The following is a 72,089-nucleotide window of genomic DNA, read 5'->3' as shown; positions in this document are numbered from 1 at the left end:
ATATGTTTCCTTGTAAACCATTGGGATTCCTCTGATTATAATGTATATGGGTACGCCTGCTTTTCTACTGTGTTATATGTTAATCTGAATTTCCTCATTTTTCCTGCTTTATATTTCCCCTTGAGAAGAGGAGGGAGATTCGTTCAATTGATATTTGTAATGCAAATTCGGTTGTCCATTTTGCATTTTCCTAGCCTATACGTAGATCAAAATGAACTAGGCAGCAAAATAGGGTCATTTCAATTTCTTTGATAGAACTCCATTTGTAACCAAATAAAACACAATGTAGAAGCATCTCCTAAATTAGGAAAGATATGCACAGAAAAGCATAAATGATAAGAACTGCTGCACAGGCTTGAAAAATAAAAGAGGTTTTAGATATAGGCTGAAATGGACTTGAGAATTTCTCAATTGAGAAATTGAGAGATTAAGCCAGACCTACTGTAAATCTTATCTCTTGCCTAAGTCAATGCAATCTGCTCTGACAGGCGAGGGTCTTTCCTATTTTCCACTGTTTGATTTATTTGGGATGCAAGGAAATGCAACTGGATTCTAGCATCCTTTCTACCTTTTAACAATATGTGACACAAAATACAGCTAGTCCTTGATTTACAACAGTTCATTTAATGACCAGTCGGAGTTACAGTGGCACTGAAAGCAGTGACCTATGACATTTTTTCACACTTACGATTGTTGTAGCATCCCACAGTCATGCGATCAAAATTCAGATGCTTGGCATATTTATAACTGGTCCAGTCTCCCAAGGCCATGCAAACCCCCATTTGCGACCGTCTGACAATCAAAGTCACTGGGCAAGCCAAATGCACTTAACGATGGTGTTACTAAGTTAACCACTGCAGTGATTCACTTAAGAGCCTTGGTGGAGCAGTGGGCTAATGCCTCCTTAAGTAACACCAGCTGCCTGCAATTAGTGCAGGTTCGAGTCCCACCAGGCTCAAGGTTGACTCAGCCTTCCATCCTTCCGAGGTAGGTAAAACGAGGACCCAGATTGTTGGGGGCAATTAAGCTGACTTTGTAATAATGCCGCTTGGGGTGTGTGTGAAAGCCCTAATAAGCAGGCATATACATAGAATGAAGGCTACTGCTAAGCTTGTAAGCCACCCTGAGTCTTCGGAGAAGGGCGGGATATAAATGGAATTAAAATAAAAAATAAATAAAACAACTATGGCAAAAAAGATCGTAAAATGGGTCAAAATGTCTCCCTTACCTTAGCAACCTCAATTTGGGGCTCCGTTGTGGTCATAAGTCGATCACTTACTTGTGCGGCTACTTCAGAAAGAGGAAACTCATAGCATTCCAAATGCTGATTTCTAAAGTCCCATCAGCTTCCAGAGTTAAAACAATCAAGAGTCCCTAAAACTTTAGAATGTTTCTTGTCCAGTGTTTTGCTGACATACAAGCACTACAGGTAGTTCTCTAGATATGACCACAATTGACAACAAACAATATCTTGTTTTTAATATGTATTGCCCTGTTCACCGCCCTGAGTCCTTCGGGAGAAGGGCGGTATACAAATTAAATTAATAAATAAATAAATAATTGAGCCCAAAATTTCTGTTGCTAAGTGAGACATTTGTTAACTGAGTTTTGCCCCCATTTTATTGACCTTGTTTGCCACCTCAGTTATTAAATTAGGGACACGGCTGTTAGGCGAATCTGGCTTCCCCCATTGACTTTGCTTGTCAGAAGATCGCAAAAGGTGATATCCCCAGGACCCTGTAACTGTCATACATAGGAGCCAAATGCCAAAAGTCTGAATTTTTGATCATGTGGCCATGGGGATGCTGAAACAGTCGTAAGTGTAAAAAATGGTCAACATTTTTTCAGTGTTGTAGTTTTGAACAGCCACTGAACAGATGGTTGTAAATTGAGGACCACGTGTATAACACATCAGTTCAAATACTGTGCACAAACAATTTTGACACGGGTGACATAACCACTGTTCTCTTTAATTCTGGTAGCAAAAATGGAGAAAAGAGTGAACGTCACACATGGAAAGATCTGAAGACTGTAGCACATTGTGCGGGCAAAAGCTTATTGTGTTTAAAATACATTAAACGGGAGCAACTATGTTTGTATTGGATTCACTTCCAATGTTAGATAGACTAGACTGAGGTAGTAAAGATTTGTGAAGACTTTCAAATGAGAGCTTCACAAGTATCTTGAATTGAGGGATGATTTTAAAACAGGATGTATAGATCACATAGTCTCATGAGGACTGGTGGAAATTAAATTTACTTTAAAAAATCCCAACAATATAGAATGCAGCCATGAGCTACAACATGGGTCTTCAAACTTGGCCCTTTTATGAATTGTGGACTTCAACTTCCAGAATTCCTCAGCCAGGCACGTGTGCCTGGCTGAGGAATTCTGGGAGTTGGTCCACAAATCATAAAAGGGCCAAGTTTGAAGACCCCTGGTCTACAACAGCTCTTCATTTCCCTAGCAAAGCTAAAACATCTTTGAAGCCTTGCCAAAAACAAATCTATAGACATCAAGGATGATATTCATGACAAGGATCAATGAGGCATACATATTTTTTTCCAGCTTGAAATCAAACAAGTAAAATCTCTTAACTCTCTCCTTGTGTTGGTGCAATGGAATTGCTGCCCCTCAGGCTGAGGAGCTTGCCAACTAGTAACAATTACTGTTCAAGATTTCAGGCAGTCCATTAAAAATAATTGGTGGAAAGAGGCTAGGTAAATTAAAAGAAGTTGACAGAGCTACCAGGCAGTTTCAGGGGGACTTTAAGAAGCAAAGCAGGCAGAATTGTTAAGATAGTTTTGTCCAGGAACGTGCTGTTTCTAAGAATGCTTAAGGGATTGAATTTCTTCTTATTTTGGTATATGGAAAAGAAATTCCTGTATGTATGAAATTCATTTCCAGGCTGATTCACCTGCTTGTCACTTTGTAAAGCAAAGTGTATGGGATTTTCCAACAGATCATTGCAATTGGCTTTGTGGGTAGTCGGAACTACATTTAAAAATACTCCCCAAACTCTAAAACAATTTAAATAGACCATACAATTTAAATTTACATTTATATATAATTGCAGTGTAAAACATATCAATTAAACATAGCTCATTTGATTATTCTGCCTGTCTTTTCCCTCTCCACCATCTTAAAAATAGCTGTTTTGATCATAACCTTTGGAAATGCTCAGGGAGGCAAATTCAGCGTTTTGGAGGTTATATATGATCCTAGTTTGAGGATGGGATAAGATACTGAATTTCCTTCCTCTCACATTAATTCATTTCGGAAGTTCATCAGATCCTTACTCCAAGGAGAAGATGATTCTCCTAACTATTCTTCACTTTCAATTTTTCACAATTTTTCACTAGTTGAAAGACTTTACTTTAAGGCAAACCTCTCCGTGATTGGAATTTATATCTATCAGAAAGAGCATTCTAATCCTTGCGAGATGAATTGCTATTAATTGCCACTAGGCTCAGGGAAAAGAAAATGTTTTATCAAAGAACAATTAAAGGCCAAGACATATCTGTATAATGGTATGGGAGAATGACCTTGAGTGAGAAAGGCAACAATCCGATAAAAGGAGATGGGTGGCTATAGCTGCATGCTGGGCAAAGAAACTTAGAAAGGATCCAGTGGGTGATTTATACCTTTAGGCTTTCAAGATTCTGCCTTACAATAAAGTAGAATTAGTTCCTCTGGTCTGTTTCCTGTCTGGTCTACCTGGGAAGGCTGTCAATACTTTACATTCCTTATCCTACTGTAATATGAACAAGGGAGGGGGCCCATTTTTATCACCAGGAAAACCACTCCTAAGTCCTGGCCAATTGACAATACTGTGTGGCTGAGGGTGTGAGTTGCAGATACAGCTATAGATCAATATACTCAGTGGAGTCAGTACACAATGCAGCAACCCTGAACCAACTTGGCTTGTGTAAGAATCCAACACTGCAAACAAATGATGGGGTAGGAAAGAAAGCAAGTTATATTTTTTCCGGGTGGTAATCTACTTTGCTGCATTTCTGAAAAGTTAAAATCATAGTTAAATTTCCTAGGATTTCAGACATCCCTTAGCTGGACTATTAATGCCTTAACTCCCTTGTCATTATGCCTGTTTTATCTATTCCTGTACCTTTGTTTTTACAGTGATGTTTGAGGTGTGCATTACCCTGGAATTTCTGGATGCTTTGCTTCCAGAATGATAATTTAGGGATAGTTATATTGTAATCAGAAGCAGCGTAGTCCACTTTCTCCCCCTGAAATGTTTGGTCAATTCTAGTTCCAATCCTATCAAAGCCTGATGAGAACTCTAAAGTTAAAAGTTATCCATGGCCTTGTCCTGCCTCAGTGCCTTTGCTGAAAATGTTTTAAGAATTTGGCATCATTTTATGCAGCTCTTTAAGTTATTATGTGGCCACCAAGAGTTGGGGAAGGAGTATATTCAATGTTAAAACATAGATCTGATATGGAAAAAAATTATATTCTATTCTGGGGCATCACCTAAATTAGACAACAACTTATTTGGATGCAATCTTTGCAGCATTTTTTTACTGCCTCCTCCAATATTCCCTTGGGTTTAGGACAACTCGGCATGGCCAACTCACCTTGGCCAACTTGCTGCAGCCAAATACCACGGGACAAGAGTTACACTAATATAGAAGAAATGCTGGAATAGAATCATTAAAGAAAGGATGCAAAAGGATGGACAAAATGAAATGGGAATGGTAAAAATTAAAATCATTTCTTAATCATTTCAGATATTTCAATTGAATTGTTGGATTGTCCCTCAGTGAGTTGCCCCGCAGTGATTTGGCCGTGGCAAGTTGTCCCATTCTGTATTCCCTTTGGCCCTACAACCTTCTCATCCTCTCCTTGCTACTGCTGCCACTACTATTCCTCTCATCCTCTCATCCTCGATTCTATGCCTGTATAAAGTGTCTGGGTGTTTAATTTTTAAAAAGATGAGATGAAACAAACAGAGAAAAAAAATAACCAGTTCGTGTGAGCCAAACCAGATCGAAACAGCTAGATAACATTCGAGTTGGGTGGCTTATAAATTCAGATAAGTGCATAAACCGTATCCCTGATATCGTCTGCAGCTGATAACAGACAGTGATAAAGATCCTTCAGTATAGCTGAGAAGAGCTACTGTTAGGTAAGGCAATAACAGGTTGAAGTTATGAATAGACTGATCTGATGGAAACCCACTTGTAGTGTTCTAAAGCCTTACTTCTACTGTCTAGACCAGAGGTCTTCAAACTCGGCCCTTTTATGACTCATGGACTTCAACTTCCAGAATTGCTCAGCCAGGCACGTGTGCCTGGCTGAGGAATTCTGGGAGTTGAAGTCCATGAGTCATAAAAGGGCCGAGTTTGAAGACCCCTGGTCTAGACATTGCCTTTATGCTAACTGAATTCCTCAGTTGCCCCACCTATAACGCCAGCAGAATGCATTGTAATCTGTGATCTCTACGGGTTCAAGCACTTTCTCTAATCTATCCTGTCTAATCATCATAACTATAAATCATAAGTTTATTTTTCCTGTTTCATGCAAAAAGTCCATACGGGGTTTCTTATCGTTTCTCTTCTGGTGAAATTAGTCATTTCATCAATGTCCATCATCTTCATCAACCATTCCTCCAATGTGGGTGGTATCAAATCTTCCTGTCTTTGTGCATGCAATAATCTCGCTGCAGTTATCATGCATAAAAACAAAAAGTTCCGTGACTTTTTTTTCCAACACTTTGTCCACCAATCTCAAAAAGCAAAACCCCTGGTTTCATCTGTATATTAATCTTTAATCAGTGTATGCATTTCAATTCAGAGTTTTCTAGCTTTTTCTTAACCAAAATATGATAACATTTCCAACATAAGTACCTTTATACATTCTAGACAATTTCTCACTTTGCAAACAATGCAGACACTGATACCAAGTACCTATGTGATGAGATAATAAAATGGTTATTTAGGAGTTTGGGACTGGACTGAGCAACAAAGCACGGGGAGGAAAAGGAAGATGCCTGTTGCATGGACATTTCCTTTACGGTTTATTTTCATATTCATAGATAACTAGTTGATAACCACAAGCAAAAGGGACGTGGTGGCTCAGTGGGTTAAGACGCTGAGCTTGTTGATCAGAATGTCGGCAGTTTGGCGGGTCGAATCCCGACTGCCACATAGCAGAGTGAGCGCCTGTTACTCGTCCCAGCTTCTGCCAACCTAGCAGTTCGAAAGCACGTAAAAAATGCAAGTAGAAAAATAGGGAGCACTACGGTGGGAAGGTAACAGCGTTCCGTGCGCCTTTGGCGTCTAGTCATGCCGGCCACATGACCACGGAGACGTCCTCGGACAAGCGCTGGCTCTTCGGCTTTGAAATGGAGATGAGCACCGGCCCCTAGAGTTGGAAACGACTAGCACGCATGTGCGGGGGAACCTTTACCTTTACCTAACCACAAGCAAAAGTGGCTGTGCTGGTTGATAATTGCTCCCAACCTGTAACAGAAAGCTATGTTCATGTGCACTTTAGTACTCAATTCATCTCTGGGCAAGCCATTAAATGTAGCCCAGGGTAACAAATATACATGGCCTATCAACAAAACTGGAAATTGGCATAGGATACAGTGTTTTTTACTAATTGAAAGCATCCAGTAGTACAGTAATCATGAAAACAGTTCATGGAACTTCATAAGGGACCAAAGTTGGCCATTAAATCCAACCCTTTTCTTAGTGCAAATAAAGTGTGAATAAAAGAATAAAGGAGGAGCCCTGATGGTGCAGTGGTTGGAATGCAGTATTGCAGCCAAACTCTGCCCACAGCCTGGAATTCGATCCTGACAAGTTCACTCAAAGTTGACTCAGCCTTTCATCCTTTCAAGGAGTGTAAAATGAGGACCCAGATTGCTGGGGGCAATATGATGACATTGTAAATGGCCCAGAGAGTGAGAGGAGATTGAGCTTGCTTGTCTTCTTGCAGATGTTTCATTACCTAAACTTGGTAACTTCATCAGTGCTAGTAAGGAGTGCTGTCTGCTGTCACTTTTATGTTTTATATTGACTACTCAACCCAATAGAGCACAACCAACCCAAACCCTAAAAAGAATTACACTGCCATACATCAAGAATATCTCAGAAACCAACAACAGACTGCTACAACCACATGGAATCAGCATAGCACACAAGCCAACTAAAGCCCTTCAAAACATCCTAAGTAGACCAAAAGATCCAACAACCGCCCCCCCCCCAAGAAAGCAGGAGTCATCTACAACATACAATGTAAGGACTGCAACAACCACTATTTAGGACAAACAGGCAGAAGACTGGCAGAATGCATCCATGAATACCAACTGACAGTCAAAAGGCATGCCAAAAATTCTTTAATTTCACAACATATAGACAGATTTAACCATAGTTTCAGTTGGGAAAATGTGACCATCCTAGACCAGGCCAAATCCAAAAATGCTAGGGAATTTCTAGAAGCCTAGAACTCTGTCAAATCAGCCATCAATACACACATAGACATTAACAATTGTATGTATAGAAACTGCCAGCCCACATCATAGTGAAACCGCGCACACCCCATTGCCGGCAATGGTAAAAAAGTTGCGATACGTCACAACACATCACGTGACGTTGCGAGTTTGACATCCCTGGTATAGACTATACAAAAGAGACTGTCACCCAGCCCAAAAAGAAACAAAAGACCTAAGCACCTCTCCACCAGCAATCAGCACCCAGAGTAGCATAGATTGACTCCATAGATTAGCGCCCAGAGAATGCTGTAATGCACTGTGGGGTGGTATATAAGTGAAAAGGAATGCGGTGGCTCAGTGGGTTAGGATGCTGAGCTTGTCGATCAGAAGGTTGGCAGTTTGGCGGGTCGAATCCCGAGTGCCACGTAACAGAGTGAGCGCCTGTTACTCATCCCAGCTTCTGCCAACCTAGCAGTTCGAAAGCACGTAAAAATGCAAGTAGAAAAATAGGGACCACTACGGTGGGAAGGTAACAGCGTTCCGTGCGCCTTTGGCATCTAGTCATGCCGGCCACATGACCACGGAGACGTCCTCGGACAAGCGCTGGCTCTTCAGCTTTGAAACGGAGATGAGCACCGGCCTCTAGAGTCGGAAACGACTAGCACGCATGTGCGGGGGAACCTTTATGTTTACCTTTATATAAGTGCTATTGCTAATTCCTGATGAGTTACTGGTGGGTGATTTCCACTGTTGGGCTTTGTAAGAAGAATCTTTGCAAATTCCTAACTTGCTTAATAAATGGGGCAGAAGAACCTTTAAAAACTGAATAGACAGCTACGAGGAACACTGGAATATATTTAATATACTATTATTTGTTTATTTAAACTGGTATGTTGCCGGACGTTCAACAGCGTTGGTCAATATCCCTTCCATGGCATGTGGATGATGCCCTTACTTTCAAAGGACCAGGTCTACAAAAGATGAGGAACGCGATTGCATAGGAACAGAGACTTTGCCAGCCATTGCTATGTAATACACAGCTGGGTTCCTAACTATGGCTCTAAAGTATATGTTGAAAGAGCCTAATAGAAGGAATTCACCAACCGTGACTCAGAATGCTGTATTCTCCTGCCAAACAGATGAGGTGATGACTTCATAGGTATTTTCTATCATCCACGTGGGTGACATCATGAAGTGATGAGACAAGCTTTACAAATATATCAGAATAAAGAATCTTGTCTGTTACTATGATGCTACAGCCTTAATGCCAAGTCTCCTTACCCTAGAAATTTCCATAAAACTACCGCCTAGCATCATTAGTCCTTGCTATGATGAGCAGATATGCAAGAAGGCAAGAGGGCCCACGCAGAGGTCTCTTGGCTTCAGAGCACTGCCATGGGCTCTAATTAGTTCTACCACCATCACACTACCAGTCTTATGTGCTTAGCCTTAAATGTCATGGAGTCCTATTAAGGTCCATTGCAAAGGAAGTTTGACTGCAAATTTGATGTGAATTAATTGGACTATAGCTTAGTTGTAAAGTGGAGAAATGGGTGATTTCTTGAGAATTTGCTTGAGAAAAGATTGTTAAAGAAAGGATAAGACTCCACGTCTGAAATAACTGAAGGAAAGTCATGTAGAAGAAAGCCAAGGTCTGCTCTATGTTATCTTAGGGGGCAGGATTGGAAAGTAATGGCCTTAAAGTGACAGAAAGATTATGGTTGAGGGTCAAGAAAAGCCCTCATGATAAGGGCATCAGACTCTGGATGCCTTAATTTCAGAGGTTTGGATTTGATGGCCTATTTCAGCGGTCTTCAGATGTGGCCCTTTTATGACTTGTGGACTTCAACTCCCAGAATTCCTCAGCCAGGCACGCTGGTTGAGGAATTCTGGGAGTTGAAGTCCACAAGTCATCAAAGGGCCAAGTTTGAAGACCCCTGGCCTATTTAGTCCCTCTCAACTCTTGTGCAATTGCTCAATACACTGAATCTGGATGAAAACTTTTCCAAGATTTGCACAATACTTTCAATCGTAAAGTTGCCAAATCGTCTGGCTTCATACACTATGCTAATCCACGATGGTCAATTTTAACTAAGCTTACATGCTATACAGATGCAGGCTCTAGGTTTACAACTATTGTTGTTTGGATGGATGCCTATCAAATCAGGGAAGGAGGATGGCAGTGATGATATAAAATAAGCATCATATGAATATGACTATATGGATTGGTCTTTAGATGTTCTCACAACCTGTTCACTACAGGTGCTTTTTCAAGAGGCAGCCGGACTGTTTTGTTTTTCCTTGAAGACGTTTCGCTTCTCATCCAAGGAGCTTTTTCAGTTCATCTTTGGGATGAACCGCACATCTTCATCACACCTTTGTGACAACCATGACCTGGATGACTGAGAAACTCCATAGACATTGTTCATTACAGAATTTTTTTTTACATTTTATTACAATCTGCTGTTCTGAAAAAGTGCCATCAGACTCCTGATTTGGGGCCACCATATAACATGTTTCAAAAAAACATGCTGGGCCCAAACTAATGTCCCACTTGACATCTGATTCATACAACACACTTAAGACAAGGGTTTGAGTAATACAACATGTTGGGATCCAAAACAGTGTGCCACCTATAAATCATTCTGGTATGAATTCTCTGCTTATTTCTGCCTGCCCTGAGTCTACCAACTAACTCCTATTTAACTGAAATTGTACTTCTCCTATTTCTGTTGGCTCTAATCCTGATGCCTGAAAAGAGAGACGAAGAGACAAGAGAGGAGAATAAAGTCAGATGGAAGGATGTTTCAATATTTCATTCCAACAGAGGGCAGTGTTGCAATGTGTCAGACTAACCAGGATGGGCATCGCATAAAGCTGAATTATCTATAGACCTTCCAGGATGTGGGTTTACATTTCACTAGAAAGGGATAGAGTGCAAAAAAAAAATCAGAATAAGCCTGGTAGCAGTTTTTTCCAACTAACACTTTTTATTAAAAGGCATAAGCTTTTCTGACCTGCAGCCATGTAACTGACAAAGCACTTGCACTCTGTCTCACATGCAACCTGCATCTGCATAATCGAGCTATCTTCCCCTCTCTTTTTCCCAACTCACCCCAATTAAATCTTTCATCATTTTAGCCACTCTGTGCCTAGGAGGAAATGAGCTTAGCTGTTAAAACCTATTAGTCATAAAAGATGCTACAAGATTCCTCCAGATTTGGTACTACCCTAGACTACCATGGTCTACTCTAGACCAGGGGTAGGCAACCTTGGCTCTTTTATGACTCGTGGATTTCAACTCCCAGAATTCCTGAGCCACCTGGCTGAGGAATTCTGGGAGTTGAAGTCCACAAGTCATAAAAGAGCCAAGGTTGCCTAGACTAGCATCCTCATGCATAATTTGATTTAATTTTTAAAAAGTTGCAGCATGTAATGTTACTTTTTTAAACTCCAGGCTCTTCATTTAATCCTGGTTTTCCAGCTTTCTCTCCAGGGAGCAGTTTGCATTCCTCGGTCCCTAAATAGAGTTGCTTCAAGATTTTGCTACTTTTAGTTTGTTAGTACTTGCACAAACATACTTCCTTGTAGTAGCACAAATGTACTTCCCCCAGCCTTTGATAGATCACTTTTATGGAGGACTGATGGGCACATCAATCTGTTTCTCTGTTAGAAACAACAGAGAACAAATCTTGATTAATTGCCCCCCCTCTCTGAATAATTGCCTTAGGTTTTCTTTGTGTTAAAATCATGCCAAAACTATGAAGAGTTTTAAATGCTTTTTATTCCTGAAAGCTAAATAGCACAGGACAGGATGAGTCTGTACTTGCAGGTAGTTGTACCTGACTTCATATGAACACTCAGACAACACTAAATACAATTTAGAATTTAGAAAAGTGGGGATTATGGCTTCTGACCACATTTTGGGACTGCATATTGTTGCATTTAAATCTGTTTTAAAACAAACGGAATTTGCACCCATCTCTGAGACAGGGCAGGCAGGAAGGAAGGAGAAAAAGAAATTTGAAAGAAAAAAAATTGAACTTACGATTTACCGGTTTGATGCCTGAAAATGGTAGATTACGGAAAGAAGAAAATTATGTTGTAACCTTAGAGAGAGGAGGTAAAATATGAAAGTATCTGTAACTGCCATTAAGAAAATCGGGAACTGCTTCTTTATTATTATTTTGTGTTTTTTTTTCTTTGCACCTTTTTTCACCTATCAATTACTTTGCTTGTGCTGCGTAACAGAGTGAGCGCCTGTTACTCATCCCAGCTTCTGCCAACCTAGCAGTTCGAAAGCACGTCAAAATGCAAGTAGAAAAATAGGGACCACTATGGTGGGAAGGTAACAGCGTTCCGTGCGCCTTTGGCGTCTAGTCATGCCAATCACATGACCACAGAGACATCCTCGGACAAGCGCTGGCTCTTCGGCTTTGAAACGGAGATGAGCACCGGCCCCTAGAGTCGGAAACGACTAGCACGCACGTGCGGGGTAACCTTTACCTTTACCTTACTGGTGTCTATTGTAGAGCATTGCATCAATTTCATATTCCCTTGTTTCATTCATTTAAGTTCCAGAGGTCCGCTTATTATCAGATTGTCCTGGTTTCTCAACTTCTGATGTGGACCTTGTTAATCTGAGCAGCATCCAAGCTAGCATGACCATGTCACTCACATATCCATGGCAGGCAGCTGAAGCATATGGGGTCTTTGCCCAAGAACTCCTATAAGTAAGGTAGGAGCCCTGGTGCAGCAGTGGTTAGAATGTAGTATTGTAACTCTGCATTCCACAGCCAGCAGTTCGATCCTGACTGCCTCAAGGTTGATTCAGCCTTCCATCCTTCCAAGGTCAGTAAAATAAGGACCCAGATGGTTAAGGGCAATATGCTGACTCTGTAAACCACTTAGAGAGGGTGTAAAGTACTGTGAAGCAGTATATAAGTTATTAACAGCTGGGATTTGAACCCCAGTCTCCCATATCAAAGGATGGCACTCTAACCATATGTTATCCATCCATTTCATGGAATATTTTGTAGCATGAGAGAGAGGTTTTTGGATACTTATTATCTCCAGGTGGTTTGTCTCTGACACACCCATCCCCATTATATAAGAAACCTACAGACAAGTTCTGTGAACAGGTGATTAAATATTAAATATTCTATTAAAATTATTAAATATTAACATTAAACAATATCAGGTCCCCTCAAATGACTTATTTCCTTTCAGGAAAAAGTAGAGGCACAGTCTCACCCAATTTCACAATGTGTTTCCAAAAATTCTCTTCTCTATCCTTTGGCAAATAACGCTTACTGATTTATGTGCAGGAACAATGCAGGGAAATTCCCACAAATTCCCAATCATTATGACGGCTTATTTAAGCTGCATTTCCGGCTCAATATCATAATGATTGTATTAATGTTGGAAATGAAGGAATGCAGCATAACATTCCTTCTTTAATCATCTTATCATTCAATCTTCTCAAACAATAACTGACTTCTCTCTATTTGGCAGTGAAGGTGAAGAATCCAGTACGTACCTTGGTTGTCCCTAAGCAGCATAATGAACTTTCTTAGGAAATATTTTAACCCTCTCTCCCTCTCTCCATCTCCATCTCTATCTCTCTCAAGGAGAAGCAATAATGAGGTTCTGGTATTTTTTCCCCATTCTAAAATTAGAACTTTAGTTCCAGGCATGAGAAATAGATCAGCAAAATTGCACACAACTGATCTCAGCATATTTACAGGTCTAACAGATTTTAGATTCCTACTAGCTATCGTGAACCAATTACCTTTATTAAGTATATCTTTAACCAAAAGACAAACACTCTCTTGGTACTCAGTCAATAGAGGGCAGATGATGGCAGAATAAATCAATGCAGAATCCAGCAGGCAGGGGAAAATATTAATGTAGAGACAATGGAGGTGATGGCTTGGTCCATGGAAGAAGAACAAGGTTCTTGATGCGATCCTGGCTGCGCTATGAAATATTGAAGGGGGGAGTGGCCCAGATGAGTAGGCACATCTGGATGTGATTTGGTCTAAGAAAATGAAAACTCATTGCAGCCCTATTTTGAAATCCAAGACCTACATTTGCTGTCTCAGTGATCACCTTCCCCTATATGTGTGTAAGAACTGAACAAAGCATTAGCAGTGTCAGGAGAAAAACCAAATCTGATTCAATTAAACATTAATTGCAATTAAACTAGAACAGAGTTAAAAATGAATGTGTATCTACTTAATCCAACTAATACGATTGCTTCCTATGTATTTAATAATTCCTCCCTCTTGCCCCATTAAAATATTATTTGGTTACAGCTATTGAAGCAGCTGCAGATGCCACTTCAATAGTGCTCCATCATTTTTCTCACTTCAAGCATCACAACTGGAATTTGTATGTAAGATGTCAAATATTGCCAAGAACATAGAGATATGTGAGGGATGTGCAAATCTCCCTCGGGTGTGGTTCAAGAATCCAGTGGATTTGAATGAATTTGCCCAGATTTTGAGCACTCAAATTATGTCAGACCATCCAATTAATTCTGAATCACTAAATTAGTTCAGGTATATTGGTTTGGTTTGGTAAACAGGACAGGCACAGATTTCGACAGATAGTTAGGACTGCAGAAAAAAACAATTGCAACCAGCCTGCCTTCCATAGAGGATCTGTATACTGCACAAGTCAAAGAGGCCTGAGAAAATATCTATAGATACCTCACATCCTGGACTTAAACTGTTTCAACTCTTCCTCTTGGGATGGCATTGCAAGTCAAAACAACTAGGCACAGAGACAGTATTTCTCCTCATGCCATCATTCTGCTGAACACCTAATTTCCACAGTATGTAGTATGCCTGTATTACTATTATCCTTCTCATCTTTTCTACTATGTTCTCTTATTGGTGGTATTATTATTATTGTTGTTGTTGTTGATGTTGTTGCTGTTGTTATTGTTGTTATTGTTATTGTTGTTGTTGTTATTATTATTATTATTATTATTATTATTATTATTATTATTATTATTATTATTATTATTATTATTGTTTTTGCATGTACACTGAGAACTTCTTCACCAGAGACAAATTCCCTGGGTATTTAATCATACTTGGCCAAATAATGTATTCTGTTCTGTTCTGTTCCGTTCCGTTCCGTTCTGTCCCGTCCCATCCCACCCCATCCTATCCCATCTTATTCTATTTTGATGTTTGGATCAAAATCATCGGAAATCAGATTCTGTTCAGAGATTTAGTCAAATCCCTTTTGAACTGAATCTCCAGACTGAATCTTTTTCTGCCCAAGTATTAACTCCTACATTTTCCAAAAGATTCAGCTGCCAGCAATCACATCAAAAGGCATTTCTAATGAAAGATTGGTCCCCTGCCTCTCATAAACCTACTCCATAGCTGTAACGTTAGATTATGTGCTCTTCTTTCTACTGAATTAACTTTGATCCAGCTGCACTCACCTAGGCCTGGTTGACTGATGAAACATAACATCCGACTCAAATACTTTAGATTTTTCAGTAGCTGCCTGGAGCACACTAAGCTGCAGGGGGTAACCAATTCGGCTACATGCTGTCACGGAAGGAAGTTTTCTGCACAGTTCTGACACGCTATGAACTTTTTCTCTACCTAGTTTTCTTAGGAAGGTAATAGAGGTATTTTAACATGCTCACCATATTAAGTATTTGCCCTTGTTTTGCCTTTTGGTAAGACAACTGTATTTGCCATATTATTAAATAGCAACACTATCTATATATGTCTCTTAGATAAGGCATTCATAAATAACCTGGACACAGCATTGTGAGAGCATAGTCTAATGGTTACAGTGTTGGACAGCCATCAAAGAGATCCAGGTTCGAATCTCCAGCAACTAAAAAATCTCATTTGTCACATTCTTTCTCTCAATCTAGCCTACCTAACCTCAGAGGCTAAAAAGGCCATCTTTGTTATTTATCTTCCAGAATCAATGATGTTGATGTAGCTATCCTTCAGGAAAGCTCAGAAGCTTCCACTATTACCTAGGGCCATTACTCAATTCTTCTCAAAATCTGAAAGACAGAGATTAATCTAAACCAGGCATCAGCATTCAATATTTTTGGTTCCAGAAGCCAAATTGATTGATGATCTCTACTCTCTTAAAAATTTTCTTCAAGCATCAAACTGGTGGATTTTTTTTAATGCTTTCTACAGTTAACCATTTTCTAGAGCAGGTTTGTCCTCCAGATATTGATGAGAATTGCATCGATAGAGAACTTATCTACCTACATTTTGAGATGCTAATTCTTCAAGTCAAGACCTAAAATCCTGGAATCCTCCTTGAACCAGATGTTATTAAAGGACTGAACCTCACTGAGCCAGGCCATCAAACACTTGATTTCTGTTTTAAAAGTGAAAGACTTCTACACCTCAAACAAGGGCTGGCACAAAGATGGTAGGTCTATGTAGAGCTTGGAGAAACTGTTATTTGCTTTCAAGTGATCTGTCCATGGTCCTACAAGTTGCATCCTGACAATCCTGTGCATGAAGTTATCCAAGATGATTAAAGCCAAACTGAACTTTCCATAGTATTGAGACAGCTATCTCCTGTATCTAACTCTACTGATAATAACTCTTGTTTTCATTAATTGTCTGTGAGTTCTGCCTCCCCTAAGACGATCTCACAAATAATTCTGAAGTTCCCATCATTTTAACCAATGCCACTCTCAGTCTCTCCAGTCATCACATTAAAAAAAAAACATTGGACCACACTGGAGGTTTTTAAGAAGAGACTGGACAGCCATTTGCCTGAAATGGTATAAGGTTTCCTGCCTGAGCAGGGGGTTGGACTAGATGACCTCCAAGGTCCCTTCCAAATTATTATTATTATTATTATTATTATTATTATTATTATTATTATTATTATTATTATTATTATTACATATGTTTCTCTGCTATTAGCATTTTGTTCAGTTGAGCAGCACTGGATCAAACCGAGTCATCTTTCTCCTCCTCCAACTCAATGAGAATGTAAGAGTGAACTTTTGAGTTTGCAATTCATTCTCTCAGGATTGTTCACTCAGTCCAAGAATAGGCAATTTGGTGCCCTATAGATTTTGGGGGCTCCTTTCTATTGACTTGTGTGAGGTGATGGAAATCCCACATAACTTGTGAGCATCACATTATCTATCCCTGGTCTAACATGGTGGGTAGGAGTTCAGTAAAGGCCTCTGCAAAGGTACATACAGCCTATTTTCTTGCCAGGTTGGAAATTAGAAATGAGAGCACTACAGGCTTGGGAAAACTTTCTGTGATCTACTTACTGATAAGTATGTTTCCATCTCCTTTCTTCTTCAAAATAGTCATTATCTGCCAAATCAAAAATCACTCAAGCACTGCTCAATAAAGCATAAGTGTTTGAAGCAAAGGGCAGGTACAGCCAACACAAACAATCCATTGTGATCCAGCTGCCTATCAAAAGAGGGAAAGGGGATCTATTGGCAACAATTAAAATATTTTACATTAGAAAATTGCAAATGGCATTTCTGTTCTACAACTCAACCATTAATGCTGCTTATCTCTGTGTTTGAGGAGTTCATTCAGCAAACAATTGTGGAGAAGAGAAGTTGAGACCCTACATTTATGTATGAGATAGGGGGCATTGTGTGTGTGTGTGGTCCATGTAGACAAGATAAAGATGCCCCCTGGTGCAAAAGTTCTTCAACTCCATTAAGTTCAAGTCTAAAGAGTAGAAGCTTCATCTTCCAGAATAATTTTCTCCAGCCTTGGTTCTAGAAGTTGTGATACAGCATAATCAATGATGAAGTTCAGTACAAGAAGATTTTAGCTGTGGAGGATAGCTGTCACATGGCCTTCGGCAAAGAACTGTCCTCTTCTTCCAAGTACATAGCTTTGGATGGGATGCAAGTGTAGTGATGAAGGAAGAAAAAAAAAACATCTGCCAGATCTCCAGAATCAGCCCTGGAGACCGACAGAGTGATGTCACAGCGAATCACATCCTTTATTTATGTTTGGTTATGATCAAGTATAATACGATGGGTGTGCAAAGTGCTGCCCATTTTTAATGTAGAGGATCTTAAATTCATTCTGCTGGCATTAATGTAGGAAAGTCAAGGTTGGTGGAGCCAATGGTGAAAGAAATGTTGATAGGTTCTCTATTTAAATAAGATCTAAATGTACAATAAATGCAGGCCTAAAACTACAATAGAAGTGATTAATAATGACATGGAATGCCATCACTATACAGTGAGTGTTATTTTTCTGTTTACAGTAAGATTATTCTCCCACCACCACCACCAAAGGCTATTTGCAGTGACATCCAGAGTGGATAAGGAGTTCGTTTGGTCTAGCACAGGGGTAGGCAACCTCGGCTCTTTTATGACTCATGGATTCAACTCCCAGAATTCCTGAGCCAGGAATTCCTGAGCATAGCTGGCTCAGGAATTCTGGGAGTTGAAATCCATGAGTCATAAAAGAGCCGAGGTTGCCTACCCCTGGTCTAGCAGTTAGGGCACCAGGCTGGAAAGTGGGAGACTGTGAGTTCTAGTCCCACCTTAGCCCTGAAAGGCACCTGGGTGATTTTGGGTCAGCCAGTCTCTCTCTCTCTCTCTCTCTCTCTCTCTCTCTCTCTCTCTCTCTCTCTCTCTCTCTCTCTCTCTCTCTCTCTCTCTCTCTCTCTCTCTCTCTCTGCCCAAACTACCTCACAGGGTTGTTGTGGTGGGGAAAATAGGAGGAGGAAGGTGTGTTGGAGAGGTTCACCACCTTCAGTTAGTTGTAAAAACAATAAAGGTGGGATACAAATAAATAAATAACTCCCAATGAAAACTTGTCTCTTCTTACTGCCTTTTGTGATACTTCAATAGAGACAAGGTGGAGTCTCACACTGACTCCTTATACAAAATGCCAGAGACCCTTGAAACCCACCAACTAATTCTACCTGATTTTCTAGGAAGTAAATAAATGAAGAGTTCCCAAATTCCCCTTTAATCTAATATTAGAAATCAAACATACTTAGCACAACCTTTCCCAATTTCTTGGCATTCAGACAGAATAAATGTATTGTTTGTTATGACGTACAGTTTTGCTGGTTGTACAGAGTAGATTATAGAAAGAAGAGGGTTATGTTGTAACCATAAAGTAAGAGGTAAACTTATAATTTTACTTGTAACTGCTGTAAAGAAAATCCTAAATGGCATCTTTATATTTTCTTTCTTTCTTTTCTGTTTTTCCTTTCCTTTCCTTTCCTTTTTTTGCACATTTAGCTTTCTCTTTGATTTCTTTCCCTTTCTCGCTTTATATTGGCTTGTATTAGATTTTATTGAATAAAATTTAATAAAAGTATTATAGAGCATATAGTGGCAGGGTGTGAGATGCAGGCAGGAGCAGCATACATTGAATGGCACAACCAGCAGCTGGCACATCTGGGGTGTAAACCAGACCCTCCCAAGTCCAGATGAGAGATTCCAGAGAAGGCTGTGGAGAATAACAGGGCTAAGATCCTATGGGTCTTCCAGATCCAGACAGGCTGATACTGGCCAATCATCCAGACATTGTGGTAATTGTGGTGGAATGTAGTCAGAGGAGGGAAGGGCTCTTTTCCAGAGAGCAAAGAGACCAAGTAGAGCTTGGAATTTGGGGCATGCAGTAAGAGGGCACATATAGACACCCCTCCCTAAGCAATTCACAGAGTATATCCAAGGGTTATGCAGATAGTTGCTTTAGTCTGGCAAGATTCCTGTCTATAGGCAAACAACAATAAAGAAACTACCCAGAAATATACAGGCAGTCCTTGACGTACGACCACAATTGAGCCCCGTATGTCTGTTGTTAAGTGAGATATTTGTTAAGTGAATTTTGCCCCATTTCACTACCTTTCTTGCCACAGTTGTTAAGTGCATCACTGCTGTGGATAAGTTAGTGGATCACAGTAGTTAGGGAATCTGGCTTCTCCACTGACTTTGTTGGTCAGAAGGTTGCAAAAGGAGATCGCATGACCTTGGAAAACAGCAACCATCCTAAATATGAACCAGTTGCTGATCATCTGCTAAGCTTGTAAGCCGCCCTGAGTCTTTGGAGAAGGGCGGGATATAAATGGAATTAAAATAAATAAAATAAATAAATAAATCTGAATTTTGATCACATGATCATGGGGATCCTGGAAAGATTACAAGTGTGAAAAACAGTCATAAGTCACTTTTTTCAATGCCGCTGTAACTTTGATCCATCACTAAACGAACTGTTGTAAGTCGAGGACTACCGATATTGTCCAAGCTGTTGACTGGACAGATTTGTTATGCTCTAGCTCAGCATTCAGTGCTCTTTATATAGACATCCTAATAATTAAACTATTTGGGAATGAGTCCATGAAGTCATCACATGAATTCAGGTTACATTATGTTTCATCCCAATTTGCAACTCTCATCAGTGTAAAGTAACTACTGTATATTTTGAGTTTATATCTAGAAGGCATGGAAGTCATTGCCCATTACTTACAGCTTCTAGTACTTAGGCCCCAGCATGCAGCAGACTTTACCTTCTGTCTTGCACCTGCCATAGATTTTATCTTCCCTCCGGCACCTGTCTGTTTCTTGATTTGGAAGATTTTTTTTTAAAAAAAATCCAGATATTTAACAAATAAGACAATGGGCTGATTGTTTTCCTCGCCTGGATAAGTCACTGGGCCTAACATCTCTTTTACTTCTCCCCCAACATACAAATCTTGGAACAAATACTATGTTATGTCCTTCTTTCTCCCTTCGCTCTTTTTTTATACTTTATTAAATTTATTATTTAAAACATTGGACAGGGTACAAACGGACTGACATAACTTCTTGTCTACAATATTCATATATATATATATATATATATATATATATATATATATATATATATATATATATATATATATATATATATATATATATGTACACATAAAATACACTTAAGATACAAATCAATTAAATATAATACAATACTTAGAACAATCAACCAATCTATAAGTTCTAATAGAGACCTTCCTTTTGTTCCCGCCAAAGATAAAATTTATTCCAAATTGTGTAGTAACCTGATTGGTCTTTATTTTTAATTTCCAAAGTTAATTTATCCATTTCTGCGCATTCCCAAATTTTCCTTATTACCTCGTTTTCTACTGGGATTTCACTCCTTTTCCAATTCTGGGCAAATGACATTCTTGCTGCTGTAATAATGTGAATCATCAGATACAACTCGTCTTTAGGGTATTTCTCTTTTGTTATGCCCAATAGGAAAAATTCTGGACTGAACTCAACTTCTTGTCTTAATATTTCTTTTAGCCATGCCCAAATCATTTGCCAAACCTTCCCTCTTTTTCTCTGCCCCCATTAACTCCCAGTGAGAATCTGAAGTGACTTGTAACTATGAATTAGTTGAATTCAGGGACACCATTTTTGCATCAAGGATTGCATCTGCATTGGGCCATATAGTCATGACCTCTCTTCAGACCTACCATTCATTTTTTTGTTTTCATTAGGGAAACTAGTGTTCACCTCTGCTTCCACCCAAAATGAGTGGAGTAGAATTTTATACTATGGAATTAATAGCATTCCTTTAGTCTCCAGTGAGGACTATCTGACATTCTTCAGAGCAGCTTGCATTGAGCTGTGAATCTTTCCATTCATTTTCAGAGTGGGATGTTTGTCTTGAGGTTAAATTATCATAATCTCTACAGTTTGTGGTCTTCTAACCATTCTACCTTTACCCTTAATCCCTTCCAATTTAAGTCAGTTGGCTATTGCTGCGTTCTTTCTACTGTCTGTCATTTGGCTCACTAGCTAGGTTTCCCAACGGGCAATTATGACATCCATCATTCTAGGCTGGTCTGTCCTGTCACTCAATCCAAGAATCAACCCAACAAGAGAGATGCCAAAACCGATGCAGGAGCAGTATTTGTCATCTAAAGGAATCAAACTCTTCATCTGTGCAATAATGGAGCAGGATACACACCTAAATGCCACATGTCTCTTTTGTAGGGACATAAAAAACCCCATCTGATGCATATTTTGTTCTACTCATTGCCAATGTTTCAGGGCCATTTTTGTGGGACACCTACCCCCCCCCGAAAAAAATCCATACCAAAACAAGAAAATATATAAATACAATATTCCATTCTAAAAAAGCTGTTTTATGACTCAGCAGAATATATAAAATTAATTTAGATAAATAATCGGGCAAATTTTATAGATGGCTGAAATGTAACATATAAATATTTAAAGGCTCAGCCCAGTGTCTGCTTAATGCATCAAAATAGTAGACCACCTACTGGAACTTAATAGTTATAAAACTACAACATATTTTACAAATAATGAAGCAAAACCTAACCACATCCAGAGAGATAAAATCACATTAATCAGACAACAGCAACTATAAATATAATGAATCAGGGTGGTCTGGATATCTGACTAGATAGGAAGCCAGTAAATCTCTCATAAGTGCAAGTGCTAAGGAATGTAAATTTAAGGAAATAATCTCTCAACGAGTTTCCTGCACAACCTTGGCTATCATTTCTTTATTGCATAATATACTGATTTTTTTTTTACAGTCAAATCGCTATTTGGTTGTGTGACTGCAGCCAGGTTTATCCAGTCTGATGAAATAGAGTTTCCTTTTGGAATTTCTTTCAGTTATATAAATTCTTATCAATGTATATATAAAATGATGCACAATGTTATGAATTTATATAGAATAATGGCAAGGGAGACGGGATATGGGTCTGCCTTCCATTGTATCCATCATGTTACCTAGTTTGAATAACGAAATGTGTGTTGGAAAACAATCAAGCTCAGAGAGTACTAAAGACCCCTCCCTCATTTCGACCCTGAGCTACAAATATTCTCCTTTATTGTAGCGTTCCTCCAGTAGTCTGCAATCTCCCAGGTTCCTTTCAATCATAGACTTAAAATCCAACCCCTTGCTCAGAGCAGAAATCCAAATTAAAGCTTCCCTGACAGATGGCTGTCTAGCCTCAGCTTTAACACGTAAAGAGGAGCTGCTAGCTCTCACAGTAATTGGTTCTGCAATAAATGATCTTATTGTTAGAAAGAAGAACTTCCTAACCTTCAACTGGAATTGTCTTCCTCTAAATCAAATCTGTTCTTCTGTGACCTGCCCTCGGAAAGGATAGGGAACAGATGTCAACCTTCTTCTTGGTGACATCCTTTCAGATATTTGAAGATTGATATTGTACACTACCATACTCTATCATCTCCAGAGAAGAGGCATTTCAATGAGACGCCCTGGGCTTTTCTAGATCAGGGGGTCTCCAAACCTGGCAACTTTAAAACTTGTGGACTTCAACTCTTACACTTCCTTAGCCATGCAGGCCTGGGCAACCAGGGAGATATCAGATGGGTAGAAAGATATGAAAGGGGTAAATGAGACAAACAGAAGCAAAGTTAAAATAAATTTTAAACGCCCCTAAGGAAAGTTCTGAAGATGCTCTTAAGTACCCTGCAAACATTTCAGAAAATAAGCCCATTGTGATCCAGGAAGTGTCTTTTGAGATACTGCAAGCTATTTTGATGGATTGCTTATTTTAGTCTGGAAACCCTCCCCAATTTTCCCTATAAATTATTTCTCCTGATATCCACAGCACCTTGCACAAAGTAAAAACTGGGACTTTTCCAGATCAGAATCTGAAGGAAGTTAAAGATGTCACAGGCTACAGGACAGAACAATACCAGATATAGCACCCCCTGCCATTACTAGCAGTAAAATAAGTTCAAAAGTTTGTCCTAAAGAAGATGAAATAATTTTTAAGGCATTATGAGACTGAAGAGGAAAAAAACCCCTGAGAAACTCTTTTTTTTTCCTTTCAGAGTACAACATTTTTGGAAGGTTGGAGAATAGATCCCAGCCCGATCTTAATCTAAATCCTGACAATAATTCTGCCTTAGTTAGAGCATGAAGGGGGAATGGGATGGTTGAAGAATGCCCAAATCTTGTGTAAGAGTTGCCAAAATGAATAGGAGGTGTGGCACTTTGTGATTACCTGTGGCAAGAAAAGGCCATGAACTACAATTGTAGACTTCTCGCAGACACCCCCAAGGTGAGAATTTTTCCTATAAAATTTCTGAATCAGTCTATTGTGTAGTGGGTCCGACGCAAGGAAGAGACGCCAGCCAGAGTGTGAGTTCAGCTCTTTATTGGAGCGGATGGCCCACTGGGGAATGAGGGTTACCTGGCCTCCTTAAATATCTAGCCAGGTAAGCGGACAGCCAATGGGGTTGGCCCTAGGTTTCCCGCTGAAACTGGGTTTCCCGCCAAAAACCGTTCAGGCCAACGCCCCCTGGTGGCTGTTGCTATGCAGGTGCCTTCATACATAACACAGTCTCACAGTGGGTGTTGTTTTATTTTGCTGAGGACACTTCTGTACATTCTCAGTCATCCAGGTCATAGTTCTGTCAAAGGTGTTTTTTCAAAAGGCAACTGGACTGGTTTTTTTTCCTTGAGGAAGATGTTTTGCTTTTCAACCGAGAAACTTCTTCGGTTCTGGCAGAATGGTGGGGGGTGATGGAAGGATTAGTTCTGACAGGAGTGTGTGTGTGTGTGTGTGTGTGTGTGTGTGTGTGTGTGTGTGTTGAAGAATTATATTTCTTTCCTGTCATCTGGTCGTTAGCATTATCCTTGAGAGTTCTTGAGGCCATTTGGAGGTCTCAAGAACTCTCTATAAATTGCATAGGGTTTCCTGCTTGAGCAGGGGGCTAGATTAAAAGACCCCCCCCAAGATCCCTTCCAACTCTGTTATTCTTTATTCTGCTATTTTTTTACCCTGACAATCTCACCTAAATAACTCTGGGCCGTTTATTTTCTGAAGAACTCAGATTTTTCCTTCTTTTTTCTTTTTACTTTTTAATACACATATGCATGATTTACTTGCTATGCTAGGTTGCCTAGATTTGAATCCTTTACATAGCACAATCACCCATATAAATAATTTCCCTAGGAACAAATAAATGTTTATTAAAATGCATTTTATTTCTAGCAGTATCTTTTTAACGTGAAGTAGCCTGATTCGAAAGTCCCTCTTTTCCTGCTTCCTTCTCTCTCACACACCCACACCCCATCTCTTACCAAAGTTTACAAATCCCAGGACCTTACATTTAAAAATTTTGAAATCTTCTTTCAAGGTTATTTTGCCGTGCTTATGAAATTCTTATCTCGTAGAGCTAAAATAAGTCTGCCAATCTTCATACAGCATGAGTGTGCCTTCCCTCTGTTTAGAAATTTCTTGGCCATTATAGCACCCTCTGCACAGAGCGTTCAGGACTAAATCCAAAGACACAAGGCAAGCCACAACATCAAAACAACGCTCAAAGTGCTTGCTGATTGTTAGTCTGGCCTCCTACGCTTCAGAGCCCAAGAAGAGTCAAGTTGCCCTTTTTCCACCATTGTTCTGCTGTTGTGATGTATCTGAACACACACATACACACACACAAAGAAAGAAAGGTCATAAAGAGGAAACAAATGCCCCTTGCCTACATGGAGGTATGTCAAAAGTCAAAAGTCAGAGATACGTTTCCGTATGGACCAAGCTTTAAAAAAACCTGAAAATTTCTATGAATCGTGGGTTGATTCAAAGCAAAGAGAGCCTCTCATCTTTGCTTTTCTTTTTTCTTTTTTCTTTTCAGGATGTGTCAGAAGTCGATTCTTCCCCTGAGAAACAAACTCCTGTTTTTCCACTTCATTCTTTGAGCGAAAGAATGTCTTTTGAATTTCTCTTAAGTAGATTGTAAGAGGTGAAGAAGGACACTGCTGCCTGTTAATAGTATTGTTTTTGTTCCAGAAGTTTCCATTGCTCTTGTGATTCCTCAGGTGATCAGTTTTCCTAATGTGTAAAAAAAAAGGAGGGGGGAGATTTTTCCTTACTGTGGACCTTGACATTTAGAGCATGGGAAGTTAGGAAGGCCACAGAGATGAGAGGGTTTTTGTTTTTGTTTTTTTAAAAAAGACTAACATTGTCTTCAACACATTGGAGTGACTTTGATAAATATACAATTTGATAAATATACAATGGCCTTCTCCAAATCCTACTGTTACATACTATTTGTATGTCAATGTCCGATGCAAATGCACAACTAGTCACAACATTTTTTTGTGATGAAATCACCAGACACATGTCAAGATTTGTCCTCTTCTCCTGGATCCCCCACCCCAAGTTTTAAACTTAGCAAGTGTAGCATAGAGAAGAAACCAGTAATTTAGTTTCTGATTAGATTATGTTGGGTAAACCCATTCTTCTTCTTCCACGTCTAGATCAAATTTTAAACTTCCAGAATGAAGCCACCTTCTTGGGTTTGTCCTTGGCCAAAAATAAGTCATTATTGGTACAGTATATGTTTCTCATAGTAGCCAACATACCAGCAGATGGGATGGGATCTGTGTCTCTCCACATTCACATAGCTTATCATTATCCACTAAGAGCTTCCACCTGAGCATATTGTTTTTACATTTAGCCACTCCAATCCTCAACCTATTCAGGATTCTCCAATAGTATAAGGGCGGTTGGATCCTTCAGCCATATCCTCCTCTAACGTTATCCCTTGCTCGATGGTCTCCTTCCTCCATCTTTTAATTCGATTTTGTTCTTGTGTATCCTCCACAATGTTCATTCTTGCCATAAAGCTTTTCCTAGATCTGAGTCGATCGGCTTGGGACATACATCCATGCCTTGCATCTACAGGTAGCCAATGCATTATTACACATTGTAAGTAGGCCAAGCTGTACACCAAATAAAGAGACTCCTGGGAGCTGTTTCAAGTATCTGTTGAATAACACTTTGACTGCATGACTTTTCTTGTCATTCGTGCTACTTCATTCAGCTTCTTAAGATTCCAAACCACTTTCCACCATCAACACCTGCTTCTTGTTTCCTGCTTGCTCATCAGTAGTTTTGACTGAAATAATATACATTGAGAAAACACAGATTATTTGCTTGGGTTTCCCCCTCCCCACAGGAACTTCCAAAGAGACCGAGTTGGAAGGAAGCATATGGTCTAGGCAGGTGTCAATGCAGTGTTTTCTTGGAAAGTCAATCACACCATAAAGAGGAGTTGGAGAACTTGGCTTTGATTCTAATTGGTTGGAATTTCCTCCAAAATTCCATTACTCTGGTATCTTAGAGGTGGGGGTAAGAAAGGCATTAAAATCTATCGCTCACATATAGTCACCGTAAAAGGCAAAATTCTTTAAAGGCTGGCAGTTATCAGTGTGTGAAGCAGGGGACTGTGGAAACACAACCTTCCTTGTTTAGTCTCAGCAAATATGTAGTTAGAAAACACCAGTATTATGTTTTGGAATTTGTTGTAAGCAAATAAGAATGTGGGTAAAGACTGCTGATGGCCTAAGATTTCTTCCTATGGTAGCAAATATTCAGTTCCTGTTCAGGCCACTCTGTTGCTCAAATTGGGCTGTAATATTTAATATTTTTTTTTATTTTTTGTATGTTGTATTTTATTGTATTGCCCTGTACACCGCCCTGAGTCCTTCGGGAGAAGGGCGGTATAGAAATTAAATTATTATTATTATTAAATCAAGAATCCAGGGGGGGCAGTTGCAATTTAATTTATTTCTTATAGATCTTGGAGGGTTTTTAAAATCTAAAATATTAGCAAAGGGCAACCAAATATATTTTCAGCAGTGTAGCACATTCTAGGTTTATAGAAGACTATTTAGGTACCTCTTTTAGAAAAAATCCTAATCTTTTTGATCTAGTTTATCCCTGTTCTCTATTTTCTTCTGGTTTCTCTGTTGTTCCTCTCAATGGTTTCCCTTCATTGATCAGAAGATACCATACTATACTGTGTTGGTAGAAAGCATTCATCAGCAGAATAAGGAAGGGTGAATGATTTTCCAGTGACCTTCAAAAGTGGTTCACCATACAAAGGTTCTAATCCATTGTCCCTTCCATTTAGAGAAAGGCTTTGGACCCAGGACAGTCCTTTGTTAATTGAAGAAAAAGGCAGTCTTGTTTCTCCCTCCCTCCCTCCTGCAATTATCTGCTTCCCACCTATCCACTCTGAACTCAGTTCCCAGGAGTTCTTCCAAAGCAAGATGAGAGACGATACATGGAACCATTGGAAGAAATCAGTGCAAAATTTCTCCCTGATGCTTCTTTTACCCTAGTGGGTATAACGTTTTTATCCTATTTTGCCTTGTCGTTTTCTATAGTTTAAGTACAGGGAGTCCTTGACTTACGACCATTCATTCAGTGATGGTTCAGAGTTCAACACTTGGCAACTGGCATGTATTTATGACGGTTGCAGCATCCCAGGGTCATGTGATCCCCTTTTGCAAACTTCTGACAAGTAAAGTCAATGGGGAAGCCAGATTCATTTAACAACTGTAGCAAGAAAGGTTGTCAAATGGGGCAAAAATTCACTTAACAACTGTCTTAGCTGTGAAAATGTTGGCCTCAATTGCGGCCGTAAATTGAGGACAACCCGTACTGATAAGTCAATTACAAAAGTGAAAAATGTTCAATAGTTCAAGAATGAACTACCATTAAAAGGTGAGAAGCATTAATAACACTGATGATTAATAATTAATAGAAGTCTTTAAATATGTGTATACATTGCATTCACTGTTTTTCTTAACCTAACCAGAACTGTTCGTTCATAACCTGGAATTACTACCTAATTATAAGAGTACTGTTACATTTCCATTCCATTGACTAATAAGAGAGTAATTGCAATAATTATGCCAGAATATTGTTGGTGTGATAGACCCATTGCTCAGAAGAAGGAAAAAATAATACTCTGAACTCTATTTCCTTAAAGTTTCTCTCATCTTCTGGACTTCATACAACATGGATGTCCTTTCCATTCACCTTTACCCCTAAAGCTGTAAAGGTCTTCACACATCCCTAAAATAAAGCATCTTCAAAGAAAAAATAACTGAGAAACAAACTTGGGAGTCTGAAGCACAACAACGGAAAATCAGCAAAATTCTCGTTGGACAGGGATAAAATGCTTTGAAGGAAACATCCTCACTGGACAGGAAAGCCCCGGATTCTTTGCATGACAGGGCTAATGTGTCACTGTCTGAGATCAAGCTTACTGCTAAGGAAAGAGAAAATACTTGGCCCAAGTGATTAGCAAATTAATTCAGTTGCTGGCTGGTCCTTGTAAGCAGTGGTTTCAGGCCAATAACACTCAGGTCTGCCCCCAAAGTAATAACTTAGGAGTGAGTTCCTTAGAGCAGGGATCCCCAACCCCTGGTCCGTGGACCAGTACTGGGCTGTAGCATGCCAGCAAGTGCTCCGCACAAACAAGCAAAGCCCCATCGGCAGGATGCAGGCAGCACACAAAACCACGTCCGCGGATAAACCTCTCTCCACGTAACCGGTCCCTGGTGCCCAAGATAAATAAATAATAAATAAACCTTTATTGTCAAAGTACAACATGTGTACATTGAGATTAGCTGAGCCTCCCCCCGTGCTCTCTCCCCCCAACACAGAGTGACAACAAACCCTCCATCCCACCACACTATGTGAGCCAACTACACCACACTCCGGCCTCCCAAGTCAATTCTGCATAAGATTATGTCCCATTTAAAAGCCTAACAGCCCACGGATAAAAGCTATTTTTCAGCCTGTTGGTACGGCTGGCTATACTCCTATATCTCCTACCGGATGGTAGGAGAGTAAAGAGATACCGTCCAGGGTGTGAGTCATCCCTGAGAATCTTCCTCACTCTTCCAAGGCAACGAGCCCTGGCGATGTCATCCAGTGGTGTCAGGGGACAGCCCACAATGTCTTGTGCTGTGCTCACTACCCTCTGTAATACTTTCCTGTCCGCGGCTGTCAGACCAGCATACCAAACCACAATACCATACGAGCGGACGCTCTCTATAGTAGACCGGTAAAAGAGGGTCATTAGCTGTTGTTCTACCCTGTTCTTCCGCAAGACCCTAAGAAAGTGAAGCCTCTGTTGGGCCTTTCTAGCCACCTGAGTTGTGTTAACTTTCCAGGTCAGATCTTCACAGAGGTAGACTCCCAGAAATTTAAAGGAGGAAACTCTCTCTACACACAAAGGTTGGGGACCTCTGCCTTAGAGTTAAGGCCAGGCTTTGCAAAAAAAAACCTCATCTGTGTTCTGTTCAATTTGGAAGAAAGAGTGATGTTTTCAGTAGCAATCTAATGGGTGGAATTCTTACACTTGCTCAGTAAGAAATGGGACAAATGCCTGTTTACTCTTTTATTTTTAATACCTACTTTGGCAGTTTCGAATGGATCCTGGCTGGTTTTGTCAATTGCCTTCTCTTCATCATACATTTTTTTTAAAAAAAAATTCTTATATTGTAAAGTTTTACTTTGGATGTAGTAAAGTTTTACAGTTCAAGGGGATATTCTACTCTTTAAATTATTGCTTTTCTTTCCACAATCTTAACTCATTCTTCCATTTGTTTATTATTTAAAGCAGTGACTCCCTTGAACAAAGCCTAGTTCTGGTTCCTGGGTCTTGATTTCTTTGCAATCTCATGCAAATAGCTAACACCTACCTTCTTTCAAGATACTTCTGTCCTTAAACAAAGTGACAATTTTTTTAATTAATTAAAAAAATGTTAGCAGGAAGTTAGGCAGGATGACCTGCAAGAATTACTCTGGGAGAGGGGAGTTTGGCAAGGGACGTAGCTTTGTTAGCATGCTAATCAGACCTTGGGGGGTGGGGGGTGGAAATAGACATCGCTGAAATTCTTGTTGCATTACAAGGTGCATAGAAATAGCTTGATGAGTCACTGGCCATAATCAGTTTGCTAAAGTCATTTGTAAGATATGCTGCAACCAGCAAATGGGTCTCCAGTCTCCTCTCACATTTTCTTCTTCTACTCTTCACTCTACATTTTATTTTTAGCCAATAAAGAGCTTGCATGATTCATTCCTTGTCTATCCTCTTCTGTTTCATCATTGATTTGTGGTTTTTAAAATCCTCTTCAAAAAAAATAACCCTCCAAATGGAAATACTTGCTTAAAACTGTTTTGGAATGCGGGTTTTGTAAATAGGTGAAGCATTTTAAAATCAGAAGTCTATAGGGAATTGTGAAAATATATGACTTACAATAAACATTTTCGGCATCACTAGATTTAGAGGTGTGAAATCTGAAATGTACCTTGTCCATCACTTATAACCATGCTGGAATGGGAGGCTTTACTCACAATTGCTCATACCTTAAAACACTTTTTGGCTGGACTACTGCAATGCATTCTACATGGTGCTGTTCTTGAAGAGCATTCAATTGGTCCAGAATACAATGGCTCAATAGTAAGCCTCTTCCACTGAGCGCTGCATTTGCAGTTCAAGATGATGGTGGTCACATTCAAAGCCCTTCATGGATTTTGCATGCAAGACCTGGATCTCCATGGAAACGTCTTCTACCTATATAAGCTGCCTGCCCAAGGATAGAAAGTCCCTTCTCTCATGGACTGCCATCTATAAGACCTGGGGAAGCACCTCACCTCTGCAGTAGCTTATTCCTAGACATCTGAACTGTCTCTTCCTTCCTGGCTTTTTGAAAGTCCATAAAAAGACCAACCTTAACCCATTAGGAACTACTGCCTCCTCTAGTGAGAAATGGTATTTGAATTTTGGGCAATAGATTGTCATGTTCCTGGCTTTTACATTCCCCATCCCACCAATGAACTGGTGAATTAGGATTGTAGCTTGTCTTGGTTATTTTTAATAGCAATAATGCTTAACCTTATATTTGCTTCATGGTACTTTACAGCAGGGACACGGTGGCTCAGTGGGTTAGGATGCTGAGCTTGTCGATCAGAAGGTCGGCAGTTTGGCGGGTCGAATCCCAAGTGCCTCATAACAGAGTGAGCACCTGTTACTCGTCCCAGCTTCTGCCAACCTAGCAGTTCGAAAGCACGTAAAAATGCAAGTAGAAAAATAGGGACCACTACAGTGGGAAGGTAACAGCGTTCCGTGCACCTTTGGCATCTAGTCATGCCGGCCACATGACCATGGAGACGTCCTCAGACAAGCGCTGGCTCTTCGGCTTTGAAACAGAGATGAGCACCGGCCCCTAGAGTCGGAAACAACTAGCACTCATGTGCGGGGGAACCTTTACCTTTACCTTTACTACTTTACAGCACTCTCTGAGCAGTTTATAATGTCAGCATGTCACCCCCAACAGTCTGAGCCCTCATTTTACTGACCTCGGAAGGATGAGTCAACCATGAGCCCCATCAGAATTGAACTCCAAGCAGTGGGCAGAGTCAGCCTGCAATACTGCATTCTAACCACTGTGCCACCAAGGGTCTTTAATCCTAATTTATAGCAGCATTTAAGTTCACCGATTCCATGTCTTCAAGCTATTAGGATAAAAGAAACTTCTTTTTGAGGCATGACTCAATAGGTTCATACAATCTGGGATGAAGAAATTTATACCTGATTTGAAGCATTAGATTGTTAATCAGCACAGATTGTCAACACTTGGATTAGTCTTTTTTGGGTCAAAAGAGCATGAAAGAAGCATAGGGCAATATGGCCAAACCTGGGAGACTTATATGTCATGAACAAATGCAGTGTAATATATTTTATTATACATTCAGTGCTTTATTATATTAAAATAATTCACAGGCATTTTTTAACAATATTACATAACTTCAGAAACAGCAATCATGATAATATGGACATTTTATTTTAAGAACAATGATGTCTGGTCAAACTACAGGTCCAACTATTTCTACCCATTTAAAGAAATCACAAAAGGTTCTGTTAAATTGCTTACAGGTTTTTTTCATGCCTTTGTTAACAAAAATGTAATCCACATGTTAATATGAAAACCACATGACAATAATCCTACACTCAAAAATAAATTTCTATAGTTTTTTTCTTCTTTTTTCTGTGATAAGTAGTTTTTGAAGCCACTCAAACAGAACAATCTGTAAATAATTCATCGTAAGCACAAATCACATGTGAATGATCAACCATCCAAACAACAGAAAATCCATTATTTAGTTTGCTTTGAATACATAGCTGCTTTGGGTCAGAAAGAATTCAAAAAAATAACTTTGATCTATAATGTTATTTCTCTTTTTTAGTATAAATCTATGTCGTTTCTATGTCTCAATAGAAGGAAATGAAACTGAGCAATTATCAATTATGTACTTCCTGGAAGTTTGTAAGAGTCTGCATATACATAGAATGAAGGCTATTGCTAAGCACATTGATTTGTGCTTTAGATTGTAAGCCGCCCTGAGTCTTCGGAGAAGGGCGGGATATAAATGGGATTAAAAAAAACACAACTCAGAATCCATATACTAAAAAGCATAAATTATCAGAGGTTGTTTTTCAATTTTTATCTAATAGAGAAGGTTATGCAGCAAGCACACACACACACCGCTAATACTTCTGAGAGTTTGAAGCCACATAACAAAGTAGAAGTTAGTCAAAATAGACTTCCATATATGCATAATTGAACTGGATTTGTCCATTGCTAGCAGATGACATTTCCTTGCTGTTAGAAATCATTGAGTCATGACTTGATGTTAACCATCCAAACTGAATTAATCAAAGTCCAATATTTTAATGTTTCTTCACCCTAAAATCACCTAAAATGCATCCACTGTTGGAGAATACTTCATGAATTCTCCACCTGCCCATTGCAACCGGGAAACCATAATAACAAAATGAATTCTTTCACAGAGAAAGCTAGATGTTTGATGGTTAGAATTTTTTTAATAAATCCCCTCCCCTGATAATAGTAATAATGCAATAAGGCAGTGGCCCCCAACCTTTTGGGCATCAGGGATCGGTTCCATGAAGAGAGGTTTTTCCATGGACTGGAGGGGATGTGGTTTCGTGTGCTGCCTGTATCCCACAGACGGCCCGGTGCCAGTCCACAGACTGGGGGTTGAGGACCCCTGCAATAAAGCACCAACACAACCATTATGAAAACATAAAGAGCGGGCAGACGGTGAATAAGAACAGTCAGCGAGAAATGGTTTGTCTGCAAATACAGCAGATCAAAAACTCTTCCTTCCACTCATTAAATAAAGTTTTCCTAAAATATACAGTTTTAATCTCCAGTTGACTGAAAAGGTGTAATCTTATCTTCAGTGCTGGCTTAGATTGTGTATATGCACAAGTGTGTGGATCAATAGTGTTTTACTTCTCAAGAAATGCCTTTGCCCCGATCTTTGATAATTAACTGCTTTAATCACCTTGAAGCAAACAAATCAGTATTTTATAGTCTTTACTATCTTTCCATGACTCATAGCTCCATGCTCCAAATATCCACTGCAGATCTGGTTGGCTGAATTTGTCAAGTGTAATTTTATTGTCCTCCATTCCTAGTACTTATCAACTGTGGAGTTCTTTTATTCACCAGTTGGTTGATTGGAATTAGCAAACTCAGTATCCCTGATAAGCCTGATCAAATAAGTTTGTTTTGGTTACCAAGGTGCTGGCCAGGTAACCAGTAGACTGGGTTCTAGTTACGACTTGGGCATGAAAGCTGGCTGGGTAACTGTGGGCCAATCAGCAGGAGATTGTGACTTCCAATCCTGCCTTAGGCATGAAAGCCAGCTGGAGATCTTTGGGCAAATTGCCCTTTCTCAGCATAACCCACCTCACAGAAAACAGAAGGAAGAATGAGCATTAGATACTTTTGCCACCTTGAGTTAACTATAAATTAATAAATGAGGGATAAACATAAAATAAATAAATAAAATAAGTTAGAGGAACATGTGCTGCTCTCTCTGACATCTTTTGCAGTAGAGCATTCCATTCAGTGAATTAGTATAGAAATGTCAGGGAAACCACAAACAGTCACAGGCAAATTTGTATGCAACGAGGACCAGCAGAACTTCATATTCTCTCCAAGTCTGGACTGCAGCACACAATAGTTACACATGTACTTATAATACGCAGACGGCTAGTGCTTCAACAGGATTGCAACTGACTTCTTCGCCTTAAACTGTTGTTACAGAAAGGTGCCAAGGTTCATTTTAGCACACTTTAAACTTATCAAAATTCCCCAGGTACTGTCCCTAGTTTCTCCTGCAGAAATCCAGGAGAAGTGCTTGCTTCTAGTCAGGGAACTCAGTTGTGATCTGGTTAGATCTACTACTTTGTTCTCTGCTCTCTTAATTCCTTTACTCAGGTCTGACGGGATGGCAGGAAAGTGAGAGCAAATAAAATGTGTTTTTCCCTGATGAAAAAAGCTGTGGCTTTTTTAAAAAGTTATTTCTGGGGGCTTTCACTCAATCGAATTTGTTTCTTTGTTTTAATTGCTGTGGGATGTAGAAGACATTACTCAAGTTTTGAGCAGAAATCTCTGATTTTCTAGGTTTTTGTTTGTTTGTTTTGGATGATACAAGATTATGCAGAAAAGATTATTGGAGATTCACTGCCTTCTGTCCAATGGCATAGAAGGATACCTGACCTGCAGTACTGCCTGGGATGCTACACATCCTCTCTGTGACCCGTTTCCTTTGTGATCTTCTGTAAGGAGGCTTCGCAGTATTCGAAGCAGAACAACTACTGTAGATTCTGTAATAGCTTTGTACCATATACAGCAGTATCAAGCTTGTTAACTTTCTAGACTCTATCTTCTGCTATATATTCTAAATGGACTGTGACATATGTGTGTGTATAGTATATGTATGTATGTATATATGTGTGTGTGTGTGTGTGTGTGTGTGTGTGTGTGTGTGTGTGTGTGTGTAAATTACTAACAAAGAATTAAGGGAGACTGAAATGCATTTCAAACTTATTAGTTTTCATCAGTCAGCCATACCCTTCTGAGATTTGAACCTGGGCTGATTGCACATTAGGCAGTTGTTTTTACCTCTTGAGCCACAGGATCTCTCTCGCTTTGTTAGCTTCTGCAAGGGGAGATATGTGTCAAATACTTTGTTAACTATTTAGATTACCTTGCTAGGCCCCAAACGGGGCAAATCTTTATTTCCTGTTTTCAGCCTATCTCAAAGGCCATCAAACAGGCAGTAGTCACATCGGACAGCTCATATATTTGTGTAAATTACTAACAAAGAATTAAGGGGGACTGAAATGCATTTCAAACTTGTTAGTTTTCATCAGTCAGCCATACCCTTCTGAGATTTGAACCTGGGCTGATATATGTGTGTGTGTGTGTGTGTGTGTGTGTGTGTGTATGGGCATGTGCATGTATTGATATGGGTACACACACACATATATATGTGTGTGTGTGTATGTGTATGTGCATGTGCATGTATTGATATGGGTACACACACACACACACACACACACACACACACACACACATATATATACTTTTGAGAGCAGGCATCAGAATTTCATTTTTTAGTGTGTGCCAGTGTGTTCACAGAAAAACGTGACAATAAAAGTTATCTTTATTTTCCATTCCTTGGATGACTGGAATCCTGACTGTATTAATATGCTCTGCCTGCCCTTCTTTTCTATTCCTTTCCTTTATCTCCCTGGAATACCAGTTCATGTTATTATGTCCCTGGGATGCAATTTCAGTTTTGTTTTGGTTGTTGTTGTTTTTTTTTTAAAAAAAAATCACTCTGTGATACTGTTTCATGAGTAATAAACGCAGGTTTATTATTCTACATTTTTTCGTGTGTGTTTCAGCTCTCTCCATGATCCTGAAGCTACCCAACCTGTTCCCATTTCTCACTCTGTCCAAAACCCATGTCCCTCCCTTAGGACTAAATTGGGTGTGTGGAGCTACAGGAGTCGCAGCCTATTAGAGGTTGTGCAATGAAGGGGAAGTTATTTAGATACTTGGCCCTTTGATCTCTATAAAAAAAATGTAAGGGCAGACAGAATTCTACCCGTAAGAAATGCAGCAAAACTATTTTATTTAAGAATAGCTGATAAAGCGCATTCTCATTCATGAAACTGAAGGAGAATTAAAGGCAGGGTAAATTTTCTGCATATTTCTTGTCGCTTGCAAGTAGAATTGCATGGTCCGATTACACTGATCTCAGTGGCATTGCCGCCCTTAGAGCATCAGCAGTTTCCTTCTGCCATACATTGGTACTTACGGCTTACATTTTGCACCAGCTGAATGAAATGGGACTATTAGAAACCACAAGCCAAATATCATGAACTTGCAAAAACTCCTCAAATATTCCAATATAGTCAGCTTTAAGCTATTCTATCAGAAGCTCCTGTTCTCTAGGCACTTCTTCTTTCCCTTGCTATTTAGACACACCACTTACTGGGGGATTGGCTGTGCCCCTGTTAGGAAAAGGACTCTAGGATTCCAGCTACTTTGTCACTCTTTTACCCGAAAAGAATAAAAAAAAGTTAAAGGGGGGGGGTTTCAAGCCACAGCAGCCACAAAGGAAAGTAGAATTGCCCTTTTTCTCCTCTTTTATTATTCCTCCGATTGCAGTTTCCTTACTGGAGCCTCATTCATGCAATGCTCTGCCAGTCTTCCATTTTCTCTGCACACGATTTATGAGCTGCTCAAAAGTCCACTGCAATAAATTACACAACACAGAAGCCAAAAGCGGTCCCCTGATCTGGCTCCAGCCATTCCCAAGTAATGTACAAATAATGAGCCTTCTATCTAACGTAAGCAAAAAGAAGTTTATGGTACAATTCATTGTGGTTACTCGCACAATAACCTTTAAACATTTGTAAGGGTGGCTTTTACAACTTAAAAGTAACTGGAGTTCTGTGCCAACTGGGTGTATTTTAACTCTCTTCTTGCTCTTCAAAGGTTTTTCCCCCTATGTTCCTCAAGCAGCATCTCATTTCAGATCTTAAACTGAGCTCAACCTTGGCCTCTTCTCTTAAGAATGACCAGGAAAATACATTTGTATCTTCTGGGATGGGACTTTTTGAATCTTGTTTATGGCACCCATTGCTATCAAATTATTATTTGAAGATTTGCATAGTACTTATAACGATACCTTCAGTCTGTAAAACATTGAAAGTTTAAACAGTACATGCATTGCCTGTAAATTTAAGTCTTTTCTCCATTGTCTTTAAAATAAGGTTCCTTAGCAGCATTTCAAAAACTTAAGGAAGCCTCCATATAACCAGAACAGACTACTTTCTTTTCTCCCTTAATAATATTTTCCTTCTAAATGTTTAATCTTTCTCATAATAGAAAAAGGGAAGCTGATTAGCATAATAACGTTGGCCACAACCTATTTAGAATGTGTGTGTGTGTGTGTGTGTGTGTGTGTGTGTGTGTTCCTGCGGTGTTTAAAGTGATCGTCGTACAAAGCTTGTTCTGGAACAGCCCATTGTCTCTTATTTTTTCCTGTCTAAGAACTTCTAACATCAAGCTGAGCTGGAGGAGCCAATGAAGGTTTTGAGGGTGCTTCTCGAAGTAACTACCATCTGAGCTTGCTTATTTTCTTGCAGATGTTTCATTACCCAAAGCACTGATGATGTTACCTAGTTTGGATAATGAAACATCTGCAAGAAAATAAACAAGCTCAGAGAGCACCAGGGACCCCTCATTACAATCCTGAGCTGCAAATACTCTCCTTTATTGGTAACTACCCTTTGTAACTGCCATTTGCAGCCCAGGAACTGTCAGTGTAAGTTAATTGATCTTAGCAGTTTGAAAGGAGTTGCAAACAGGTGGACCTGTCCGACATTGCTTCACAAGACTGCTCTCTTCCTGTGTCGGGGAAGTAGTTATGTAAATTGATCCTGTTTTAATCTAACAAGGCAATTCTTCAATGTTTATTATTGCTAAGTCCAGAATAGAAATCAGATAGGGTCATAGCACTCTTGAGCCATTGCTTTGATCAGGCTGTCTTTTCCCTACTGGAATGCAGAACATTCCAAGAAATAAGCTCCTGGCCAAAAATCAGAAATAGCCAGATTTTTTTTCCCCTATGATCTTGGGTCCTTTACTTTTTCCTGTAGCAAATGTATGGTCACCATTTAATAATATTAACTTTGATTATCTCAATTTAGTAATGGAGAGCAAAGTAAATGCAGAAGATGGCAGGACTCATGTACTATTTCCCTCCCCTCTATTGGTTTCATGGGAAATGCAATTTATTTTTTCCTGAGCTGTTCAGAACGAAGAAAGGAGACAAGAAAAATATGGAATAATTCAATTTGCTATGGGTTGTTTTTCATATTGATGCTTTAAAAAGTTCAACTCTCCATTTTCCTTTCCAATTTAACTTAATTAGGAGTTTAAGAAGCACAGAGGTTCATAGGTCCCTATTCTTTGAAAAGGTTCACTGGTGACTGAATGCTTTTTTCACAATACCTGAACTTTTGTGACAATTCTCTGCAGTTTACTCTGTAACCAGCCCTCCTTACATTTCCTACTTAGCTCTGAGAAAAACAATAATTGTAATTTCAAAACCACCAACAATGTAAGAACCCTTTTTTTCTTCCTCTTTTTGATTGAAAGGGAAAGCTTTTCAAATTATTATGTTTGTCATCCTGATGAGAGTGGACTTTTCTCTTTGCAAACATGTCTTAGATGTGAAATCTAACCTGTTTTGATAAAGACACAAAATGGTCATATTTCTTAATTATCTTCCTTTAATAAAGTTTATGGTTCACTTATGGTCCAACTTTCACTGCCATAAGAACCATAAGAAAGGCTGAGCGCCCAAGAATTGAGGCCTTTGAACTATGGTGCTGGAGAAGTCTCCTGCGAGTCCCTTGGACTGCAAGGTGATCAAACCGGTCAGTCCTAGGGGAGATCAACCCTGATTGCTCTTTAGAAGGCCAGATCCTGAAGCTAAAACTCAAATGCTTTGGCCACCTAATGAGAAGGAAGGACTCACTGGAGAAGAGCCTAATGCTGGAAAGGTTGAGGGCAAGAGAAGAAGGGGACGACAGAGAATGAGGAGGCTGGATGGAGTCACTGAAGCAGTAGGCGTGAACTTAAATGGACTCCAGAAGATGGTAGAGGACAGGAAGGCCTGGAGGAACATTGTGCATGGGGTCGCGACGGGTTGGACACAACTTCACAGCTAACAACAAATGGTTCACTTTCTATCAACAAATCAAGTACTTTCTGTTTTTTGTATCTATATAATACATTTACTTCTTTGCATTAAGTATGACTCCTAATGATTTCATGGACACACTTGTGTATTTTTCTTGGCAAAGATACAGGTAATAATAATAATAATAATAATAATAATAATAATAATAATAATAATAATAATAATAATAATAATAATAATAATAATGAGGAGGAGGAGGAGGAGGAGGAGGAGGAGGAGAAGAAGAAGAAGAAGAAGAAGAAGAAGAAGAAGAAGAAGAAGAAGAAGAAGAAGAAGAAGAAGAAGAAGAAGAAGAAGAAGAAGAAGAAGAAGAAGAAGAAGTAATAGTAGTTGGAAGGGACTTTGGAGGTCATCTAGTCCAACCACCTGCTCAGGCAGGAAACCCTATACCATTTCAGACAAGTGGCTGTCCAGTCTCCTCTTAAAAACTTCCAGTGTTGGAGCATTCACCACTTCTGGAGGCAGGTTGTTCCACTGGTTAGTTGTTCTAACTGTCAGGAAATTTCTCCTTAGTTCTAGGTTGCTTCTCTCCTTGACTAGTTTCCATCCGTTGCTTCTTGTCCTGCTTTCAGGTGCTTTGGAGAAGAGCTTGGCTACCTCTTCTTTGTGGCAGCCCCTGAGATATTGGAACACTGCTATCATGTCCCCCCTCGTCCTTCTCTTCGTTAAACTACACATACCCAATTCCAGCAACCGTTCCCTGTATGTTTTAGCCTCCAGTCCCCTTAACAGCTATCATGTTTTTGCCTTCTTCCATATGCTTATAGACTAGATAAACCAACAGAAGAGAATATGGAGTTCAAGGTTGAACTGTGGAGTCCTTGGTGCTCTCTACACTTAGCCGTTTGCTCTAGACTAAATAAAATAAAGCATCTCACTTCACCATGAACAACCAAACTGTGGGCTGTTCAACGATTTGGAAGAGATAGTTTCTTCAGAATCAGGAGCTCAGATCTGATCATATTTATCAGCAAGCTGCTGTGTTTGATTCTCCCTCGTTCTTCCAGAATCTCCTAACTTCACAGTATTATTACATGTACTCCCAGGTTATGGAACATGTCTCTCACTCACACACAAACACACACACACAAACACAGACCCCTGCTGGACAGCCACACTCAAATCTCTTTCAACTGAATACAGAGGCACAACCTGTTCTTTGGAAAACAGTGAATTTTGGAAAACAGCGAATTTAAAGTAACAACAAAACTTTACTGGTTCATCTACATTTGCTCTTTTTCACATGCATCTACACATTCCTCCACTCTTACCCACATCCTTCTCAACTAGGCTGCCGGGCTTTAGCCAGAGGGACAGAGGCCACCAAATCTGGATCCAAGGATGGCTTAAAGTATGGGCGTCCTTTGGGAGCCCTTTTATCTCTCTCTGTTCATTCACAAAACTGACAACTACTCCTGTCTTGCTGATTGTCAAGTCTGGTAGCTGTTGATGGGATCTGGGAGGGGTTTCCCATGTGCTCAGCTCAACTTCTTTTGTTTCGTTCAAGTGAAATTTTCCCTTTTGTTTTTTTAATGAGGCGATTCTTTCTAATCTCTCTCCCAAAGAAATGCCTATGGAGATTATGATGGTCCCAAAGGTGCTATTCAGAAGGCAAATGGACTTTCTTGAGTTTCTCCTTGAAAATGTTTTGCTTCTCATCCAAGAAGCTTTCTCGTTTCTTCAGTTCCCTTCATTCTTCAGCTGAACTGAATAAGCGTCTTGGATGAGAAGCAAAACGTTTTCAAGGAGAAAAACCAAGTCCGGTTGCCTTTTGAACAGCACTAGATAACAAATATCAATTTAAAAATAAGAGGCAGAAAAATAGAAAGGGGAAAGAGGAAGCCTTCTCAAAATAAACAGAAATGGCTAAGAACTTAAAATGGTTGAAATTCAGTTATGGATAAGTGAACAATCCTTCTTTTGACTTCACGTTCTCATGAGTAGCAACCCAAACCTGTTCTTTGTGCTTTTTTTATTTGCCTTTCTGATCCTTGGACAAAAATAATTTACTTTGATGTGAAGAAAAGACCCTTTAAATTCTTTTTCCATTTTAATGCTTTTTTTTTTTAGTTTCACAATATGTGTTCCAGAAGAGGACCTAGTGTATTAGTCACAAACACCCACATAGACCCATGCCATTGTCCTGGATATTTTCTTTCTTTCTAATTTTGTATGGCATAATTTTGTATGCATTTACTATTTGTCCCGGTGCCTTAACATTCACTGCTCTCACTCAAGATCACTTGATCTCAATGCTTCAAATTCTTCATGTCTTTTTATGTCTTCTTTTGTGTTGTGAACACACTGTACACTGACTTAAGGAAGAAAATATAATGTTATATGGTATTTAACCAGCATATCCTCTAGATCAGACCCCAAAAAGAACTCAGGGCCAGACACAAAATCTTCCTGCACACCAACATTGTGCGGTTTTACACTATTTTGCCAATGCTTCTCTTCCAAACATAAAGTGAAGTAGCAATAATTTCACATTTGGTTGTTGGAGGTTGTAATTAAATGGTTAGCTAAGAGGATCTAAAATGGTTGATGAAGCAGATTGGGCCAGTCTTGAATTTAATTGAATCAAATACCTACAGTGTAAAATCAGATTGTTTGTTTCTTATTTCACCTTCATTGTGATAAACTCAGTGTTCGGTATCAACATTAAAATTCTATGCCAATAATTACAGTGTTTACTTTGGCTACCTCGTGGAAATGCTCACACAGACACACATCCCTTGATTTTCTAAAATGTGATATTCATCTAAGTTTGAGAAAGGCAGGAGAGTGCTTTGATAAGAAATAAATAATCCTGTTTTGTAAACAACATTAACCGAGAGCAAATGGGACTTTCCCACCCTGAATGAATTAAAACTAGGAAGTGGAACTGGAATGCTCTAGAGTGTCTACCATCTGTGTTTTCTTTACATGTTTGTAAATAAAGGAATTACAAAACATACTGATTTCAAGCTCTTTGATTCCAAGGAAAGGAAACCTAATAATCCAGCAAGAATCTCTGTTTCAAGAGAAACTTCCAAGTCCCATCAAAGGACTGGACCAGAATCATAGTTAAAGAAAAGCCAAGAATTTCCAGAGGTGGATCCACAGGTTCCAGAGACCCACTATGGTACTCCAGGCTAAAATGAGTCCGAGACATTTTTGTCTTTTCCCATGTAAACGTTTATCTTGAATAGATCCTTAATGTTGTTGGCAGCCAAATTACTATTACAAGATTATGTTCACTTGACATGTTTAAACAGCACAATTATAAAGCTACACGTGTAATATCTTCAGTTTGGTCAGTTTTAATTCCAGATAATTGAGAGGGGATCGAATATAAATCAATGTATTTGGTTATACTTCAGAAATGGCTTGTAAGTAGATTTGCTTTTAAGGTATGAAGCTAATCAAGGAGAGAAGCAACCTTAATCAAGGAAAGAAGCAACCTAGAACTAAGAAGAAATTTTCTGACAGTTAGAACAGTTAGCCAGTGGAACAACTTGCCTCCAGAAGTTGTGAATGCTCCAGCACTGGAAGTTTTTAAGAAGAGACTGGACAACCATTTCTCTGAAAATGGTATAGGGTTTCCTGCCTGAGCAGGGGGTTGCACTAGAAGACCTCCAAAGTCCCTTCCAACTCTTATTCTATTCTATTCTATTCTATTCTATTCTATTCTATTCTATTCTATTCTATTCTATTCTATTCTATTCTATTCTATTCTATTCTATTCTATTCTATTTTGATTAAAGTGTTCCCCCATAGTATTGTTTAACCATTGTTCTACAGAAAGGAATCAAACAGCTTTTCCAATAAGGAACATATAATACTTTTGCAACAGATATCTTATAGAAACTTAGTTCAATATCTTTTAAAGAAATATATGCTTTCATATCCCTTTTTTAAAGATATGTCATTTTTGTCTCTTTGGAAATTACATTTTGCAACCTGAACAAATTATTAACTTTACATGGAACAAATGCCTTGCAATTTTCCTCTTTATAAAAGTAGGTTTTTAATAACTGGATGAGTGGAAGAAATCTTGCATTATTCCTATATTTGTCATATACACTCTGTACATTGCATATTACCGCATGATCTTTTTAAAATTATTTCTGTTTGTATCAACCTATAGATATTTTTGCAAACCATCTAGAAGTCCTACCCCCTCTCATGGCAGTAAGTGGGCCCGAAAGAGATTTCTGCTTCTTCATATTTCAATGTCTAAAAGAGATCACATAATTTTGCTGGATATCAAGGAAACCAGCAGTGAGTGGCAGCAGTCAAAAAAGCTAATACAACCCTTAGCTGTATAAACAGAGGCATAGAATCAAAATCACGTGAAGTATTAGTACCACTTTATAAAACCTTAGTAAGATCACGCCTGGAATACTGTATCCAGATTTAGTCACCACAGTACAAAAAAAGAGGTAAAGACTTTGGAAAAATGCAGAGAAGAGCAACCAGGTTGATTAAAGGCCTGGAGATTAAAACATGTAAAGAACAGTTGAGGAACTGGGTGTGGCTAGTCTAGAGAAAAGAAGTACTAGAGGAGACATGAATGCAGTGTCCCAGTATTTGTTGGGCTGCCACAAAGAAGAGGGGGTCAACTTATTTCCAAAGCATCAGAAGGCAAGACAAGAAACAACGGATGGAAACTAAACAAGGAGAGAAGCAACCTGGAATTCAGGAGAAATTTCTTAACAGTGAAAACAATTAACCAGTGGAACAGCTTGGCTGTAGAAGTTGTGGGTGCTCCAACACTGGAGGTTTTTAAGAAGAGCCTGGACTGAAATGGTATTGGGTCTCCTGCTTTAGCAGGGGGCGGACTAGAAGACCTCCAAGGTCCCTTCCAGTTCTGTTCTGATTGATTGATTGAAAGAGAAGCATGTTCTCTGCATACCAGAGAGCAAGTTGCTGACTTGAAACTGAAGCTTTCTCCCTGTTTGCTTAATCCCCTCTCTCAAAGATCTGAACAAAAAGCACAATATGGGTGGGTTGGTTTTTTTTTACAATTTCCTTGTTTCCCAGACAATTTGGCAGCTAAAAACACCCTCCGAGATGGGCTGTTTGCTTATTAGCATGGCATGTGTGCCAAGAAACCAGCAGAATGTTTGGCAACTATGCTACTGATCCAAACAAGGAAAAGAGAGACACGCCCTCCACAAAGGACTTCTGACCTCTGTGCCTCCTCTGTTTTCAGTTGTGCTAATTTGTTGCTAGACTCATTTTGCTAAGTTTGCAAAAAAAAAAAAAGAAAGAAAAGAAAAAAATAGAAAAAAATACATTTTTTATCGTACTGTGGGTCATAAATTCATGTCAAGTACTGATTTATGTGTTTTTAGGGGGAAATAGGGCATTGGGCAACAGTGTTCAGCTCTGTCCCTTAAAACATTGGCAAGGAACCAGAAGAGCCTTAAGCTTGCCATGTGCAAAATATTCTTCAGAAGCTACTTGGAATCCCGACTTAGAACAGAAGTTGTACATGCAGAAAGTCCTGGGTTCAATGTTCCAATTTCCATATGGGACTAAGAATTAGCCCTTGCTCAGCTATCGGAGAGCTATTACTAGATCTCCCAATTCAAAACAATTTGAGGGGCTGCCACGATGAAGAGGGGGGCAACCTATCCTCCATAGCACCTGAAGGCAGGACAAGAAGCAACGGTGGAGTAGAGTAGAACCTTGGAGGTCTTCTAGTCCAGCTCCCTGCTCAAACAGAAGAACCTATACCATTTCAGACAAGTGACAATCTCTTCTTAAAGACCTCCAGTGATGGAGCGCCCATGATTTCTGAAGGCAAGCTGTTCCTGGTTAATTGTCCTCACTGTTAGGAAGTTTTTCCTTAATTCCAGGTTGCTTCTCTCTTTGATCAGTTTCCAACCATTGTTTCTTGTCCTGCCCTCTGGTGCTTTGGAGAATAGTTTGACACCCTTTTCTTTGTGGTAGCTCCTCAAATACTGGAATACTGCTATCATGTTGCCCCTGTTTCTTCTTTTCTTTAGACTAGCTAAACCAAAGTCCTGCAGCTGTTCTTCATATGTTTTAATCTCCAGGCTTTTGATCATTTTAATTGCTCTTCTCTGAACTTTTTCCAAAGTCTCAACATTACCTTATCACTAACTAATTATAAGAACATGACCCATGAGGCTCTCCAAAGCTTTTCTGAATGTTACTGATTTGTACCTACTCAACATCTTGGTATACAATTTATAGCTATAACAAAGAGTTCTTTCTGTTCAGTGATTCACAGGTTCCCAATGTTGCACATCCTTCTTCAAGAGACAGCATTTAAGATACCCAGCAAAGGCAGGTAGGTGGCTGGACTGAATTTAACCGACTGAGAAGTTTGGCATTTGAAGCTAATAACATCCTTCCCATCCTTTCCCAACCTGGTTTTTATGAGGTTCCTTACTACCAAAGAAAATATTAATTTCAGATTGACTCCCCTGATCATTTGATCAACATTTTATCAGAGATGCCAAAGTCTTTATGACTCGTTAGGAACAGATTATTAATTGTGTGTTAAGAGGAAGGAGCTGATTAATTAGGGTAAAGTTAAAGGTCATTCTGGAGATTGCTCTTCTGACCTCAAATCTTTAATGGTTGGTTGAGAAATACTAACTGGGTTCATACAGGGGAAAAAATCCTTAGGGTTTGTAAATAGCAAAATGAAATGGCGCCTCATTCAAGGCCTTAGTTCATGTTAGTCTTTAGGGAGCTGGCCAAGCTGAGTCCAAGATAAGAGATACTTTTGTTATCAACATTTTAAAATTGATTATTTATTATTACTGCTCTTGTAATAGCTGTAAACTACCTAGAGCCCATGAGGCTTGAGGATGAAGTGTGTTAATAAATCAGAAATGGGTAACGAAATTGAAAAAGCCTCTGCAGTTCAACTTGCATATCAGACTAAATTCCAACCCAGGTTAGCAAATATAATTGCTGTGTTCACATAACATGCCATGCCTAAGCAAATAAGCTATGTTATGGTTTAATTTAATGGCCTGATGCAGACAACATACTAGGTCAAAGTCTGAATTCCTATAGCACACTCAACAACCACAAATTGCCTAATTTTATTTTCAACAGAATGTCTAGAAATGGCCTTGGGAGACAGGAAGGAGAGTTGCAGACTGGATAACAGGTGTGTAAAAGGTATTTCAGCTCAGAAGGAGGGAGGGTGTGGGAAACATTTCAGAAGAGACCCTCCCAGGTTTTCTGGAAAGGAAAAGGAAAAGCAGGGAGAAATACTTTCCCTCTTCCAAGATTCTGTTAATGTAAATTTGCAGTAAAGATAGAGCTAGTAATCCTGGCTGTGCTTCTTATTTGGACTACCTTGCAGGGCTGGAACAATTATGATGTACAAACATAACCATATCAAAGGCATTTATTTCCATTTACAGTATATGGTTATTGTGTAATGCAGTGTAGTGTAGTGTAGTGCAGTGAAAGAAACATTGAAAGACAGATCTTCTGGAGATGTATTAATATGCACAGATAGATAGCAGATGCCGTTAGCTGTCGCAATAACACCTATAAAGACTTTTGAGAAGTTGCTTGAATTCCTCCTCTCCCATTTTCTTAGAAGGCACATTGGGGATGCTCAGGTCATTAGCAAGGAACTTTGGGGGAGATGACCATACATAATACAGAATAACAAAGTTGGAAGTGACCTTGGAGGTCATTTAGTCCAACCCCCTGCTCAGGCAGGAAACCCTATACCATTTCAGACAAATGGTGGTCCAACCTCTTCTTAAAAACCTCCAGCGTTGGAGCATTCACAACCTCTGGAGGCAGGTTGTTCCACCGGTTAATTGTTCTCACTGTCAGGAAGTTTCTTCTTAGTTCTAGGTTGCATCTCTCTTTGGTTAGTTTCCATCTGTTGCTTCTTGTCCTGCCCTCAGGCGCTTGGGAGAATAGCTTGACTCCTTTGTGACAGACTAGGCAGGTAATAAGGCTTTGAGAAAGCTACACACAACCACAAAATTAAATACAGTCCGTCCTCAACTTACAATGGTTCTGTTAGTGACAGTTCAAAGTCACAACAGCACTGAAAAAGGCGCCTTAAGACCGTTTCTCACACTTATGACTGTTGCAGCATTCCTGTGGTCATGTGATCAAAATTCAGACACTTTGCAACTGACTCATATTTATGATGGTTGCAGTGTCCTGGGGGTCAAATGATCCCCTTTTGTGACCTTCTGACAAGCAAAGTCAATGGGGAAGTCAGATTCACTCAACAATTGCGACAAGAAAGGTTATAAAATGGGACAAACTCACTTAACTGTCTCTCTTAGCAACAGAAATTTTGGGCTCAGTTGTGGTCATAAGTCAAAGACTGCCTGTAATGAAGTTGGTCAACAATTACCATTAATGTCTCTCATTAACATACTAATCCAAAAGCCAACCAACTGTATTTTGCCTTAATATAATGGTTGAACCCAGGCTTGGGTTGTTTTTGTGACAACTGGCTAATGTAATTCCTCTCTTTAAAACCTACATTTATTGAATCTCCTCATACCCCTGAATAAGAAAGATAGAAAAATTGGTCTGGGATTTTTTTATTATTATTTTTTTACAAATAAAAGTTTGCATTTTAGAGTAAAAAAAAGTTTGAAACAATAAATATATCTACATATATCTACACGTCTATTCAAGCCTTGGAATGCTACATAAAGAAGGTGCATGCAAATATGGACAGAGGGAGACGGCAGATAAGTTCAACTTTCCCATAACATCTTTTGTTGCATAAATCTAGGAATGTACAGAATGAGGCCCTTTTGCTCATTTTTGTGCAAGGCAGTAGATTTTTTTTTTGAGGGAGGCTGAACAAAATCTGCTTAAGTGCAAAAGTAAAACAGACCCTCTTGGTTTTTAGAAAAATATACATTGTGCTCGATGCTGTCATATCCAAGAAAACATTTGAAGCAATGTTTTTAAAGAGCTATACAGAGAGAGAACTTTAAAACCACAATCACCATAGAAACCAGCTAGGATAAGAGCTTCTCAGCCAGATTGCATATCCTGCCACGTGTTTCTTTGGACATTATGGTTCATAAACGAAGCTAAACCTCGTACGAAAAGCAGCTAAAGTGTCCTGTGATTTAGACAAGGAAGGAATTCCCTTCAATGAAAATGAGACGAAATGCTTATTTCCTGAATGAACTAAAAAAAAAGTCTCATAGAGCAAATGAACAATCTTTGATGGACTTTTGTTATAACACAAAAGTATGGAGATGATGCCTACATTCTTAAGTGGAGTTGTGGCAATTAACCTGGTTAAACTATTCTTGATCCCTTATGGCATTTTAAATAAGGAATACTCAACTTAGCTTCCCCTTCTCCTTGTAATTTTTTGGCTTGGATCATATGGGTAGGCAAGACTTCAACTCCCAGAATTCCTGAGCCAGCCATGCTGAGGGGAAAGGGAGAGGTTTCCAAGCTGAGCCATGCTGGCCGAGGAAGTCTGGGAGTTGAAGTCCACGAGTCATAAAAGAGCCAAGGTTGTCTACCCCTGGCTTGGGAGAAAAGAAGGTACCCCAAAGAAGGTTGCATCTGTCTCATTCCCAGATGTACAGGTAGTCCTCGTCTTACAACAGTTTGCTTAGTGAGCGTTCGAAGTTACAGCACTGAAAAAAGTGACTTATGATCATTTTTCAAACTTATGACCATTGCAGCATCCCCAGGGTCACAGGATTTACATTCGGATGCTTGACAAGTGACTCACATTTAAGACGGTTGTGATCCCCTTTTGCGACCTTCTGACAAGCCAAGTCAACGGGGAAACCAGATTCACTTAACACCCGCGTTACTAATTTAACAACTTAAGCGATTCACTGAACAACTGTGGCAAGAAAGATCGTCAAATGGGGCAAAAACTCACTGAACAACCGTCCTGCTTAGCAACAGATGTGGGGGGGGGCTCAACTGTGGTCGTAAGTTGAGGACTAGTTATATTGACAGAAAAATAAAGAGGAATTTGGACAGGACAGTCTTGGGGGAAGCTGTTTGATTCCCACAAGCAAACTACCTCTAAAATCAAATGCCAGAAGAGCATAACCAAGTTCTAGGGAAGTGGGTGGGAAGGACTTTCTTTGCATTATCACATTTGAGGTTATACATATTGCGTTTCCCCCAAATACTTCTGGATGCATAAAATGCCAGCTCTCCACCTGGGCATTTTCTGGGAACCCCATGGACAATCTTCACCCAACGAAGAGGCACAGGAGGAAGAGCAACATCAAGGAGCAGGAGAAAAAGGGGAGAGATGTTTTCTCCTGTTCAGTACGATCTTTGGAATAACAGGGGAACTGTTCCATTCGGAGTGGTGCTCCTTGTTCAACCCAGTCCCAGCTTTTTGTAGACATTTCCTTCTTCTCACTCAACGTCCTTTGACTCCCTAATAGAGGAGCACCTTTGAAAATGGAGGAGTCCATTCACTAAGACAAGGAGAATCCTTAAGGTCCCTGCTGATCCCTTTGTCTTCAGGAAGCTCTTTTCCCATGGAAGACCTTGATATCTTGGAGAGAGTTTTCTGGAAAATTCAGTTCCGGAAAGAATAAGTTCCTGTGAATTATACAATCAAATAAATAGTCAACATTATGTCTACAGCCCATGAATATTCACTGAAGTTTATATTTAACTTTGGGAGCTCAGGAGTCCAAGAGGAACAACACGCGACAGCCTAAACCAGGGGTCTTCAAACTTGGCCCTTTTATGACTTGTGGACTTCAACTCCCAGAATTCCTCAGCCAGCGTGCCTGTCCACAAGTCATAAAAGGGCCAAGTTTGAAGACTCCTGTCCTAAACCATGCAAGCAAATATAATTGTGAACGCCCAGCAAAACATATTATGGCTTAATCAGAGACCTGATTCTGAAAATATATTAAGAGTGGCTGAGTTCCCATCACATATTGAGGCATCTTGCAGCATGTTGTCCAGTTTCCTTACTCTTTTAGGGGAGATTTCGGTATTAGGAAGACCTCATTAAGTCAATGGGGAAATGAGTTTATAAGCAAAGGGGATCTGCTTTCCCAAAGATCAGACAACCATTTGTCTGAAATGGTCTCCTTATTGAGCAGAAGACCTCTGAGGAGAAGACCTCCAACTCTGTCATTCTGTTAAAACAGATATTCAGCTGGCCTACACTCTAGATTGGAGAGAGAGGGATTTCTGACAGAGAACTAGCAAAAGGAGTTCCCCATTTCCAAAATGTCAAGAGGAGGGTGAGCGATGACGATTAAAACTCTGGTCCAAAGCATTTTGCAGATCTTCATCTTTGCCCAATGTGACTGGATATGCAGTGAAATCCCTACACTATACAAATATTAAAAAATTCACAACTAGACCTTTTACCTGAAAACTTTCCGAACTTCAACTTGTCAAGCTTGGGATTTCTGCTGTGAAAGAAGCTTTGCCAACATTCCTGTGTCCTTGAGCAGCTGAATTTTGGGGGGATTTCTGGGGAAAAAAAGGCCAAGGTGAGTCCCATAAGAAAGAGTACTGAGAATGGAAAAATAAAGAGAAAGAAAGATTATTTTTCTTAAATATTTAAATTACTTTTTTAACAGCTTTGATTTCACTCTGCAAGCTTTCTCTCCTTTCTCTTCCTCTCTATGTGTGTGTGTGTGTATGTGTGTGTGTGTGTGTGTGTGTCTGTGTGTGTGTGTGTGTGTTTAACAAAGGATCCAATTCTTAGAAACGTTTATAGCTGGAATCACTTATGCAAGATCTTCTAACAACCCAGTTTAATGATCATTACGGTAAAAAGATGAAAGGATATTTTTTTACTACATTGCCATTCCAGTTACTGTATTGTTATTATATTGTATATTTCAACAAAAGTGTTTTCTTCATAAGATCTAGTTGGGTGTCTAAAAGGACACGATGACACTAGTGATTTGGATTTCTCAAGAAAAATATGTATAATGTTCAACAAATTAATGTAGGAATAGGCAACTGGAGACTTTTCACTGTTTTGGACTACCACAGCCATCATTCTCAGAGAGTATGTGTGTGCCTGATCAAGAGACCTAAAGAAGACATTATAAAGAATAGCCCTTCGGGGTTCAAACTATTCTATCCTATTGTGTTTTTAAAAAGGAAATTTCCATGTAATCCACAAGTATCCTAAAGCAGGGGTCTGCAACCTTGACAACTTTAAGACTTGTGGACTTCAGCTCCCAGAATTCCTCAGCCAGCTATGGGAGCTGAAGTCCACAACTCTTAAAATTGTCAAGGTTGCAGACCCCTGTCCTAGGGAATGCATGAGGAGGCAGGTGCCATAATAATAAAAGTGATGTTTTTGTGGTTTCTACCAAGTATCTATGATGACTTCCATGGGGCCATGCTTGTGGCAAAGTTCACATACAGTTGTGTGTGAACAAAGTTATAATGGGCTTTATTTCAGTTTAGCTGAAAATGCTGTATGAACCCAGCCATTGTGAACTTTATAGCTTATTGAGATGATCCTTCTCAGAAGGAGAACAGTAGCAACATAGATTCCATTCTGACAACTAGGATCCAGCAATGGAGGCTTGGCAGAAACAGAGACCATTCTTGTAGATTTTGACCATGAAATAGAGATATGTCCACACAGCCTACCACCCATTACAATAAAGAAATCCAAATGGGAGGGTGCTAACTTGCTCGGAGGAGCCCCATGAAAGCTGGATCTGCTCAAGAGGAAGTCACTAGCCACTGCAAGGTTTTAGACAAATGTATTTCAACCTAGATATGCTAGAGATTGGAACTTGAATTTTGTGCATGAAAAGGCAGACTTTTGCTATACTAAACTCAGGGACCCTCCAAACTTTTTCAAAAACCTAAGAGCTTCACTTACCCTGCTATGTTGCCCCAGTTGATATTTTGATGGCAGAAATAGAGGCACTCCTTGTCCATCAAGCTGACACAAGAACACCTCTTGGTTCTCGGGTGCTGACTGTTGATTACTATGCGGTGGGATTCTGTCGTTGCCTGGCCTGTTCGTACGTCCAGAGGAAAGGAAAGAGCAGAGAAGATGAATCAGTCACAGCAGCTCTGGCTGGGAAGAGCCAGGAAGGCATCTTGGTATGTAAACAGAGTGATTAGCCTGCCCCGTAGGTCTCCAGCTTAACAGTTTTATAGCAGCCTTGGATAATGCCCGAGATTACAAGATCATAAATGTTGTGTTCTGAGTGTTATTCACTCAGGATGATTACGGGCCCCATGGCTCTTTGGCATGGCTCAGCAAGAAAGCAGAAGCCGAAAGTGATACTGAACATCTAGACTAGTTTGGCCTGTGTTCGCAATGCCTCACGTTTACCAGTAGAGAGAGATGGCTTCATTAGCTGGAGAGGTGGATTCATTAGCAAATGAGATCGACACCCCCAAGAACTGTCAGAACATGGTTAGAGGGAGTCAGATAATAGTTCTCTGTTTGGCTTTTTTCCTTTCTAACTTCTGTCACAATCACACAAAGCGCGGCAAGCTAGAAGTGGGTCAAAGCATGTCAAAAAAACTGACCCCTTTTAAAAGTATTATTCTGCCTTTGAGAGGGTTGCAAACAAAAGCCAAGTCTTTCCCCCCACCTCCAAAAAAATAGCAACCCAGAGGAGGGAGAGGGAGAGGCAGGGGGTTTTAGTCATTGGGTTTTGTGCTAAGAGTAGTATCAGAGGAGCCTGCAAAGCCAAACTTGACTAGAGCTGCTTCCTCCTAAAAGCAGAAAACCAAGTTTGGCTTCGCTGCATCATCAAAATGGGGATGGGAAAAATGTTGAACCTTTAGCATAGGATTGTCATAACAATCCTTTGGAAGGTACCATTCTCACATCTATCTCAGCTGATGCTCTTCCTTAGTTCTTCTGAATTATTCTGGGAACGGAGGGCAAAGGAGTGTCAATGCTCATCTGGGATGACCTTTATGAATCCCTGAGATTCCCATGTCTGCATTGGAAGGGACACTTTATTATTCATTATATAACTTCATTCTCTTTTCTCCTTTTGAGTCTCGCAACTGAAGGCCGAAAGCAAAGAGTTGGAGAAAATAGTTCTTTCCTGCTGTGAAACCTGCCTCTCACTCCCCTGAAAATATACCTTACCACTTCATTCTGAACAAATCAGTTTTCAATAACTGACAGATTTAAGTCGGAAGAAAGGAAGCCTACTGCCTCCTGACGAACTAGATGTTGGCCACCCTGTGCTGAAAGTTGGGAGTTCAACACTGTACGGAAGGGCCCTACACTCTAGATTGGAGGGAAAATAACCTAATCATAGGGCTGAAAGGACCTGTGGTCTTTAATCCAACACCCTGCTCAAGCAGGAGAGCCTATACCAGGGGTAGGCAACCTTGGCTCTTTTATGACTCGTGGACTTCAACTCCCAGAATTCCTGAGCCAGCATGGCTCAGCTTGGAAACCTCTCCCTTTCCCCTCAGCACGGCTGGCTCAGGAATTCTGGGAGTTGAAGTCCACAAGTCATAAAAGAGCCAAGGTTGCCTACCCCTGCCCTACACCATTGCAGACAAATGCCTGTCCAATCTTTTCTTTAAAATCTCCAGTGATGGAGCACCCACAACTTCTGAAGGCAAGCTGTTCCACTGGTTAATAGTTCTCCCTGTCAGAAAATTTCTCCTTAGTTCTAGAAGGATTTCTAAAGGGACTTCTGACAGAGAATTAGCAAAAGGAGTTCTCCATTTCCAAAACCTCAAGAGGAAGGTGAGCAATGACTATTATAACTCTACTCCAAAGTATTTTGCAGAACTTCAGACATGCCCAGTGTGAGTGGATGTGCAGCAGAATCACTACAAAATCTTTTAATACAAGTATTAAAAGACTCACAAGTAGACTTTTTACCTGAAAACTTTCCAGAGTTCAACTTGCCAAGCTTGGTATTTCTGCTCTGACGAAGCTTTGCCAACATTCCTGTATCCATGGGCAGCTGAATTTTCGGGGGATCTCTGGAAAAACAAGGCCAAAGTGAGTCCCATAAGAGAAAATACTGAGAAGGGCAAAATAAAGAGAAAGGGGGATGGTATTAATATTTCTTAAACATGTATTTGAGTTGCTTTTTTAAAAGCTTTGTTTTTACTCTCCAGGCTATCTTTCTCTCCTCTTTCTCATCCTTTCTTTGTTTGTCTGTTTCTCTCTCTCTCCCTCCCTCCCTCTCCCCATGTGTGTGTGTGCATGTGCGCACACGTGTGCATGTATGTTTTTAACAGAGGAAGGATCCAATACTTTGAAAAGTTTATAGCTGAATTTACTTATGCAAGATTTTCTAAGAATCCAGGTTAATGATCATAACAGTAAAAAGATGAAAGGACATTTTTAATAGATTGCCATTCCAGTTATTGTAAAGAATCTAAAGAGTAGCTCCTCTGGGTTAAAATTGTTCTAAAATTGTTCTAAAATTGTCTTTTATAGGAGGGAATTTCAGTGTAATCTATGGGAGTCCACAGAGTAGGCATGTGGGGGCAAATGACATAATAATAAATGTGATGTTTTTGTGCTTTCCACCAAGTATCTACGATGACCTCCATGGGGCAGCTTTGCTAGTGGCAATGTTCCCACACCACAATAAGTTACAATGGGCTTTATTTGGCTTTGGCTAAGAATGTTGTATAAACTCAGCCATTGTGAGCTCCATCACTGGAGATTTTTAAGAATAGACTGGACAGTCACCTGTCTGAGATGGTATAGGTTCTCCTGCTTGAGCAGGGGACTGGACTAGAAGACCTCCAAGGTCCCTTCCAACTACTACTCTACTCTACTTCTATTCTATTCTATTCTATTCTATTCTATTCTATTCTATTCTATTCTATTCTATTCTATTCTATTCTATTCTATTCATAGCTTTTTGGGATGGCCTTCTCGTAAGGAGATCAATAGCTGATCAACAATGTAGATTCCATTCTGGGATTTAGCATCCAACAGTGGAGACATGGCAGAAACAGAGACCATTCTTTTAGATTCTGACCATGAAATAGACATTTGTCCACCCAGCTATCATCCGCTACAACATAGGAATCCAAATAGGAGGATGCTAACTTGCTTGGAGGAACCCTAGGAAAGCTGGGTCTGCTCAAGAGTAAGTCACTACTCTAAGTAGCCTGTTATAAGTGATCAGCCCCAACTATACCTGCATGAAGGATGGGAGCTCTCAATACTTTAGTCTCCCGAGAACACTGCAATGTTGGAATAGCTTTCCTGCTAGCCTCTCGGTGTATATCTGTCCATACCTGGATTTACTTTGCTTCAAAATAACATTGTCTTAGTGGTTTAATCCTGTGCACTTTGATTCCTAGTGTAGAATTTGCAAACTTTGAACCCTGGACTACGCCTTTGCCAAATAAGCCTATTGAAAGTAGCTCTTCTATATTCAACTTGGTCTGATGTCTCTAAGTATTTTGGGATGTTTGGCATAATGGGCAAATAAATTGAGATACTTGCTGAAGTGAGAAAATTTAATCGTAGGCTGATTCAAGGAAATTTCCATCCTGTATAGCGTTCCCTCTATCAATCTCCCAAGAAACTTTGTTGTATATATCAGGGTTAGGATTAGGGATATACTCTTGCTTTTTATATTACTTACTGAGGGTTGCCACGACAGAAAGTTGCACAGATGGTGTCCTTGACATGTGAGCACTCACATCTGGGGAGGGACCTCTTCTTTCGTGCTTTAGGACTTCCTAGCCCATAAGGTACAGAGTGGCTGATTGTGAAAGAAGAAAGCAACAGTCAAGTTAATCTCCGTGATTGGTTGGAAAGACATTTATGATATAGGTTTGGTCAGTAGCCAAGGAAATTGAACAACAGCTAGACATCTCTGTGGTCACTATGAGAGAGAACAATCTCCTTGCTCCAGATACGCTAAGCCATGGGGGTATTCAGTTGGCCTTGAATAATCTGATTTAGAATCTCTGCTGAAGAGATTTGCAAATTGTGGTTTGTGGCTTGGCAAATAAATCCTCATCTCACATTAGGACAGAAAACCCAATGCAATTTCCCTGGCACTGGATGCTTGGACCTAGACCAAGGATGGATGTCTCTCCAAAGGCAGTTGGACTACAGCTCCTATCATCCCTGATCCATGGCCATGTTACGTGGGATTAACAGGAGCAGGAGGACACAGCATTGCTAATCCAGATTAGGTTATATACGTGGGGTATCTCTGGAATTCATATGAAAAAAACAATTACTTTAAGCACAGTTAATTTTAATGAGACCCAAGCATAACTAAAGGGCAGGGCTATGGAACAATGGTTGACTTGTTGTTCTTCATGCATAAGGTCACAGTTTCAATCAGTGGCATTTTCTGAAGTAGCTGTGATCAGTCCAATGAACAATCTTGGGTTGGAGGACCCGATTGTCGGAGTGGACAAAAAGTTGCTTTCTCTGCTCCTATGATGTCTACCAAGTTACATAGCTTAAAGTTCTCCAGGAAAATTTCTGGAGGATAAAGCTATCAATGATGCACAGGGGTGTCTGGATGGGGGATTATTTCCAAAACCAGAGGTGGTGTCCATAAGTCTGAAGCAGCAGGTTCCCTTAAGTTCTTTTTATGGGCTTCCATCAGCATCTAACTGATCAGGATAGGAACAGGACGCTTGGCTCAAAGGGCCCTGGATCTGATCCAGTTGGATTCCTCTCATACAGGCAGTCCTCAACTCACAACCATTTGAATTTACAATGGCACTGGGGGAAAAATGACTTGCAAGCAGTCTTTGCACTTACCACTGTCACAGCATCCCAGCATTCACCTGCTTAATGACTGCAACCACTTCTGGTTGTAAGTCTAGAGTCAAACAGGGTTGTACGCTGAGGACTAACTGTATTCCCTGCTGCCCTGTGCTACCTTTTCATATTGACCAATCTGGACTTGAAGAAGCTCATTTGTTGAAAAGGAAACCAATAAACACTGATAAATGTTGTAGCTTCAGGTGACCTGCAGGGCCTGTTAGTCTCTTTCCACCACCACCCCCAGCCTTTCCCCTTCTTAAAAGTAAAAAAATAAAACTGGAGAAAATGACATGCACCTTCCTCACTGGATTGTTACTCAAGACCGCAGGTTAGCAGGCATAATTAGAACCACACCTAAGCAAGTGCAGTCTGTTTGGCTTGGATCCTAAGCAGCTCAAGAGAGACTGTTGGGGGAACTGTTGGGGTCTTGCCATATAGTGCAACCGGCCAACACCTTCTTGATCATTGTATGCATCTGAGGCTAATTCAGCCTTAACTTCCTAACAAACAACAAACAACCCTTTGAAGCATTTATATTTTCACCGATCACTGTGTAATCAGACAGTACTGCATTATAACCACTGTGCCACCACGGCTCAGAGATGTGTGTTTCCTGGACCTAGCTATGCTGGAGACTGGAACTCAAATTTGCTGCATGACAAGGTGGACTTTTGCTATACCAAGCCCTGGGACCCTGCACCCATTTTCAGAAACCTAAGAGCTTCACTTACCTTGGTGTGTTGATCCAGATGATACCAAGATGGCAGAAATAGATGCACTCCTTGTCCATCCAGCTGGTACAAGAACATCTCTTGGTCCTCTGGTGCCGACTGTTGTTTCCCAGGAGGTGGGATTCTGCTGTCGCCTGGCCTGTTTGTACATCCAGAGGAAAAGAAAGAGCAGAGAAGATGAATCACTCACAGCAGCTCTGGCTGGGAAGAGCCAGGAACGCATCTTGGTATGTAAACAGAGTGATTAGCCTGCCCCCTAGTTTTCCAGCTTAACAGTTTTGTAGCAGCCACAGCCTTAGTTAATGCCCGAGATTGCAAGATCATAAATGTGGTGTTCTTTTATTTACTCAGGGTGTTTACGGACCCCACGGCTCTTTGGCATTGCTCAGCAAGAAACCAGAAGCCGAAAATGATACTGGATATCTCACGTAGGTGTACACTTTGACCCGTGTTCGCAAAGAGCCTCACGTTTATCAGTAGAGAGGTGGATTCATTAGCAAGTGAAATCAACACCCCCAAGTGGGAGCCGGTAATGGTTATGTCTTTGGCTTCTTTCCTTTCTAAATTTAGCCACAATCGCCTAAAGCGTGGGCAAGCTATGAGTATGCCAAAAGGACTGAGCCTTGATTTTTATTTTTGTATTATCCTTGCTTTGAGAAGATTAAAAAAAAAGGAAGTCTTTTTTCTTCTTCTCAAAAATAGCAAACCAGGAGAGGGAAGGGGGGGGGTTAATCACTGGGATTTATGCTAAGAGTAAAATCGGAGGAGCCTGCATCCCTGCAAAACCAAGCTTCACTAGAGCTTGCTTCCTCCAGCCTGCAGTCCCCTAAAAGCCAAGTCTGGTCCTGCTGCTCACTGGAGGATGGAGAAGGTGGTTAGCATCTGGCTGACAAGGAGGAGGGGTGGTGGGGGGTGGTCAAAAGCTATGGCTCCTTCCCAAGCAAAATGCATATTTTTTTTAAAAAAAAATAATAATAATAATAATAACAACAGCAGGATTTAAAACAGGCACAAAGAGAGCCCCAAAATAGTTATCCTTTAAAAATAAAAAAAATAAAAATCCTGACGGTTCTCTCACCTTCTGGCTGCAGGACACAGAGGGCGACTGCAAAAGAAAAGAAACAGGACAGATTGTTTACCATTGTGGCTACCTGGATTAAGGTGAGGCCAATGTGCTGCCCCTTTCCCTCCCCACAGCCGCCCAGAGACGCTTCTGAGGTCCCAGGTCTCCGCTGCAGGTGTTTTATAACCCTGCCGGCGGCGCGTCACAGGCGCCCGTGGGCCCGCCTCTCACCTCGCCCTCCCGGCGTGGGACGGGGGCGCCCTTCGGGTGGCGAGCCAAGGGGGCACCGAGCCAACCAATCGTCCCGTCGCTCCGCCGCCGCTGCCTTGCCTGGCGGATCAGGTTGCGCCTGTTCCCGCAGCATTCAGACGTTCGTCTGTCTCCCCCCCCCCTGCCTCCGGGGTAACTTCGGATTCATACAAGAAGCGACCCGAAGAAGGTTGGAGGTGGCCGGACGCCGAAGCTATAATAGAGGGAAATCAGCGATCTCCGCCCTTGGCTGACTCGTGGCTTGGATCTGGAGCACAGTCCCATCCTCCTTTAGCCCTGCCGACTGGAGGAATGGGGGTTTCAGCCCATGGAGGACTCCAAGTTCGGGAGAGTTGGGTTTGAAAGGCATGATTTAGTGCTGGGGGGGGGAAAGGCAAGCTCGCATCCCATGAGTGGGTGACGGGTTGGCAAGATGCCCCCTTCCTGCACCAGAATTCAGCTTGGGTGCTTTGTATTCTTTCAGCCCTCTAACGGTTTCTCTAACCATAGTTTACTCATTGAACCCAGTTGTCTGAGTGCAGAGAACCACAAATCAATCAACCTCGGTTTTTTTTTCTCTTCCTAGCAATGAACTCCACAAATTGGCATATGCCATGCCTGTGCTTATATAGGTTGTACACACCTTTTGGAAGGAAGGAAGGAAGGAAGGAAGGAAGGAAGGAAGGAAGGAAGGAAGGAAGGAAGGAAGGAAGGAAGGAAGGAAGGAAGGAAGGAAGGAAGGAAGGAAGGAGGGAGGGAGGGAGGGAGGGAGGGAAGGAAGGAAGGAAGGAAGGAAGGAAGGAGGGAGGGAGGGAGGGAGGGAGGGAGGGAGGGAGGGAGGGAAGGAAGGCTAAAAGGGTGCCATCTCCCATTTTCTCCCATGAATATCTCAGCATTTAGTGTTTGGAGATTAAATGTTCTAAGAAAAAAAAAGCACCTACCATTTTGAAGATAAATTTAAGCAGGAAATCCATCCATAGGGTCTAATGTCCTACCAGGTATGGTCCCCAGGGGGCAGCCTCACCTCTTGAAATTATCTAAATTCTGAAGGTCCTATGAGGGCCTAGCACCTCCTCAAAGTCCATGAGATGATAAGCATACTCCTGTCTCCTTTCTGTTTCACCCAGCACTGCCTGTCAAGGTAGGCTGATAAACAGTACCAGGGTTGCTGAATGAAATGCTGAATGAAGTTTGAGCCATGCATGTATGTTCTCCTGTGTGCGTTCTGCTTCTATTTGCAAGCTTAAACCAAATTCACAACTTGCTCATATCTCATTTAGATTCTCCCCATGACTATTTTGTTAAATCACATTGACTGTTCCACACTTTTAAGCACTTACCAGCTCTTATCTGTGAAGTTTTCAGTGCATGAAGGCCGGCCTGCCATCAGAAATCCATCCCACCATTGTTGTTTTTGTTGTTGCATCATTTGCAAACCGTGCACCATTCAGCCAAAGGATGTGATCTCACCCAACACTTCCCATTTCCCCCCACACAGGGTCATGCTCGAGGATCCAGCATTCCACAAAGCCACTGCCTTTATAGTAACCATGATAAGAGGTTTGTGGGTCAGGGAAGGGTGCCAGAGAGAGAAAGACCTTTGCAAAATGCCAGTCATCTTTTTGGTCTGAAATCTCAAAGGGTAGAGAAGATGAAATCTCTATTGGGTAAGTGACAGATCTTGAGGGAAGGGGATGACATGAGCAATTTACGTTAAAAAATCAGAAAGACACCCAAAAAAGAGTTAGGCACACCCATTGCATACATGTCTCACAAAGGCTTCTAAGAAAAATGTAAAGTGATGCAAGATTTCTCTGGGCTTTGTCTCAGTTGGGCAACCACCAAGTTGATTACTCCAGCATTTATCATGAAAGACAATTATCTATGGTCTACCTTGGATTTGGTCAACAAATAAAATTACAAGTCAGTGTTAAAATGCATCCTCAGCCTGGCTGAGGAATTCTGGGAGTTGAAGTCCACAAGTCATAAAAGGGTCAAGTTTGAAGACCCCTGAGCTAGAAGATCCTAGGTTCCAGCCACAGCACAATCAGTGAAAGGACCCCGGTTACACATAATGGAGGACTCCCAGGAGTTCTGCCAAGCTAAGATTACTACTTACAACCATGTATGCATGCGATGTTTTCAATATTTAAAACCATGTTGTTACATGGTTTTAAATATTGAAAACATCGCATGCATACATTTATTTTAAAAACATTCTTATAATTCCCCAAACAAATAACTATAGAGTCTTGGTTCGAAAGTGGGAGAGAAAAATGCCAAGATAACTTAAGAAGAGTGAAACCTTTCGTCTTATGCTTGATGTTCCTAAAACTGTTCCTAAAGCTGTAGTTACACAGCCTCTTCGTTTCATTAATTGAGTGAAGGCAATGTGATATGACGATCAAAGCAAGATTGACCATAAGCAAGTTTAGTATGCTGTGTGAATCCAACCCCTTGATTGTTAATTAGTCTGAATAAAAGAATTGGGTGGAAGCAGCCTAGGAAAGACATCCTTTTCACTTATTCCACACTACACAACATTTTTGTGAGGATCACACTGTTGTGGAAGAAAATCTAGCGCAGTTCCATTAGTAGAATGGTGGGGTTTCAAAAGGGTTGAAATATATACTTAAAGCATTGACGTAAATCAGAAAGTGGTCTTTATGGCACACTTATTGTAGGTATTATCAAAATGCTATCAGAGTGACAATCTTGGCTTTGGGGAAGGTTGAAGTAGGGTCAATCCCTTACTAAGTGGTTATAAAAACATAAAACTTCTGGTGATCCATGAATATATCCATAGAGCTTTGTTTGCAACAATACAGAAATAGTTTCTGGCCACCTTCTGCCAGGACCTTTCTTCAACTTGTCAGTCAAGTCCATCAGCCCAAGGTTCACTGGTGGTCTCCCATTCACGTCCTTCAAATCTAATCCCGCTTCATATTTCATGATCAGCCTTACTCAGCTCATTCATTCATAATTGCTGCTGTCCACTATGCTTCAGGCACAGTCCCTGGTGTTTAAACGTGGATCCTATCCCTGATCTTGGCCCTTATTTCACTGGGGCATAGAATTCAAGGGTTGGGAGGGTCCACCAGGATCAATCTTCTGAAAATACAGGAAAATAAATCGAACCGTGTTTGAATGGTGGCTGTACTCCAGAGATGGAGAACCCTCAACGTTCATAAGTACAGTGTTTCACTCTTTTGTGAATCTTACTATTAAGGAGGTTTTTTCCCTTATGTTTAAGCAAAGTAAAACCAAAATCAACTGTATTGATAAGGATTTTTCATGAACATTTATCAATTTGATCCCTTTTAGATCCTCACAGCAATTCGAAGAGGAAGAGGAAGATGAGAATGTGCCAAACGGGGATCTGAACTGAGATCTCCTAAATGGATAGGCCAATAAACTCTTCACTTGCTTTTCCCAACCAAGGACCATCTCGATAAATTGCACTGCAATTCCAATCATCCTCAATTTGTCCTCTCCATGGCAGCTGGGAATTATGAAGGGGGAGGCAACTGTGGTGGGTAATTACTGTAAAGTTTTCCAGGCAATACAATGGCAGCTTAGAACCATGCCATCTCTTCTGAGTTGCCCATATATGCCCACATGGTGCTTAGGGCCAGCTCTAGGCTAAGGCAGAGTATGTGCCAAAGCAACACATTTTATGGGGCACCAAAATACCTCTGGAAAACACTATAGAAAAGCAAAGCAGCAGTAACAGCACATTGCATGAACCAGTTCACCTGCTTCAAGGTTAGAATTTTGCAGGATTCTTGTCGTACAATAACCATGGGTGCTGATGTCATTACAATTATTTACTCTGTATATAGGATGAAAATGTCTGAGAAAAAAAACTGTCCAGGGCTGAAAATCTGTAACTTCAAAAATCTGTAATCTGTAAACTCAAAAAACCTGAAGGAACAAAGAAACAAGAGGACACCACGTTGAAATTCTTAACAAAAATCAGAAAATGAGCCAAACCAAAGGGGAGCATCCGAATATGGCTTTGCCTAGGTTGCCAAAATAATTAGAGAGCTGGCTTGCATGTAGTAGGCTGTCACCTCTTTCATGCTTCAACAGTACCAAGATGGTTTATGCTGATCCATCCTTATCCTTATGCTGAAGGATACGGTGATCCAAACATGGAACGTGCTGCAAGACAAGGGTCTGCTAATCTGGGCAAGACAATTTCACATTTTTTTTAATCAAGGGGCAGGGTGGTGGGGGTGGGAAAGGGGCCAGATTCCACCAGATCAGTGCCTTACTTGGGAAAACATTCTTGATTATCGGTTCTTGGGAGGTGCTAAAGAATCAGAAAGAGAGGTGGGAAATGAGAAGAAGGTTATCGAAAACCTGTAAAGGGATTCAGTTAACAATACGTAATCCCTCCCTACAAGAGACGGCAAGCCTTTTAGGGGCAAGCTGAGTCAGGCAGGTGCAATGCAGGCGCAGGTAGGTGAGGCTGGGAGAGATCATTTACATGTGGTGGGGGGAGGGAATGGGACAGGACGACTCAATGACTTCATTTTCAAATCCTTTCGCTGCAGAAGGGAGAGGAGAAGGAAGCTGGCTTTGAAGATTGACAAGCTATTGTAGGTTGCTGCTAGCTGTGGAAACCTCCCCGATCTAAATATTGAAAACGGGTGGGAAACACTTTATACTTTAGCAGATAAGTGACCTAAAGTATTTATGGCCAGCAATCCAGATTACTCCATTTTCTGGTATGTATGCATGCCTATGAGTGTGTGTATTTCCACACTTACATAATAATCCTGGCTATGCTCGTCAGCTCTGCAAACAGTCTATAAATAAACTTCATCCTTTTAACAATATACAAAGCCCCTCTGAAATAAACTAGGTTGAAAGTCTGTGACTTAAAAAAAAAAGAAAAGAAAAACAATGACTGTGCTTATATAGCTACACTTACCAATAGTAAACCGGGCCAGGTTAAAAAAATAGCTCTAAGTTTTCTGGGACTGATATACAGCACACAAAGCTCTTAATTAGGAGGGACGCGGTGGCTCAATGGGTTAGGACGCTGAGCTTGTCGATCAGAAGGTCGGCAGTTTGGCGGGTCGAATCCCGAGTGTCGCGTAACAGAGTGAGCGCCTGTTACTCGTCCCAGCTTTTGCCAACCTAGCAGTTCGAAAGCGCGTAAAAAAAATGCAAGTAGAAAAATAGGGACCACTACGGTGGGAAGGTAACAGCGTTCTGTGCACCTTTGGTGTCTAGTCATGCCGGCCACATGACCACAGAGACGTCCTCGGACAAGCGCTGGCTCTTCGGCTTTGAAACGGAGATGAGCACCGGCCCCTAGAGTCGGAAACGACTAGCACACATGTGCGAGGGAACCTTTACCTTTTTTAAGCTCTTAATTAGCTTAATAAGCTCTTAATTAGCTCTTAATTGGCTGGATTCAGGAGATATCCAAGGCTAAGCTGTTGTTGGCTTGTAAGGAGTTCATCTCAACATAGCCAGGAAGTTGAGTGGCTAAAAATGAGATTCAAACTCAGTTCTTTTCGTCTGAACTCACTCAGATGAAGAAAGTAGAGTTTGGCAAATAAATGGTCCATTTTTCTTGAAAGCTTTCTTGGCAGCAGGTTGATCTGAACATCTTTATCCTCCTTTCACCTATAGAAGGCAATCTGTTTTCAGAATGTTTTTCTGAGATGCACGGGTGTCCACCGGGTATGATCAGAAAATCCAAATGTCGCCCACAATGGCACAATTAAGGCTCTGCCTTTTCTTTATGCGTCTCACATAAAAGCAGTGGTGGCTCAGTGGTCAGAATACAGTATTGCAGGCTAATTCTGCTGACTGCCCACAGTTCGATCCTGACCGGTTGAAGGTTGATGCAGCCTTCCATCCTTCCAAGGCCGGTAAAATGAGGACCCAGACTGTTGGGGGCAATAGGACGACTCTGTAAACCCCTTAAAATGCTGTGGTCCATGGGGTCGTAAGTAGTCAGACACAATTTAGCGACTAACACCACCACCAAAAGGAGGCTTTCCCGACTTCCACTTAACCGCGATACTATGTGATATTAATAATACTGGCAATTATTTTCCTTGCCCTGTCCCTGTGTCGTTCATCTTGTCCCAAATCTCCAAGCCAGCTAGACTTAAGCTGTCCACATCTCCACCAGTATGAAAGTAGTATTTCCCCCATTATTCTGAGGCTGGACAAAAATAATTTGAAGATGTGTCGAAACAGGGAAGGAAGGAAATAAGTCAAGTGATTGCATTGACAGGTAACGATGGCAGGACAGGCATCATTTTTATTTATTTTTTATTTTTATTCTATTTATATCCCGCCCTTCTCCGAAGACTCAGGGCGGCTTACAAGCTTAGCAGTAGCCTTCAATCTATGTATATGCCTGCTTATTAGGGCTTTCACACACACCCCAAGCGGCATTATTACAAAGTCAGCTTAATTGCCCCCAACAATCTGGGTCCTCATTTTACCTACCTCGGAAGGATGGAAGGCTGAGTCAACCTTGATCCTGGTGGGACTCGAACCTGCACTAATTGCAGGCAGCTGGTGTTACTTAAGGAGGCATTAGCCCACTGCTCCACCAAGGCTCTTTCAGCCGCACAAATGGCAAATTTCAGGTCAGTCTTATTTTCTGCTGATTCAAGAGTGGGCAGAGAGTACATTCAAACAGTAAGGAACGGCAAGAAAAACTACGCAGTCAAGAAGTAAGACAATGCAAACATGTACCAGTAGGTGGCAAAGACAGAAGCTGAGCTGCAAATCATGTACATTATCATGTACAAGCATCGACCAAAAATTATGTGGCTGTGCTATATCGTGCTGGGGGAGACACTTGCACGATATATCTGGTATCTTAACAATCCATAGACAATTCCCAAATCCAAGAACTTAGTGCATTAAATAAAGGGGTACAACTGTTCTACCCTTATGCAGCCTAGTTACAATGAGATCAGGATTTAGAACCACGTTCTGAAACAGAACAGTAAACCATAACTGTAACTGTCTGCTGCAATGAGTTACGTGAATATCTATAATGCTGAAACTTTTTTGGGTCCTAGCAGCGAGAACAGTGTCTCTCAAACTTAATTCTTGTTATTGCTTTTAAAAGAAAAGAAAGAAAGAAAGAAAGAAAGAAAGAAAGAAAGAAAGAAAGAAAGAAAGAAAGAAAGAAAGAAAAGGAGGGAGGAAGGCAGAAGGAAGGAAGGAAGGAAGGAAGGAAGGAAGGAAGGAAGGAAGGAAGGAAGGGAAAAAGAAAGAGAGAGAAAGAGAAAGAGAAAGAGAAAGAGAAAGGAAGGAAGGAAGAAAGAAAGAAAGAAAGAAAGAAAGAAAGAAAGAAAGAAAGAAAGAAAGAAAGAAAGAAAGAAAGAGAGAGAGAGAGGGGGGGAGGGAGGGAGGGAGGCAGGGAGGAAGAAGGAAGAAAAAGAAAAAGAAAAAGAAAAAGAAAGAGAGAGAGAGAGAGAGAGAGAGAGAGAGAGAAAGAAAGAAAGAAAGAAAGAAAGAAAGAAAGAAAGAAAGAAAGAGGAGCTAAATAATATTATTCCACCAAAGAATACCCTTATTTTATAGTCTTACACAGTGGAAATGGATTTGCACACAGCTGCTTTTAAGGCAAATCACACAGTCCTGACTGGAGAACATTTTAAAAATGGATCCCATAAGCTGTCAAGAAGATTACTCTATGAACTTGACGGAAATCTTTTGTATTGCTTGCTACACTTTTCTTAAGCTTTCATGGGGTTTTATTTTATCTCTTCATCCTGAATGGTTTGACTTTTATTAGATTGTTGTCATGGATGAAGTGTTCTTGCAATCGGCTCAATGGGATAAAAAGACCAAAATATAAAAAGACCAATATATAAAATTTAACAGGCTCTAAAAGAAAGGTTCTAAAGATGTCACTTTGTTGATAATTACGGTAAATATGAGAGCCCAAGGCTGGGTAATTGATTATATTGTGTAGGTGGGTGGAATTTTGCTTCGTTGCAATTTTTAAAAGGGAAAGCTATTTAGCGATGGAAAACAACTCTTGAGATTCAGGCTATTGACTTCTTTTATGATTTCTTTGACTTCAAAATCAATATTCTCAAAGAACAAGGAAAGTAGGCTCCAATATTCTAATTTCTTCTATCTAATGGCTTCAAATCTTTGTGTTGAAAAGATGAAGGCATCATTAGTGTTCTATGGGCAGCAGTTTGTTCTTAAATGGAAAAACATGTCTTGAGATGTTCTGTTTATTGCTCTGGGGGCCAGAAAAAGGCATTTCCAGATATTCTCCAACTATCTGATCCGTATTTTCCCAGTTTTCCCTTTTTCTCATGACCCCTACGATCACCACCACAGTCACCTAGACAGGGGTAGGCAACCTTGGCTCTTTTATGACTGGTGGACTTCAACTCCCAGAATTCCTGAGCCAGTGTGGCTGGCTCAGGAATTCTGGGAGTTGAAGTCCACCAGTCATAAAAGAGCCAAGGTTGCCTACCCCTGCAATGCGAGTCCCAGTCCAGCATTCAGGGTATGAAATGAGGCACAGAATCCCCTTTTGAGTTCTGGTTGTGCTGAATAACAATTTGAAGCAAGGTGCTTCTCATGTCATCATTCATAGCCAGTACTATTTGCAAGCAAATATTTCTCATCCTTTCAGAAATTTGGAGAAATCTTCATCCTTCTGTCCCTTTGTTAAATAAGGGCTACAAAACTCTATTAAGGGGGAAGGCAAAGGAATACAGAAAATTCTAGCTATTTGATGCCATCTAGTGGTTGTCCAGTTTTTTGGCCACTCAGATTTGATAACTTGAGGGAGGGGTGTATTTTGAAATCTTCACCCCAGCAAAATCGATTGCATGCATTTATTATACAGTATTTTGTTAAAAGTACCTAAAATCATCCTCATCCCATTTCTCTTGCACAAGCTGGAGCTTGTGGAATGTGCTTCTACTAAAATGCAAAAAATAAAGCACATGTAACTTTAAAAAAACCACAACCCACCTCTTTTGCTACCAGTTGCAACATTGATCACCATGAACCAAAGGGCAGAAACAGTCTATGAAAATGTTAAGCAAAGCAGTAGCACAGTCACACCTTGAACATGAAAAAGTCACCAGCAAAAGGCCTGAGCTTTAGTATCTTAGTTTATAAACTGAATTTCACAGCACCCAAAGGGGCAGGTTAGTGTTTGGCATGATTTGCATGCTGTCCCTGGGTTGAGCGCCAGGGCGTTCCTGATCCACCAAGCAACCCAGATGGAACAAGTGATAAGCATCCCAAAGGTGCTTTTTCAAGAGTCAACTGGACTTCCTTGTTTTTCTTTGAAGACGTTTCACTTCACATCCTAGAAGCTTCTCCAGTTCCAAATGAATAGTGGAGAAAGGAAGTATTTATATTGCTTGCAGTCACCTGGTTGTTAGCAGTCTTTCTGAGAATTATCGAGCTTGGAGGTGGATCAGTCAGAGCTGAAGAAACTACTTGGATGAGAAGCGAAACTTCTTCAAAGAAAACCAAAGAAGTTCAGTTGCCTCTTGAAAAAGAACCTTTGGGACAACCATGACCTGGATGACTGAGAATCTCCATAGACATTAAATGATAAGCATCTATCAATAAAAGCATATCAACTGGAGGCTGAACACAAAGTGAAGCTGTAGTTTTCAACATATATGCTAGGAAGCTACATAGCATGTACTGTATATTTAGCATGGTAATAATAATAATAATAATAATAATAATAATAATAATAATAATAATAATAATAATAATAATAATAATAAGAAGAAGAAGAAGAAGAAGAAGAAGAAGAAGAAGAAGAAGAAGAAGAAGAAGAAGAAGAAGAAGAAGAAGAAGAAGAAGAAGAAGAAGAAGAAGTAGTTGGAAGGGACCTGGGAGGTCATCTAGTCCAACCCCCTGCTAAGGCAGTTGTATACATATATATGTATACCATGATATGGTTGGTCAACCAGTCAGCCAGATGTTTAGACTGGATTTGGCATTTTTATCCACCTAAAGAGTCCTTCCCTGGGATAGGCAGATGTTGTTTTATGGTATTAAAAGCATTAACACAGAATGTAAACTGTTCCAGGTAAAGCTGCCTTTTGCAAGTGACTGAATGTGATTTTGTCAATTCTGATGATGTTCAAGCGGTGCTCCAGATGTTTTGGGATTGCACCCAAAGTGTCTATTACTATTCATACTTTCCTTGCTTTCTTTTGCCATTGACCTTCTTCTACTTATAAGTCTTTGTGTTTTGTGATTGTCTCCAGTCTTTCTCTCCTCTTCCACTGTCTCCAGATACTGCAATGTCTTTTTATCTTTCTTTTCAACAGTTGTTAAGTCGATAAGTTAGCACTGATGTGTGCTGGGTGAATTTACTCTAAGGCAGCTCCTATGTGGAGTCTTAGAAGCAAATACCTTCTAGTCTGCTTGACTGGCTTTCCAAAATGTTGTCCACTACCAGGGTACACATTACATTGTTCCAGATGTAATTTTAGTTAAAGCCAATGAGAGCTGGCTTATATTTAATCTCGGAGAAAAGAATTAACAATGACAAGTTTTGATTTTCATTATTTCATTGGAAATTGTCCATGAGACATTTTGCCTAAAAGTGGAAAAAGAAAATCTTATTTGTCCCCTCGCACATATGAGTTAGTTAGGTTGGAATGTAAACTTTCTTTGGATTTTTCAGGACAACTAGAAGACAGGCTGACTCCAAAGAAGCGGCTCCAGAGTGATCAGCAGCTCTCGGAGAGAACTGCATTTTCATGCCTGCCATACTGCAAAGCATCAGATCATGGGTGAGAATGGTTGGGGAGAGAAGAATGAAACAATTCTTCCTCTTCTATCTGACTGCCTCCTTCAGAGCATCATCTGCTGGGAAAGTTAGATGCCAGGGAAAGGGAAAGCTTTGGAGAACTAAGAAACAGGATATCGCGGGTTGGTGGGAAAAAGATTCAGGAGTAGGTCAGTTCCTGATATCTCAAAGTTTCTCAGAAACTTTGGAGAACTAACCCCAATTACCCTAGCCCAGGGGTAAGGCAACCTTGGCTCTTTTATGACTCATGGACTTCAACTCCGAGAATTACTGAGCCAGCATGGGGGAACTATGGCCCCTTCATGACTCGTGGACTTCAACTCCCAGAATTCCTGAGCCAGCATGGCTCAGCTTGGAAACCTCTCCCTTTCCCCTTAGCATGGCTGGCTCAGGAATTCTGGGATTTGAAGTCCACGAGTCATAAAAGACCCAAGGTTGCCTACCCCTGGCCTAGCAGGTGGGCAGCAAGATAAGCTAATGGGCTTGACATCATATATGGCAGCTGCCTATCTTCCTAACTGAAATTGGAAAGGTTTGGAAATAACACCAAGTTATTTCTGGCCTGTTTGTTTCTGAACCATTCCCTGGCCTTTAGTTTTTGTGCTCTTCACAGGTGGTCCTCGACTTACAGCAGTTTGTGACTTATTACCAGTTTTCACACTTGTGGCCATCGCAGCATCCCCATGATCAACATTTAGACTCTTGGCAACTGACCCATATTTATGACGGTTGCAGTGTTCACCTGATCCCCTTCTGCAACCTTCTGACCAGCCAAGTCAATTGGGGAAGCCAGATTCACTTAACAGCCGCGTCACTAACTTAACAACTGCAGCGATTCACTTAAGAACTGTGGCAAGAAAGGTCATAAAGTAGGGCAAACATTCTCTTAATAAATGTCTCACTTAGCAACAGAAGTGTTGGTCTCAACTGGGGTCGTACGTTGAGGACTACCTGTATTGCAAGTTAATCCGAGGAGTCGTATCAATCCCTAAATAAAATCCAAACTCCCTTCCACAGTTTGCAGATTTTTCACTTTTGTTTCTTAGCCTGATAATGATTGTGGTAGTTTCCATGCAGCCATCGTGAGATGACTTGTCATCGGCTTGAACCTGGGATTTGTTTGGCTTTCGTTGGTCAGCTTCATAAAAGTTAAAGTCCAAGCAGGCCAGCAGAGATGAAAAGCATTGGCTTTACACACTTTTGCTCACCCCCTTTGAACAAAACCGATTTTCTGAGCATGGCTGGCTCAGGAATTCTGGGAGTTGAAATCCACGAATCATAAAAGAGCCAAGGTTGCCTACCCCTGCAATGCGAGTCCCAGTCCAGCATTCAGGGTATGAAATGAGGCACAGAATCCCCTTTTGAGTTCTGGTTGTGCTGAATAACAATTTGAAGCAAGGTGCTTCTCATGTCATCATTCATAGCCAGTACTATTTGCAAGCAAATATTTCTCATCCTTTCAGAAATTTGGAGAAATCTTCATCCTTCTGTCCCTTTGTTAAATATGGGCTACAAAACTCTATAAGGGGGAAGCAAAGGAATACAGAAAATTCTAGCTATTTGATGCCATCTAGTGGTTGTCCAGTTTTTTGGCCACTCAGATTTGATAACTTGAGGGAGCGGTGTATTTTGAAATCTTCACCCCAGCAAAATCGATTGCATGCATTTATTATACAGTATTTTGTTAAAAGTACCTAAAATCATCCTCATCCCATTTCTCTTGCACAAGCTGCAGCTTGTGGAATGTGCTTTGAACAAAACCGATTTCTTAATTTGCCAGATCATCCCTTCTTTCCACGATTTCTCCCTCATCCTCCTGGTACCTCTTTCTGTCAAGGTACTGTTATGCAAATTTGGGAGCTGAACTGCTCAGCTGATGGTTTACAGTTGGCAACTCTCCTACACCAATTTTGGTAATAGTTTTCTACGTGAGGAGGGATGAGTAAGCCAGCAGAAATGAGCAAGGCTCATTGTTCCTTGCAGCATAGCTGAAATATGAACGAGCGGGGTTGAGAAAATAAACCAAGTATAATGCTGGCCAAAGATAAATAAAGAGTTGAGGAAGGCTGGTGAAGTGACAT

General features: G+C 40.4%; 1 protein-coding gene across 1 annotated transcript; it reads right to left on the bottom strand.

Moving 5' to 3' along the window:
* Positions 1–50,806: 50,806 nt before the first annotated feature.
* Positions 50,807–59,327, bottom strand: EDN2 (endothelin 2). The gene is made up of 6 exons (XM_083369729.1): positions 58,971–59,327; positions 57,893–58,031; positions 56,014–56,133; positions 54,279–54,382; positions 52,290–52,428; positions 50,807–50,908 (listed from the first exon to the last, which is right to left on the bottom strand). The coding sequence occupies exons 1-6, from the start codon at positions 59,032–59,034 to the stop codon at positions 50,830–50,832; spliced, it is 645 nt and encodes a 214-aa protein (XP_083225855.1). The 5' UTR covers positions 59,035–59,327; the 3' UTR covers positions 50,807–50,829.
* Between the last annotated feature and the right edge of the window lie 12,762 nt (positions 59,328–72,089).

Source organism: Vipera ursinii (genome assembly GCF_947247035.1).
Source record: "Vipera ursinii genome assembly, chromosome: 9".
In the NCBI taxonomy this organism is placed as follows: Eukaryota; Metazoa; Chordata; class Lepidosauria; order Squamata; family Viperidae; genus Vipera; species Vipera ursinii.
Note: the sequence above shows the minus strand (reverse complement) of the source record. Positions and strands in the feature narration are given on the sequence as shown.

Excerpts from the sequence above, each read along its gene's own strand:
- EDN2 (XM_083369729.1), bottom strand. The coding sequence starts at position 59,034 with ATGGTAAACAATCTGTCCTGTTTCTTTTCTTTTGCAGTCGCCCTCTGT. Across the intron at positions 54,383-56,013 it reads TTCTGTCGTGGCAACCCTCA|AGATCCCCCGAAAATTCAGC; the intron begins GTAAGTAATATA and ends TTGTTTTTCCAG. Across the intron at positions 50,909-52,289 it reads AACTGGGGCAACATAGCAGG|AAATCCCCCCAAAATTCAGC; the intron begins GTAAGTGAAGCT and ends TTTTTTCCCCAG.